At 40.7% G+C, this 51,518-nt stretch overlaps 4 protein-coding genes and 1 long non-coding RNA gene across 25 annotated transcripts; 2 read left to right on the top strand and 3 right to left on the bottom strand.

Annotated features, from left to right (window-relative positions):
- Window positions 1-1,582: 1,582 nt before the first annotated feature.
- LOC129811671 (jun dimerization protein 2-like) lies at window positions 1,583-14,498 on the bottom strand. Of its 6 annotated transcripts, none has more exons than XM_055863166.1 (4): window positions 12,916-13,334; window positions 3,746-3,963; window positions 3,300-3,404; window positions 1,583-3,199 (listed from the first exon to the last, which is right to left on the bottom strand). In XM_055863166.1, the coding sequence occupies exons 2-4, from the start codon at window positions 3,938-3,940 to the stop codon at window positions 3,014-3,016; spliced, it is 486 nt and encodes a 161-aa protein (XP_055719141.1). In that variant the 5' UTR covers window positions 3,941-3,963; window positions 12,916-13,334; the 3' UTR covers window positions 1,583-3,013. The 6 variants fall into 6 exon arrangements, with proteins under 6 accessions (XP_055719141.1, XP_055719140.1, XP_055719136.1 ...); XM_055863165.1 differs by lacking the exon at window positions 12,916-13,334 and adding an exon at window positions 10,188-12,151; XM_055863161.1 differs by lacking the exons at window positions 1,583-3,199; window positions 3,300-3,404; window positions 3,746-3,963 and adding exons at window positions 11,544-12,816; window positions 13,343-13,570; window positions 14,235-14,498 and having other exon boundaries at window positions 12,916-13,023.
- Window positions 14,499-17,130: 2,632 nt separating this feature from the next.
- On the top strand, window positions 17,131-20,561 carry LOC129811672 (transmembrane emp24 domain-containing protein 10-like). The gene is made up of 5 exons (XM_055863167.1): window positions 17,131-17,380; window positions 17,833-17,953; window positions 19,001-19,074; window positions 19,706-19,832; window positions 20,014-20,561. The coding sequence occupies exons 1-5, from the start codon at window positions 17,201-17,203 to the stop codon at window positions 20,133-20,135; spliced, it is 624 nt and encodes a 207-aa protein (XP_055719142.1). The 5' UTR covers window positions 17,131-17,200; the 3' UTR covers window positions 20,136-20,561.
- Window positions 20,562-26,719: 6,158 nt separating this feature from the next.
- LOC129811673 (serine/threonine-protein kinase Nek9) lies at window positions 26,720-37,744 on the bottom strand. The gene is made up of 23 exons (XM_055863168.1): window positions 37,137-37,744; window positions 36,199-36,376; window positions 35,929-35,984; window positions 35,704-35,774; window positions 35,435-35,540; window positions 34,590-34,721; window positions 34,317-34,427; window positions 34,060-34,124; window positions 33,873-33,923; window positions 33,590-33,782; window positions 33,334-33,478; window positions 32,948-33,148; window positions 32,740-32,786; window positions 32,397-32,558; window positions 32,170-32,278; window positions 31,810-31,971; window positions 29,938-30,105; window positions 29,787-29,846; window positions 29,468-29,652; window positions 29,206-29,367; window positions 29,015-29,119; window positions 28,781-28,834; window positions 26,720-28,633 (listed from the first exon to the last, which is right to left on the bottom strand). Exons 1-23 carry the CDS (start codon window positions 37,317-37,319, stop codon window positions 28,460-28,462), a joined length of 2,880 nt encoding a protein of 959 aa, XP_055719143.1. The 5' UTR covers window positions 37,320-37,744; the 3' UTR covers window positions 26,720-28,459.
- A 126-nt stretch (window positions 37,745-37,870) lies between these two features.
- On the top strand, window positions 37,871-46,196 carry LOC129811675 (uncharacterized). 11 transcript variants are annotated; one of them, XR_008752925.1, is made up of 6 exons: window positions 37,871-40,178; window positions 42,296-42,435; window positions 42,608-42,650; window positions 45,142-45,546; window positions 45,685-45,908; window positions 46,047-46,196. It is a non-coding gene; the product is annotated as an uncharacterized LOC129811675 (long non-coding RNA). The 11 variants fall into 11 exon arrangements; XR_008752926.1 differs by having other exon boundaries at window positions 45,142-45,184; window positions 45,323-45,908; XR_008752924.1 differs by having other exon boundaries at window positions 45,142-45,908.
- Window positions 46,197-51,314, bottom strand: LOC129811674 (tetratricopeptide repeat protein 8-like). 6 transcript variants are annotated; one of them, XM_055863169.1, is made up of 14 exons: window positions 51,061-51,313; window positions 50,573-50,602; window positions 50,253-50,373; window positions 49,973-50,036; window positions 49,541-49,790; window positions 49,359-49,403; window positions 49,163-49,248; window positions 48,971-49,058; window positions 48,600-48,710; window positions 48,217-48,356; window positions 47,870-48,044; window positions 47,539-47,673; window positions 47,176-47,259; window positions 46,197-47,041 (listed from the first exon to the last, which is right to left on the bottom strand). In XM_055863169.1, the coding sequence occupies exons 1-14, from the start codon at window positions 51,172-51,174 to the stop codon at window positions 46,925-46,927; spliced, it is 1,560 nt and encodes a 519-aa protein (XP_055719144.1). In that variant the 5' UTR covers window positions 51,175-51,313; the 3' UTR covers window positions 46,197-46,924. The 6 variants fall into 6 exon arrangements, with proteins under 6 accessions (XP_055719144.1, XP_055719145.1, XP_055719146.1 ...); XM_055863170.1 differs by having other exon boundaries at window positions 47,551-47,673; window positions 51,061-51,311; XM_055863171.1 differs by lacking the exon at window positions 50,573-50,602 and having other exon boundaries at window positions 51,061-51,312.
- Window positions 51,315-51,518: the final 204 nt, after the last annotated feature.

Consider the following 51,518-nt stretch of genomic DNA (forward strand, 5'->3'; position numbering starts at 1 on the left):
AGTCATTTTTCCAACAATTGTTAACAGACAGATTTTTCACTTATAATTCACTGTGTCACAATTCCAGTGGGTCAGAAGTTTACATACACTAAGTTGACTGTGCCTTTAAACAGCTTGGAAAATTCCAGAAAATTATGTAATGGCTTTAGAAGCTTCTGATGGGCTAATTGACATCATTTGAGTCAATTGGAGGTGTACCTGTGAATGTCTTTTAAGGCCTACCTTAAAACTCAGTGCCTCTTTGCTTGACATCCTGGGAAAATCAAAAGAAATCAGCCAAGACCTCAGAAAAACAATTGTAGACCTCCACAAGTCTGGTTCATTCTTAGGAGCAATTTCCAAACGCCTGAAGGTACCACATTCATCTGTACAAACAATAGTACGCAAGTATAAACACCATGGGACCATGCAGCCATCATACCGCTCAGGAAGGAGACGCATTCTGTCTCCTAGAGATGAACGTACTGTGGTGCGAAAAGTGCAAATAAATCCCAGAACAACAGCAAAGGACCTTGTGAAGATGCTGGAGTAAACAGGTACAAAAGTATCTATATCCACAGTAAAACGAGTCCCATATTGACATAACCAGAAAGGCCGCTCAGCAAGGAAGAAGCCACTGCTCCAAAACTGCCATAAAAAAGCCAGACTACGATTTGCAACTGCACATGGGGCCAAAGATCATACTTTTTGGAGAAATGTCCTCTGGTCTGATGAAACAAAAATAGAACTGTTTGGCCATAATGACCGTCGTTATGTTTGGAGGAAAAAGGGGGATGCTTGCAAGCTGAAGAACACCATCCCAACCGTTAAGCACTTTGGTGGCAGCATCATGTTGTGGGGTGCTTTGCTGCAGAAGAGACTGGTGCACTTCCCAAAATAGATGGCATAATGAGGGAGGAAAATGATGTGGATATATTGAAGCAACATCTCAAGACATCAGTCAGGAAGTTAAAGCTTGGCCACAAATGGGTCTTGCAAATGAACAATGACCCTAAGTATACGTCCAAAGTTGTGGCAAAATGGCTAAAGAACAACAAAGTCAAGGTATTTGAGAGGCCATCACAAAGCCCTGACCTTAATCCTATAGAAAATTTGTGGGCAAAACTGAAAAAGAGTACTAGCAAAGTCTAAAATAGGATAGAAGTATAGGAGTACCTTGAATAACTAGTCCAATATGTTGGTATGTGAAATGCAAGTTTTGGATTGGAATAGTTCAAGAGGTAGTATTGCTGTGGCGCACCACACATACAGGCCAGGTGGACCATTGAATGCCAAGACACGTGCACCTGGATGAATATCCGCCACCAGATGAGTGTTATTACACAAAATGTACCCTGTTAATAAATTAATGAAAAAGAGTCAAGTGATCAAATCAAGCAGCTGATTTAAATGACTTCATAGACAAATCCTCAGTTGTATTTAAATTAGCTTATTGTAATGTTGTGATGTCAGGGTATGATATCGCTTCCAACTAGGATTTTGTAATGGCATTATTGATATCATAGATCAAATAGTATGATGAATAAGGAAATTACCATTTGAAATGCTGTTCACAGTTCTAAATCATAACAAAAGCCAAGGAGAAAAGAAACTGTATTTATTTGTAATATAAATACAAAATGTATCACCTTGTGATAGCTTATACCACTGAACAAAAATATAAACTCAACATGTAACACGTTGGTTCCATGTTTCATGAGCTGAAATAAAATATTCCAGAAATGTTCCATATGCACAAAAAGCTTATTTCTAAAAAAATGTTGTGCACAAATTTGTTTACATCCCTGATTAAACAGCATGAACATTATACAGGTGCCCCTTGTGTTGGGGACAATAAAAGTCCACTCTAAAATGTGCTGTTTTGTCACACAACACAATGCCACCGATGTCTCAAGTTTTGAAGGAGCATGCAATTGGCATTTGTCCACCAAAGTTGTTGCCAGACTTGAGTGTTAATTTCTCTACCATAAGCCGCCTCCAACGTAGTAGAATTTGTCAGTACGTCCAACCGGCCTCACAACCACAGACCACGTGTATGGCATTGTGTGGGCGAGCGGTTTGCTGATGTCAACGTTGTGAACAGAGTGCCCTATGGTGGCGGTGGGGTTAAGGTATGGGCAGGCAGGCATAAGCTACGGCCAACACGATTTTATCAATGGCAATTTGAATTCACAGAAATAGCGTGATAAGATCCTGGGGCCCATTGTGAGGCCCATTTTTTTTAAGGTATCTGTGACCAACAGATGCATATCTGTATTTCCACTCATGTGAAATCCATAGATTAGGACCTAAAGAATTGATTTCAATTGACTGATTTCCTCATCTGAGCTGTAACTCAGTAAAATATTTGAAATTGTTGCATGTTGCATTTATATTTTTGTTCAGTATGTCAAATAATACATATAATGTACAGCGAGTATACAAATCAGAACGATATTTGAAAGTAACAATAACAGACCAACTACAATGTAAACAGTCAATATATACTGTAGGCTATGTGCATATATGACGCCTGCGCCAAAAAAAAAAAAAACGGTTCAACCGGTCTGCCATCGAAGGCATAATACAAAGAAAAATGTATATTCAAAAAAACATCCGTGTTCATCTTAACCAGTACACATATGTATAAACAAAAAATACAGCTCTGACTGTGCCTAGGGGCCTGAGAGATCTGCCATGTTGCCTTGGAACGGTGGAGTATTGCTCACCAAGCTACATTTAGCCATTTATTCAATTCCATTTATTTATAGTGATAGTGGCTGGGACTATGGGGCCCTTAATGACAACAACAATAACAAAACAAAAAATCTAAACAATGCATTTAACTGCCAGCACAAAGTCCAATCACATTGGGTCACCTTTGTGTTTAAAGGCTCTCTGGCTCCAGGCAGGAGTGCTTAGCTGGTTCTCCTCTAAGCCAAGAACCCAGGGGTATTGAAGTACTGCTAGCTGGCCGGAGTGGAGCTTCACTGTAAACTGTAACTGTGACACTGCTGCTCTGAGCCCTGTGACATCACTTCCCCTCCAGGTGCTCCAGCAAGGGGTTGGCTTCGCTTTCAGGGGTCTTGACGCTGTCTGTTCTTACGATGCACGTTGGGCGGTGGTGATTCAACATGATGATCAGCTGCTGCCGCTCATGCTTCAGCTCCTCGATCTGGGCTTTGAGGTCAGAGTTCATCACTTCTAGTCTCTCTGATTCCTGAGACATAGGGTGCATGAGGAAGGAAGGACAAGATCATTACATATTCTTAGAAGACTGGAGATCTATACATTTCATTTAAGAAAAACCTCCCTCTCACCCTTTGTAGATAGTCTGTCCTCTCCTTCTTTTTGTTTCTACAGCGTGCTGCTGCAACTTTGTTTTTCTCTCTCCTTCGTTTCCTCCTGTCCTCTTCCTCATCTCTCTACATTGAGGGGAAATGCAAAAATGCTTTAAAATAGAACTTAAGGTGAAAAATGGACCCAGCAATTATGGTTCAAGTGTGGGAAACCATCTAAAAGCAGATTGTTTGTTTTAATGATAATTCTGTCCACTAGGTGATGCCCTTGGTCAACATTAAGTAGATACTGAAGTCCCTCTGTGCTCTGGGAAATAACATTGCCTATGTTTTCTACAAATTTCTGTGATGGTTAGAAAAGTCAAAACATCAAAAGAGTGAGCCTTAAACAGTAAAATGAACTGAAAGATGTCTGAATTTGAACTTCTCACAACATTTTCAAGAACTAAAACAACTTTCATTCTCACCTCTGTTTTGATGTTAAGGGGCCTCTTCCCTAGCTTGCCCAGGAAGTGCAGTGGAGAGAGCATGGACCCCAGTTCCCGGAGGTCGTCGTATTTGAGCTGGTCAGTCAGCGTGGTGGAGGGGATCCCTGCCAGGGGACCCAGGCTGGGCAGGGAGCCCGCTGTCACCAGGGGATCTGGGATTGGTCCCGGCATCATGTTAGACCCGGCTGTGACCACAGCTTATAGGGAAAGGGACAAATGGATAGGAAAATACATTGAGAAGAAAATAAACAACACATGGTTTGAGATGTATGATTCACCATTCACCATTTCACAGGGATACTTGCCTGACGACTCAACCTGAATTTAATTCCGCTGCTCTACTGATCGCTACATACATTCAGTCTGAAACTACCATCCTACAAGTCGTTTGTGTGACTTGAAAATTAGGGGCGTTGTACAAAATAAAATTATCAGCGATTGGATCGTCTCTAACAAATCTAACCAGAGTATCAAAGTTGATAACGTCATCATGAAGACCAGCTCTGGCCCAACCCATCGGTTTCTGGGACCAATCATAATGGTCAGAATGTGTTCACATTCTATAAATTGTCAAAGAGGGAGAAGAAACTTCCGTTGGCTTCAGGCAAAAGCTATACCAGAGTTAAATATCTGAATACATTTTACCACAAGCATTCACATCTCAAACCTGCTTGTGGTTTTGGTATAGAAGACAGATCATTAATTGCTCTACTTCCATTTAAGTCTGCTAAAGGGCTTGAAGGGGGCATTTCCCAGGGTGCACCTGGTCTCCCTGGCAGCCCTCTCTAATGAATTGTTGGCCTGTTACAGAGCAGGAGGCCGAGGCTGTCTCCCATTAGGACATTTTATTATTTCATCTCTTTTTTCTGGAATGTATGTATACTCCCATTTACATAGGTCTTGGCAAGGATCTACGTTTTTCTTTTTCATTCCCGAGGAGGCCAAGAGAGAAGCACATAGCCCTGCACAAAGGTAGACTCAGACACATTCCCTTTATCCCAAGGAGAGCTGCAGCCAGCCCTTGCCAAGAAACACCCGTTGCCCATGTTTCCTCCATATGAGTTATTTTCTCCATATCAGGGAAGTGGAATGTGGCTACGGGTGCTCAGGACAATGTAGCTAACCCTGGTCCCCTGATAAAGGTTCTTCGTCAAACCCTTCTCCTTCTATTTTGTCTGACTAAACTGACACTATACAATATCTACATCAACACTACATTGAGTCTTCCCTGTAAATCTGTTTTGTTTATAACTGTAGTAATATACGTTGTGCAAAGACATCTGCCTTTATTCCCAGGTGAGTAGCAAGTAATTAATTTGGTAGGATGACAGATACGGTATATTACACTGTAGCTCACGTAACAGAGTCTCAAAAGTCTGTTTAAACAGAAGCATTGTACATTTTTACATCTATAACTGTTTGAGAACACCTTTCTTGATTCTACTCATTTTTGCCTCACTCAGCCAAATATTCAATGTAGAGGTTGGCATGAAAATCAGCAAGAGCTAAAATCAAAGAGAATGTGCCTGGAGAGAGGTAGCCAGGGACAACAGCTAGCTACATCAACTCTCCGAGCCAAAGAACGCTACAGACAAGACGGCTGTCTGATTTCATTTGCCCACACTCATTCACATTTCCCACCACATTATAGATGGAATTGGATTCAGAGGCACGTGTGAAAATAAATACTCACTCACAACCCCACCAGGTCACCACTGAGATACAATATTAATAAAGAATCATAATAGTTTACCCATTTGCGCTGAATGCACAGTATTCTTCCAAAATCTCAAAAAATAAATGACTTATGGGCCCAGCAGGATAGGCAGAGTGAATGATGAGGAAAAATAAACAAAACAGAAACAGTGTTCCCTTTGTTTGAACGCTAGCAAGAGTGTAACACAGATACCAACTACACACCAGGATACATTGATACAGGATCACCTACACTGATCTCTGACCTTACCCCCAGAACATGTAAATACTGAAGGTTTCCTTCAATGTCTATACAGTCAGGATCTATGCTGTCTAGTTGTACAATGTTGAGTTCCAACAAATGGGACCCAGGCAAAGTAGGCCAATAACCTTATTCTGGGCACGGTACCAAGACAAGTGATTTGAGGTTTTTGCATGTTTGCATGCAAGTGTGTAGCCTGTTTCACTCCACAATACTCCATCCCTATCTACCTGACCCCTTCCTCAACCACCTCCTAACTGCCCCAATGTGCAGCGTTAAATCTACCAACAGCTGCCATTTGGCCTCCTTTTGCAGCTAATTATGTTCAACAAAGTCACTCCTAAATCATTACTACTGCACAGATACAACCCAATTTGGCTTTACAGATGAAAATCTGGTCCTCTCAGTTTACATAACATAATAAATATTGGTATGTCTCAGCAAAACCGCTGCTTTACCTTATGTGCAAAACGTGATTCCATGTTTGCTGTGTGGTGCACATTTTGATTGTACTGGATTGAAACACTTTTTAAAATCTATAAACACAAGCAAATATCCATAATTTTGTCTCTGCGTAAAATTAGTTACAGTTCCACAGTTCCTCAACTCAAAAGTACTAGGCACAAAAATATGAAAGTAGCATGTGGGACTCCTCTGGTATTATAAGATAACAGCGCTGTTATGACTTTAGTTTTGAAGCTACATGGTGACAAAGACCTTTGTGGTGGCTTTAGTAGGGTAACCCCCCCATAAAGATAAATAATCCACTTGTTTAATTTTGAATAAAGCAGTAACATTTAAGGTGAATGTGTTGCTTGAAGGTTTTATTTCACTTAGCCCTGCATGTTGGAGCTTGGAGACTTAGATTCTCACTGTACCCTGCAATCACATCTGCAACCCCTGTACATGTGACTATTTAACACTCTGAATCTGAAAAAACAAAAACATAAGAATGTACTTGGTGTAAAAAATGTAAAATGAACAATATGCAAATATCTTCAGAGCACAGTATACAGTGCCTTCAGAAAGTATTCACACCCCTTGACTTTTTCTACATTTTGTTCTGTTGAAGGCTGAATTTAATATAATATGTATGCACAATACACCATAATGTCAAAGTGTAATTATGTTCTCAGAAATGTTTACAAATTAATAAAAAATGAAAAGCAGAAATGTCTTGAGTCAATAAGCATTCAACCCTTTTGTTATGGCAAGCCTAAAGAATTTGCAATAATAGTGTTTAACATGATTTCTAAATGACTACCCCATCTCTGTATCCCACACATACAATTATCTGTAAGGTCCCACAGTTGAGCAGTGAATTTCAAGCACAAATTCTACCACTAAGACTAGGGATGTTTTCCAATGGTTCGCAAAGAAGGGCACCTATTGGTAGATGGGGGAGAAAGCAGACATTGTATATACACTACAGTTCAAAAGTTTGGGGTCACTTAGACGTTTCCTTGATTTCCATGAAAACATACATGAAATTAGTTGCAAAATTAGTAGGAAATATAGTCAAGACATTGACAAGGTTATAAATAATTATTTTTAATTGAAATAATAATTGTGTCCTTCAAACTTTGCTTTTGTCAAAGAATCCTCCATTTGCAGGAATTACAGCCTTACAGACCTTTGGCATTCTAGTTGTCAATTTGTTGAGGTAATCTGAAGAGATTTCACCCCATGCTTCCTGAAGCACTTCCTACAAGTTGGATTGGCTTGATGGCACTTCTTACGTACCATACGGTCAAGCTGCTCCCACAACAGCTCAATAGGGTTGAGATCTGGTGACTGCTGGCCAATCCATTATAGACAGAATACCAGCTGACTGCTTCTTCCCTAAATAGTTATTGCATAGTTTGGAGCAGTGCTTTGGGTCATTGTCCTGTTGTAGGAGGAAATTGGCTCCAATTACACGCTGTCCACAGGGTATGGCATGCCATTGCAAAAATGGATTGATAGCCTTCCTTCTTCAAGATCCCTTTTACCCTGTACAAATCTCCCACTTTACCACCACCAAAGCATCCCCCAGACCATCACATTGCCTCCACCGTGCTTGACAGATGGCGTCAAGCACTCCTCCAGCATTTTTCATTTTTTTCTGTGTATCAAATGTTCTTCTTTGTGATCCAAACACCTCACCCAACTTAGATTTGTCTGTCCATAACACTTTTTCCCAATCTTCCTCTGTCCAGTGTCTGTTCTTTTGCCCATCTTAATCTTTTCTTTTTATTGACCAGTCTGAGATATGACTTTTTCTTTGCAACTCTGCCTAGAAGGCCAGCATTCCGGAGTCGCCTCTTCTCTGACGTTGAGACTGGTGTTTTGTGAGTACTATTTAATGAAGCTGCCAGTTGAGGACTTGTGAGGCATCTGTTTCTCAAACTAGACACTCCAATGTACTTGTCCTCTTGATCAGTTGTGCACCGGGGCCTCCCACTCCTCTTTCTATTCTGCTTAGAGCCAGTTTGCGCTGTTCTGTGAAGGGAGTAGTACACAGCGTTGTACGAGATCTTCAGTTTCTTGGCAATTTCTCGCATGGAATAGCCTTCATTTCTCAGAACAAGAATAGATTGACGAGTTTCAGAAGAAAGTTATTTGTTTCTGGCCATTTTGAGCCTGTAATCGAACCCACAAATGCTGATGCTCCAGATACTCAACTAGTCTAAAGGCCAGTTTTATTGCTTCTTTAATCAAGACAACAGTTTTCAGCTGTGCTAACATACTTGCAAAGGGGTTTTCTAATGATCAATTAGCCTTTTAAAATTATAAACTTGGATTAGCTAACACAACATACCATTGGAACACTTGAGTGATGGTTGCTGATAATGGACCTCTGTACGCCTATGTAGATATTCCATAAAAAAATCTGCCGTTTCCAGCTACAATAGTCATTTACAACATTAACAATGTCTACACTGTATTTCTGATCAATTTGATGTTATTTTAATGGACAAAAAATGTGCTTTCTTTCAAAAACAAGGACATTTCTAAGTGACCCCAAACTTTTGAACGGTAGTGTACCTTTGGGCATGGTGAAGTTATTAATTACACTTTGGATGGTGTATCAATACACTGAGCAACTACAAAGATACAGGCGTCCTTCCTAATAGAGTTGCTGGAGAGGAAGGAAACCTCGGATTTCACCATGAGGCCAATGGTGATTTTAAAACAGTTACAGAGTTTAATGGCTGTGATAGGAGAAAACTGAGGATGGATCAACAACATTGTAGTTACTCCACAATACTAACCTAAATGACAGAGTGAAAAGAAGGAAGCTTGTACAGAATAAAAATATTCCAAAAATTGCATCATGTTTGCACTAAAGTAAAACTGCAAAAGAAATGGCAAAGAAATGTACTTTTTGTCCTGAATACAAAACGTAATGTAAATATTGTACAATCCAGGTGTGCAAAGCTCTTAGAGACTTACCCCAAAATACTGCCAAAGGTGATTCTAGCATGTATTGACTCAGGGGTACTTAAGTAAATTAGATATTTCTGTATTTAATTTTCAATTAATGTGCAAACATTTTAAAAATATATATTTAATTTAATCCATTTAGAATGTATGCTGTAGTCAAGGGGCAAGAATACTTTCTGAAGGCACTGTATCCTCCTGACTGATGACTCTTTAATCAAACTAAATATACTTCTCTGCATCTCTGATAAAAATCTGGGTAAAAGTACATTCAGTAACCTAAAAGTCACTGAATTGTTGCTAAATGAAACTGTTTATTAGAAGCCATTGTTTTGGACTAGGCTACGTGATAAATCGAAGTAAGAAAAATATTTAGTGTAACATAGGCAGGCCTACAGTGTGAAATCAAATGTAAGTAACATTGTAATACTACATTGATACATTGTCAAAATTCCATCACGTTATTGTAACACTCTTGAAATCCCGTAGTTACAAAGAAGCAAGAAAAGCGAACCTCGGTTAATAATGATACACTTCTGAGTCATCATGACTCATTTTTAAAGCGGAAGTTATTCTTCAGTAAGGCATGCATGTTACGTAACTGACTTTTGCAGTGATGAAACGAAGACACTCGAGCAAATACATCTAAGACAAGTGCTAGATCAATGTTATACTACATGTTATGAAGGATGTTCTTAATAAGTCATATTCGTTCAGGACCAATAAAGTTGTAGAGAACGACTTGTTTATTGGGTTGAATAAACGTGTAGGACTGCAACCTTGCAAGCGTGCATCCTAAACAAAAGAAAAGCATTGGGTGTAGAAGTTATGTCTCGCGAATAACGTTTATAATATCCATACATTTTTACAGTACAGTGCTGCCCAAACCAAAGAGAACGAAAGAACGGGATTGCACAAATGCAAGGATTGTGCACAATGATCCACTAAAAAGTTAATGGGCTGCTCTGCTCACACTGGCAACTCATCCAGCGTGGAGCCCCAGTGTAATCAATGTTTCTCGACTACGAAGCTGTCTATTACCTGACTTTGATTCCGAGTGCAACAGTTGTCCTTTCTTCTGGTCAGCTGAAGGTCGACAGTAGATTTTAAAAAGTGGAAATCGTTGCATCGGCCCGTTTAAATAGTTAGCTCTATCTGGGAGGATTTGGGAATGCGGAAATTATCAGTTATGCCAACTAGACGTTAAAGTGGGGGGAAGAAGTGGGAAAATCCTATCCGCTCCTCCCCTAGAAACCAGAAAACAAACCACCCCACTGACCCAGTGCAGAGCAGGATAGACCATGTTGTCAGCCCACACACCTCAATTGGGATTCGCTCTTAATACCTGACAATATTGCCTTTTATAAACACCATTCTTGTTTAATTCACTCACACTCTCACTTTCTATTCCACACACAGAAAAAGGACACACAGAGAGGAGAGAGAGACTTGTATCTACTTTTCTACAATAATTAACAAGAGGACCTACTAACAAGAGGAACATCCAAATCAAATTCAATGCGAGTTGTTTCCATAGTGAAAAAAATATGAACGCAACTTGCAACAATTTCAACGATTTTACTGAGTTACAGTTCATTGAAGGAAATCAGTCAATTGAAATAAATTATTTAGGCCCTGATCTATGGATTTCAGATGACTGACGACTGGCTCAGCCATGGGTGAGGGCAACCAATCAGAATTAGATTTTCCCCACAAAAGGGCTTTATTACAGACAGAAATACTCCTCAGTATTGGTCTCATACAATCCAGCAGGTGAAGAAGCCAGATGTGGATGTCCTGGGCTAACGTGGTTACATGTGGCCTGCGGTTGTGAGGCTGGTTGGACGTACTGCCAAATTCTCTCAAACGATGTTGGAGGCGGCTTATGGTAGAGAAATGAACATTCAATTATCTGGCAACAGCTCTTGTGGACATTCCTGCATGCTCCCTCAAAACGTGAGACATCGGTGGCATTGTGTTGTTTGACAAAACTGCTAATTTATGAGTGCCATTTTATTGTGCCCAGCACAAGGTGCATCTGTGTCATGATCTTGCTGTTTAATCAGCTTCTTGATATGCCACACCTGTCAGGTGGATGGAATATCTTGGCAAATGAGAAATGCTTACTAACAGGGATGTAAACTAATTTGTGCACAACATTTTTTTTAAATAAGCATTTTGTGCGTATGGAGAATGTCTGAGATCTTTTATTTCAGCTCATGAAACATGGGAACAACACTTTACATGTTGCATTTATATTTTTGTTCAGTAGATTTTCTGGTGACCATATAATTTGTCTTATCTGAAAAAAATATATACATTAATTGTAAAACTCAATGGAGTGACACTAGCTGGTATGAGTGATTTAATATTTAGTAATCAATAAAGCACCCAACATCACTTTGAATTAATATTTAATTTGAAAATGTATCAATCAGCAATTGATGCTCATTTTACTTTTTTAATTTGACAAAAAAGTCAAAATCGAAGGTAAAAAAATAACTTTTCATAATTTACATCTTGATAAATATAGCACTGGATGTTTTCATTGAAAACTCTAAACATTGTAACAATGAGGTCAAATCACAGTTGATGACGTTGAGGTATGTACCTAACGAGCATGGATGTATACTTGAACTTTAACACAACATTCATAGCTATTGATATACTATTCCCATTGAAGCACAAAACCGTACAGTCAATTCCACAATACAGCATAGATCTAGTACCAGATCAAACATATATGAAATATGACAATTATTTGGAATTCCTCTGCATGCGTTTAAAAACAGAACATACCTAATCCCTATCAGTAAAGTGTATAGCCATGCTCTTAGCTATATCAATTGTATCTGGAAGAAGTTTATACTTGCTTAGTCAAAAACATTTCATGAGTGTAATAATAAAACTGAAGTGCTGAAACCACAGCAAGTCTCTGATAGCCTATCACAGTCAGGAAAACCAACTAAAGTGATAAACCAATCAACTCCCTCTGCTTACATTATAAGGCCAACAGGGTTGGAGAGTTGAGGATATCAACAGATTCAGCCTTGCCCCCTCCACTTTTGCAACCGTCAAACCCCACTCCAAGGGAGTCGAGATCGGGACAGGAGAATGTGAAAACGGACAGGTAGCTGCTACATGTGGGGGTGGAGGTCACAACAGGAGTGCTCAGGGGCTCTAGGTCATTAGACACAGATTTGTACAGGGTTTCCCAGTCCGTAACCCCAAGGGAGCCACTCAGGTCAATATCTGGGACAGAGTGGGCAGTCTCTGTGGGGACTTCCTCCTCCATGCTGGGCAGCAGATTGTCCAGGAGACCCTCCTTCATGTCCAAAGAGGGCTCAAGGTCGCAGATGTTCACTTCAATACTGGCACAGAGTAGGATGTTGGAGTTTCCAGAGATGGCTGTGGACGTGTCATTGAGGATATCCATGTCCTGGAGCGAGGGGGCTTCCTGAGCACTGTCCTCAGGGAGTTTACCCCCCTCTAGGCTGGGGGGGAGGTCTGGAGACCTACTGGGCTCCTGGAAGATGGAATCCAATTCTTCTGTCATTTGGCACACAGGTTTATGAGTAGCGAGGACAAATTCCAGTCTCTCTTTCTCTTTGAGGAGGTTGGCTATCTCTGTCTGCAGAGCTGCTTTGTCTTCCTCCAGCTGATCAGTCTCCTTCGAAAATATCCCCAAAAAATAACACAGGAAATCTAAATCATAACCATAGATTACTGTTTAAAATTATGGTGCTGTGATTTATAAGGGTTAACTTACAGTTTGCAGTGAATCAGTGAGTTCCCTCCGTCTGTTGCGACATTTGGCTGCAGCCATTTTATTTCTCTCTCTCCTCACCCTCTTCTTCTCTTCTTCCTCTGGAGATAACTGTGGGGTTCAGAGAAAAACACTTGCACCTTGAAGAATCAGTCCATTTCATCTCCTAATATCATACATTCCGTTGCCAAATCCCCTTCTGGAGTGTAGCAAGAGCATCTTTCTCTGCAATGCGTCTAAAAATAGACCATTGTTGCAGACTCGCTGTGACCTGAATACAAATGGACTGCCTGAGCTCAGCACACAGTCAAATACACTGCTTTTGGCGAGCATGCACTGCTGCTGCTGCTGCTGCACTGTTAATATTGATTTAGATGTTTACACAAGTTAATGTTTTTTGTTTGATTTACAATCAGAAAAGTGCTCTAACCTGCTCGGTTTTCCCCTTTCTGCCAGTGTTTTTCCCCCTGCTCTCGCCCGCTTTGGGTGTTGACTGGTGAGAGCTCTTTGCTTCATTGGTTTGTTTGCTACTCAGAGATGGGGAGAGAGACGTTATAATGGTCGGCTGGACCATCCATAGCAAATCCGGGGTTGTGGAAATTGCAGTCACTGTTGGAACAAATGAAGTGGCTGGTATATCCATGTCTGGGCAGAGCTCCTGCAAAGTGATACAAGTTAATTCACCACTGATGATTTTTTTATATCACAATTAGCTTAATTATTTTACTGCAAAATGTGTCATTAAACACATTTTATTCTAATAACAGAGACATAAGGCAATTACCACATTCAGATTGGGGATGTCTGTGACTCTATGCTGTATTGTCATGGCATGTGCTATGTATGGGTTCTCTTAAAATATATCTAGCCATCTAAAAATAGTCTCCTCTGGATCGATATTTGACTTTATCACTGTTACTGACGTCAACACTGACGCAGAGATGTTGTGGAGGCTCCTGAATGGATTTATTTTTCTCAATGAACTGCTGCATCGACATGCTACATATTTGGTCTGAGGACGTGTAAATCATAATATACACAATTTTCATCCTCTCTCACTGTGGGGTGTTGCATTTTCAATATCTCACGCTTCTGGAATAGGAAGGATAATATGGTAGAATAATTTAACCACCCAGCATTTTCGAAAAATACATCAATATCAATGATTTCCTATTAATATTTCACACATATTAATGTTAATAAAGATTACCACTGATAAATGATGAAAGTCAACCATATTTCAATTAATAATCATTGACATCGTTGCTTCTGAATATTATACATCATTGCATCACAGGCATCACCACTTGATTGATTCATACCTGTGCATTACTCTCTGATGGCGAAGCTGAGGAGCTGGAGATAGAGTCGTCTTGTGTCTTCTGATAGTACTTCAGGGTGTCCCCAACAGGAGATTCAGTGCTACAGCGAGACATTGAATCGAAGTCAGAGTTGAGAAACATGTCTTAAAATATCCTTAGCTAATAGAATAATCACCCTTCTCGTCAAATTGATTATTTCAGCAGCTTCTATTCCAGGTTTATACCTGGTAACTGATAGACTCGTGTGCAAGCCCCTCCTTTTATATTCTGACAGACTTTTATGAATGAACGGAGGCTGTACCATCTCTATGGAGGGGAGCCACTGGACAATGAAACACACATTTTAGCATATTTTAGATAAACATTTGCCAAATACTCAATATCATCGCCGAGTTGCTCATTATTGTCATTTACCCTCAGGTAATTATATTACATTTTTTTCAAATGTATTTATTCAACAAATACCAGAGGAAAGTGTCATGTGTAGCATGCCCATTCATACATTCAGACACACGGACTGTGCTATTTCTTTGGTGCAAATAACAGCACACTTCAATTTCCCTATAATGCAGGTGTCTCTATATGTTTTACAGCTCACTATACATGACATTTGGCATATCATTACACAATAGGCTCCCTGCTTAGAATTACTTTAAAAAATGTCTATATGTTTTATTATATTATTTATTAACATATAATATGTTTTATTATCTGCTGCCAATGACTTATTCCAGTCATTGGCAGCAGAGAACTGTAAGGAAAGGCGGCCAAAGTAGTTGTTGGCTTTGGGGATGACCAGTGAGATATACCTGCTGGAGCGTGTGCTACGGGTGGGTGTTGTTATGGTGAACAGTGGGCTGAGATAAGGCGGAGCTATACCTAGCATAGACTTATAGATGACCTGGTACCAGTGGGTCTGGCGACGAATATGTAGCGAGGGCCAGCCGACGAGAGCATACAGGTCGTTAGTGGTGGGTGGTATATGGGGCTTTGGTGACAAAACGGATGGCACTGTGATAGACTGCATCCAGTTTGCTGAGTAGAGTATTGGAAGCTATTTTGTAAATGACATCGCCAAAGTCGAAGATCGGTAGGATAGTCAGTTTTATGAGGGTATGTTTGGCGGCGTGAGTGAAGGAGGCTTTGTTGCGAAATAGGAAGCCGATTCTAGACTTAATTTTGGATTGGAGATGCTTAATATGAGTCTGGAAGGGGAGTTTACAGTCTAGCCAGACACCTAGGTATTTGTAGTTGTCAACATATTCTAAGTCAGAACCGTCCAGAGTAGTGATGCTAGTTGGGCGGGTGGGTGCGGGCAGCAATCGGTTGAAGAGCCTGCATTTAGATTTACTAGCGTTTAAGAGCAGTTGGAGGCCACGGAAGGAGTGTTGTATGGCATTGAAGATCGTTTGGAGGTTTGTTAACACAGTGTCCAAAGAAGGGCCAGATGTATACAGAATGGTGTCGTCTGCGTAGAGATGGATCAAGTAATCACCCGCAGCAAGAGCGACATCATTGATATATAACAGATAAAAGAGTCGGCCCGAGAATTGAACACTGTGGTACCCCCATGGAGACTGCCAGAGGTCCGGACAACAGGCCCTCCGATTTGACACTGAACTCTATCTGAGAAGTAGTTGGTGAATCAGGCAAGGCAGTCATTTGAGAAACCAAGGTTGTTGAGTCTGCCAATAAGAATACGGTGATTGACAGAGTCGAAAACCTTGGCCAGGTCGATGAAGACGGCTGCACAGTACTGTCTTTTATTGATGGCGGTTATGATATTGTTTAGTACCTTGAGCGTGGCTGAGGTGCACCCGTGACCAGCTCGGAAACCGGATTGCACAGCGGAGAAGGTACGGTGGGATTCAAAATGGTCAGTGATCTGTTTGTTAACTTGGCTTTCGAAGACTTTAGAAAGGCAGGGCAGGATGGATATAGGTCTGTAACAGTTTGGGTCGAGAGTGTCACCCCCTTTGAAGAGGGGATGACCGCGGCAGCTTTCCAATCTTTAGGAATCTTGGACGATACGAAAGATTGGTTGAACAGACTAGTAATAGGGGTTGCAACTATGGCGGCGGATAATTTTAGAAAGAGAGGGTCCAGATTGTCTAGCCCAGCTGATTTGTATGGGTCCAGGTTTTGCAGCTCTTTCAGAACATCTGCTATCTGGATTTGGGTGAAGGAGAAGCTGGGGAGGCTTGGGCAAGTAGCTGCGGGGGGTGCAGAGCTGTTGGCCAGGGTTGGGGTGGCCAGGAGGAAACTATATATTCTCAGTATTATGAATGCATTGTGGTTTATTTGGTAGCATTTTGTAGTGTGACTAATTTTACAAATTGCATTAGTACAGTACAAAGTTAGAGTTGCCCTATTTGATAGCTTCCCCACTCCCACTAATCCAGTAGGGAGACCTGAGGTCAACCTACCCCCACCCCCTCCCCATCTTTTACTGCTGAGTGGGAGACCTTCCCAGGCAGTAGCCTGCCTAGCTCACAAACTAGAATCAGGGCGCCCACTCCGAAAAGGTTAATTGACCCACAGTCCCACACGGTGACATGATATCATTGACGTGACGTGCAAATGAGCGATATAAAACCGATCGCGCAAATGTCACCATTCCAAATGTTTTGGTGCAGGCACCCGGCGCCGACCCCGGCTCGATCTACCAGTAATTAACCATTAAATAACATTATTAGTATTTGCATTTATTTAGTATTTATTACTAGAAAACGGTGCAAGTCAATTAACTGAAAATACAATGGATACAAAGCAGCAACAGTATGACGGTTTTTTGATCATGTTGACGATGTTGCGCACTTTGAGCATGTAAAAAAGGGCTGCCTGGGGAGGAGATCACGTGACTTAACCCGGAACTGAGCATCATTTCGTGTTTTTTTGTTGTTGCATCATTTAGTATCGAGCTAGCTTGGTGGTGACTGACTGTAGCGTACAGAGCCAGCTACAGCATGTCTAGATTTTGTGTATTACTAATACTTGTTTCTGTAATTTTTGATTCAACCTTTTCTATTACGTTCTATTTACCGGTGAATCTTAGAAAATGTTTGCGGGAAGAGATCCACAAAGACGTGCTGGTTACAGGCGAATACGAAGTTAGCGACCAACCAAATGCGAAAACCAATCTCAAGGTAACACGTAGAACGCTAGCTAGCTTGCTAACGTTAGCTAGACTGTATCAAATCAGTGTTAGCGTAACGACATGGAAGCCTCGAATATGTAACTTACACCACCTAACTAGTATCAAACAATGCCAATAGTTAGATTTTCACTGGGCAGGTCTGGGTTAAGTAGCTACTAGCGGCTAACCGGTTCGGCTAACCGGTTCGGCTAACCAGTATTAAACAGCCACTGGCTAATGTAGTTAGCTAGCTAGCAAAATAAAATGCTGTCAGCTTGGTTTAACTGAATACTGCAAAGGACTTCAATAGCCATCAATATCAAGATGCAAGTATTAAACATGATGTAGCTAAGGTTTAAAAATGTAAACGCGTTAGCTAGTTGACTTTGATTCAGGCATGTGTCTATCTGGGTCAAACATATGCAATGTACCTACCACATATTTAATGATTTTCCATTTCAGATCACAGATTCATCAGGTCACACCTTGTACTCCAAGGAGGATGCTTCAAAGGGAAAGTTTGCCTTTACAACAGAGGACTATGATATGTTTGAGGTGTGCTTTGAAAGCAAATCCTCCCTAGGTGAGTGTGTTTTTAACCAGATGTGTCACAGATGTGGTCTAATGTAGCAATGGGCCTGGGTTGTTTTTAGTTAAAAGCGTGGAGTATATATGATTAAACAGAATTTGCAGACTTGGCCTGATTTGGAAGTGGGAAATACTAATTTCCCAGCCTGGGCTCATAGACTAGACGTAACACTGAAATTATTATGATATACTGTGTTAGGAATGGTTACATAAGACAGAAGGAAACTTAAAGGAGGGAGGAAGGGATGGTGGATGAGAAGGCGTATAACGCGGACTACTTTTTGCAACTACTAGCTAACCCTTTAACCTAACCTTAACCCAACTCATTTTAGCCAGCTAGGAAACGTTTTCCTTAGTTACCTAGCTAATGTTAGCAACAACAAATTGGAATTCGTAACATACATTTAGCAAATTCGTGGCATATTGTACGGTTTGTAAATAGTACCATATCAAACAAAAATAATTGTGTTGAATTTACATTTATTTATTTATTTTATTTTACCAGGTAAGTTGACTGAGAACACGTTCTCATTTGCAGCAACGACCTGGGGAATAGTTACAGGGGAGAGGAGGGGGATGAATGAGCCAATTGTAAACTGGGGATTATTAGGTGACCATGATGGTTTGAGGGCCAGATTGGGAATTTAGCCAGGACACCGGGGTTAACACCCCTACTCTTACGATAAGTGCCATGGGATCTTTAATGACCTCAGAGAGTCAGGACACCCGTTTAACGTCCCATCCGAAAGACGGCACCCTACACAGGGCAGTGTCCCCAATCACTGCCCTGGGGCATTGGGATATTTTTTAGACCAGAGGAAAGAGTGCCTCCTACTGGCCCTCCAACACCACTTCCAGCAGCATCTGGTCTCCCATCCAGGGACTGACCAGGACCAACCCTGCTTAGCTTCAGAAGCAAGCCAGCAGTGGTATGCAGGGTGGTATGCTGCATACATACATAATATGAAATGCTCTGAGAGCAGGTTGCATTTCCTGGAATGTTTGGCCCCTGTACAATAAGTATTTTCATTCTGCGGTCTAGGTACTGGAAGGGTCCCAGACCAGCTAGTCAATTTAGACATGAAGCATGGTGTGGAGGCAAAGAATTACGAAGAGGTAAGTGCCAACTGCCCATCCGCCTTTCTCCAGTTCCATCTGTATCAGATTTTTTGTGGCTTGCCATGAGTCAGCATGAGGTCTCAACATTAGAAAATACAAACAATGTGAAAAAGACGGCTAAGCTTTCTCCATTTCTTGTTTTGTATTGGAAATTAAGAAAGACTAACTTTCTCTTAACTGTCAACTTTTGAAAGCATTGAAGCTGCTGTGCATTATGAAGACTTAAACATGTTGCAGAAAATCCTTGCATGCTCACACAGATCTTTATCCAGTCCACAATGTAAATGTCATACACTAATTCTATGTCCTACCCTATTAATGTGATTACGTTTATCCAGTAGTTAATTAAGCAATAAGGCACGAGGAGGTGTGGTATATTCTGGATACAGCCCTTAGCCGTGGTAGATTGGCCATATACCACAAACCCAGAGGTGCCTTATTACTATTATAAATTGGTTACCAATGTAATTAGAGCAGTAACAATACATGTTTTGTAGTGTTGTATAGGGTCTGATATACCACAGCTGTCAGCTAATCAGCTGGTTAAATAAAGGCAAAAAAAATAAAAAATAATCACCATTCAACCAGTGCATAATCATGGGTTTATTATGTATGGTGCTCTTTTCAGATTGCAAAAGTTGAGAAGCTGAAGCCCCTCGAAGTTGAACTAAGACGCCTCGAGGACTTATCGGAGTCCATTGTGAATGATTTTGCCTACATGAAGAAGCGTGAAGAGGAAATGAGAGACACAAATGGTAAGTGATGTATGAAAGAAAAGTACAACTTATGGTCCAAGTTTTCACTCTACCAGAAAATGTTCAGTGTTTCATATGATTCACAATCTTTCTTTGGCTGGTCTTGTGAAAGGAGTAAAACCTTGGTTTAAATGAACTCACACCTGTTATTCAGTTAAATATATTTTCCCTCACATTGCAGAATCCACCAACACTCGTGTCCTGTACTTCAGTATCTTCTCTATGTGCTGTCTAATTGGGCTGGCAACATGGCAGGTCTTCTATCTGCGGCGTTTCTTCAAGGCGAAGAAGCTGATTGAGTAAACCCCTCAATGAAACAAGGACCATCATGTTGAGGACTTTTGGGAAATGGTGTTTGCTGTACAATTTGTGAAACAACTGGGTTTTTTTGAATGGGGGGGCTCCCTTTACAATTTCAATGTAAAATGATTTCTTCTTTCAGCTTCAGTCTTTTTACCAGCCCCTCATCTCTGGCACTATTTGTTTTTATTAGAAATACAACCAAATGGACTTCGATACATATTGGTCTGATATTTTCTCATGCAATATTCTTGTTACTATTTTTGTTGTTGTAGTAGATGACTAATACTGTATGAAAATAAACATTACATGTTTAGTGAGTGCACAAAAACTCCCCATCAAACATTCAGATATTGTTATGTGAAAATAACATTTCCCCAGTATGTCAGGTACATGGTTGTTTTTTATTAAAAAACGTTTTCACTTTGATCTCATTTTGGGTGTCTATTTTGTATTTTTCTGTAGCTATAAAGGCATAAAAAAATGGTGAAAAGATCAGCAATGACAATACATTTCTCATTTAATGAGGGAAATCTCTTGGCAGAAATCATATTTAAATTAATATTTTATTATTTGACAATGTAGACATCTATTTCCATATAGTTCCCAGGCTTTGTACATTATTTTCAGTTTTCTTAAGTTTGGTTTGGGTGGTTCCTGTGAAAAAATAATTGTTTCCAAGTAAAATTAAGTTTGGCATAGAGCAAATTTTGATTGTGGCGCAAGACTGTCATTGGTATTTTGTTAAGAGGAATATTTTAGTGGAGCAAAGTACTGTTTTACATAAGTCTGCAGTGACGGCATCATTAAACAGGTTAGCTAATCGTTATTCTGTGTATGTCTATTGCGATACCTCTTGGGCATTCAAGTGACGTACATTTACCATCTGGGCAATGGATGGGTTGCTGTGGGCACACTGGAAGGGCAGCTGGCATGAAGATAGAGCTTACCAGGCTGCAACACTCCTTACGGAGGCTGTCACTGAATTTGATTGCAACTGTTTGCGACTTAACGCCAATTATACTTGACCATGACACTAATTGTACCATAAGGAACTAATGAGCAACTTATACAAAGTATGACTACTGAATAAAAAAGGAATTGAAATGAGATTGAGGAATGACACTCACCACGACATGCAAAGGAGGCGAGGACTTTAAGTACATTAAGAGGCCATGTCCCTCCATGCCAGTTGAACACAATAACTGAGATGAAGTGAATAAAAAACACAAATAAAACACATACCGACCAAGAGGAATTAACTCTCATATCCATATACAACTTATTTGGCGATATTGATCCTTCCTATTGATTGTTCTTTCAAAGGCAGCAGGGAAACCATTGTCTTTTTAAGATAGTGCAAGAGTACAGACTATTCACGCTCACCTCAATCTGCTCTTGAAGGTACTCCTGGTGGGAAGTTGCATGAGAAGAAAAACTGAGGGAAATAAATAGGAATGAGTTGATCATTTAAATTATGGAAATATTGAAGGGTACAATAATTTTGCTTATGAGAGGTGGTATACTTCTCACCTCCACTTTGGGCTTGATGATGGACTGCCTCCCATTGCAAAGTTCCTTGCTCTTCTTCTCTGTGAAACACATTGGCACGTTCTCCATCAGCACCTGGGGATCTCCTGTCTGTGAGAACTGCATCTCCAGGCCCCCTGAAGAACAGCTGGCAGAACCTGTAGGAAGGAACATTCCATAATCCATTGTCAACAGAGGAGAAGCTGTGACACTACCAATAATGAGCCAAAATAGACCCTACTCCAAATTAATGGAGCTATTTCCATGCCAACAGAAATTGTATTTAAATTCCATACTTTTTAATTTGTATTAGGATATTGAATTTGAATTAAATATTTTGGAATTTGTAATGCACAAATTGAATAATTGAATACATTAATTGATCTTGTATTTCATGATTTGAAACTGAATTGAATGAATATAGCATTCAGTTTTAAAATTCAATTTAAATTTAATTTGACATTCAAATTCAATATTTATATATTCAGTTTCAATATGGTAAAAATTGCATTCATTGTATGTGTATCAAGTTTACAAACTATTATTACAAGTTGATCAAAGTTTTATACAGTTGAAGTTCACATACACTTAGGTTGGAGTCATTAAAACTTGTTTTTCAACCACTCCAACCATTTCTTGTTAACAAACTATAGTTTTGGCAAGTCGGTTAGGACATATACATTGTGCATGACACAAGTCATTTTTCCAACAATTGTTTACAGATAGATTATTTCACTTATAATTCACGGTATCACAATTCCAGTGGGTCAGAAGTTGACATACAATAAGTTGACTGTGCCTTTAAACAGCTTGGAAAATTCCAGAAAATGATGTCATGGCTTTAGAAGCTTCTGATAGGAATATTGACATCATTTGAGTCAATTGGAGGTGTACCTGTGGACGTATTTCAAGGCCTACCTTCAAACTCAGTGCCTCTTTGCTTGACATCATGGGAAAATCAAAAGTAATCAGCCAAGACCTCAGAAAAAAAATGGTAGACCTCCACAAGTCTGGTTCATCCTTGGGAGCAATTTCCAAACGCCTGAAGGTATGGGAAAATCAAAAGAAATCAGCCAAGACCTCAGAAAAACAATGGTAGACCTCCACAAGTCTGGTTCTTCCTTGGGAGCAGCCTGTACAAACAATAGTGCGCAAGTATAAACACCATGGGACCACGCAGCCGTCATACCGCTCAGGAGGAGACACGTTCTGTCTCCTAGAGATGAACGTACTTTGGTGCGAAAAGTGCAAATCAATCCCAGAACAACAGCAAAGAACCTTGTGAAGATGCTGGAGGAAACAGGTACAAAAGTATCTATATCCACAGTAAAACGAGTCCTATATCGACATAACCTGAAAGGCCGCTCAGCAAGGAAGAAGCCACTGCTCCAAAACCGCCATAAAATATCCAGACTACGGTTTGCAACTGCACATGGGGACAAAGCCATACTTTTTGGAGAAATGTCCTCTGGTCTGATGAAACAAAAATAGAACTGTTTGGCCATAATGACCATCGTTATGTTTGGAGGAAAAAGGGGGCGGCTTGCAAGCCGAAGACACCATCCCCAACCGTGAAGCACGAGGGTGGCAGCATCATGTTGTGGGCGTGCTTTGATGCAGGAGGGACTGATGCAATTCACAAAATAGATGGCATCATGAGGGAGGAAAAATGATGTGGATATATTAAAGCAACATCTCAAGACATCAGTCAGGAAGTTAAAGCTTGGTCGCAAATGGGTCTTCCAAATGGACAATGACCCCAAGCATCCTTCCAAAGTTGTGGCAAAATGGCTTAAGTACAAAAAAGTCAAGGCATTGGAGTGGCCATCACAAAGCCCTGACCTCAATCCCATAGAACATTTATGGGCAGAACTGAAAAAGCATGTGCGAGCAAGGAGGCCTACAAACCTGACTCAGTTACACCAGCTCTGTCAGGAGGAATGGGCCAAAATTCACCCAACTTATTGTGGGAAGCTTGTGGAAGGCTACCCGAAATGTTTGACCCAAGTTAAACCATTTAAAGTCAATGCTACCAAATACTAATTGAGTGTATGTAAACTTCTGACCCACTGGGAATGTGATGAAAAATAAAAGGTGAAATAAATAATTCTCTCTACTATTATTCTGACATTTCACATTCTTAAAATAGTGGTGATCCTAACTGACCTAAGACAGGGAATCTTTACAAGGATTAAATGTCAGGAATTGTGAAAAACTGAGTTTAAATGTATTTGGCTAAGCTGTATGTAAACTTCCGACTTCAACTGTATGTATTATCGGCTGATATTGACCTTTTACTGCTATATCGGTATTGGAAGATAATTCAACAGATAACCAATATTTACACTTTTTAATTTCCCTGCTGTAAAACAGTATATCAGCAGATATTTTGGTATCCGTAAGTTTTGTCCCCCCAAAAAATCAGAATCGGTATCGGACCCAAGAAAACAAATGGGTCTGGCTCTAGTGACATGAGTTTATGTGGCCCATCTAGCCAGGCATTATTCTGATATTTTTTAGTTTAGGGGATGTCTCACAATATCTATACATTCTACCACTTTTGCAGTAAATCATTTTTACACTAGCATCCGTTTCATAAATGGGAGATATTAGAGGTGTGAAAAAACATGGTTGTGTTTTGTTCTACCTCGGGTAGAGGTATCTCCAAAGAATTGGAGGCCTTTCCACTAGCTTATTTGACCTCCTCCTTGAAGAGACACATCCAAGTCACAGGACCAATACCTAGGCTTTAGCTAAGCAGGCTAACAAAGTCTTAAGCCAGTCACGTTACCCTTATAATGAATACCCTTGCCGGAGACTTGAAACGAACACATCTAACAGGGAAACCAAACTGGCCACGTTGCATGTGCAAGCATTGCAAAATAAATTGGTGTACATTTTATTCATTATATATAATTTAATCCACACTGCTCGTGCTTGTCAATGTTGCCGGATGCTAAAATAGAACTTTGTTCTATTTGAGACATTTGACGTGTTGTACATCCCGGCTCTCCCATCTACTCATTGGCTTTCACAAGCATACAAACCAACGTCGGTGCTTGAATGACCAACAAATAGAGATTTATCAAAGATTAACTAAAAACTAACTAGGATTCAATTTTATCTGTAGATTGATCATTGTAGAGAAACACACAATTGTGTATGACTCCGGGTCACACAAAATACAAAAATCCAGCATAAAAAAGGATAATATGCGTGTAAAGTAAAATAACAACCAAATGTTTATCTCTCAGGTCGAACTAGTCAACAGCAAGCTAGGTAAATGCCCATGAATGTTTCATGTGTGCTCGACATGCTCCAAATTTATACAGTTGGTTCACATTTGAACTTGGTATTTTAACCTGCGTGTCAACGCACACACACATGGATGGACACACACGTGTGGCCATGTGTAACACAACTAAAACATGTATTCAGGTCTCAGGCAAGGTTCTCATCACATAGGCATGGATCACATAATCACACTCTTTTGATGAGTAACCTTGCTGGATCTTGAAGACTTGTATTAGTGTAGCAGATGGAGATCTGTGAAACTCACTCCTCAGCCTAAAGTGTCGCTCCTTGTGCAATTGAAGGCCTTTTATAATAGCACATGGGTTGGAACACTTCAGGAGGGCCGTCACATGTTTTCGAGGCAAAGGTCCTGAGTTCGAGTCTCCATATGAGCTGAATCAAGGGAAAGCAGTACTCGGGTAAGCAGCATGGTCCTTTACATTAGTGGTTCCCAAACTGTGGGGCGCACCCCCAAGGGTGTTATCCCTATAGGTTTTAGCTAAGTGGGTTAACACATTATTGTGACATGCAGGAAACCTGGTTCGAACCAGTCAGTCACAAGAGCAAGATTAAATAGGGAGTGGAAAGGCTATCCTTAGAAGGGCTATGACAGGGTTTTTCAACTATACTCTTATGGGGGCCAAATTCCACCCAGGTAGCTAGGACCCAGGTATCTGGCTGGCCAGCCAGACGCACCTAGCTGTCTAACCGGCCAGCCGGACCTAGCTATCTGCTTGGTAGGTAGGTCCGGCCGACCAGAAAGCTAGATTCGGCCGGTCTACCTATCTGGAGTTTTCCCCAAACGTATTTATCTTACTGAAGAAATTATGGTATTTTTCTAATTTCTCATTCATGCACCTCTGGTAAATATGTGTTCGGCCTTGATTTACAGCTAAAGAACAACTGAAGGCAGAAACGAGGCATTCATTCACAATCTATGCCATGTCCATGTTCCAGCAACATGTGCTGTGCAGGGCCAACCACCTATCCAAGACAATGATGAACACTTGACCTGCCCTCACTGTGCTTGCCAGTTTGCCCCAGGTCCAGCAGAGCAACATATCCCCAAGTGTCAGAAGAACATCAAGAGCCACCCTCCACCTCCCACCACCGCAGCTGACAAAAGCAACTCACCGCCCTCTGCCACTGACAGAAGCCAAATCATTTGCAATGCTTCATATTTTTGATGTTTATAAAAAGCATGCAAAACAAAATAAATTTTTATAGAGCAAAAAACATGTTTGTTTGAAAGAACATCGAGAATTTTGGCTTTTGGAGTAGTTTTTAGCAGGGGCGCAACTTTTTGTTTTAGAAGTGGGGGGGACATAATTATTATTATTTATATATATGTGTATATTTTGTTTATCCAGTCGGACAAACACTCCAAACAGCCTATCCGACCGCTCAGAGGCGTCCGCATGGTCCTGTATCACATTCCAATGCTAACACTGGGGGGGGACAAAAATGCAACTTCAGAATGTGGGGACGACGACATTTCCCCCCCGTCCCCAGCGAAAGTTGCGCCCCATGTTTTTAGTTTACATACATTATTTTTCACATTACCTTTGAAAGTGGGGGGAACTAGAGTAAACTTGTAACTATTTAAATGTCATGCCTAATTGTAAATACTAGAAATACAGTGTCTGATACTGCCTAACAAAATGAAGGACAGTATGCAAAAGGGTTCAAATGAAATTAATAAAAAAATATATATTTTGCTTTGTCTGCAGTGTTCGGTTCAACATTGAATTAATTCGACCAAAATGGGTTGTGTTTTTATTTTTTACATGAAGCATAAAAAAAAGGTTCCTCTGTGAATGGTGGAAAGTTAGACAACTGTAACATCTTACACCCACTCAATTGCATAGGGTCAGATAAGCCATTGAAACAATGGATTGCAAAAATAAACACAGTATAGGCATGATATCAACATCAAACAAACTGTATAAAATGCATATCCTATTCTAAAGGCACATTTTGCTTTATATTTTGTGCACAATTCATCACAACAAAATCTTTGGTTCAAAGAGTATGCAAAAGCACTAAGGAATAGGGACATCTTTTTCTCTTGCATGGACAAAGAAAATTCCACCAGTGTTGTACTGTATCAATTAACTGCACAATAACCTAAAGAGTTGCAAGCTTATAAGCCATTGGTAAAGGACACTTAAAAACGTACATACACACACCACCCAGAGTAAAGAAATACACCAAATCTGAATATTACACTTTTCACAAATAGTGTAAAAATAATGATTAAATGAATACTCAAAAACAGGAAAAATGTCATAGAAAAAAACACAGTATTACCATGAAGTTTACGAAAACAAGCTTTTCTCAAATTCTAGGACTTGAACTGTTCTCATGACATTAAGTATTACAGAAGGAAGATTGCAATTTGATGGTTCATTTCCTCCACTTTAAATACTAGTTCAAACAAATTCAAGGTTATCATCTTAAGGCAATAAAAAGACAAGTGATTGTCTATAATGAATCAGTAGTGTGAAAAGTGAACCTCACATTTCACATGCCATTTTTGCAGATACAGTCTAGCAAGCTGTTCATGAAAGACACAACATTGTAAATACTTCAATGTTAAAACTAAACACATCTTTGGTAAATTTAATATAAAATATACTATATCTGGTATAGCTTTCTAAGGCTATATTTGATATGCATATGAAGAACATTGGTAGGTTATCAAAAATAGGGCTCAGGGCTTTCCAGAGGAATGAGCAAAAAACGCAGTACTTTAAATTCACATTGGAATAAACACAAGAAATAACTGCAAGATAAAACAGGAGGATATATATATCAAAAACAATGGAAGAACACCAAATGATCTTCTCTCTACAGTAAGCTGTGCCCATTTGTGATCATCAATTAAAATGTGGGACAAAACGCAATCCTAGACCTCAGTTGACAGTAGTCAGTCAGTGACAACATTATCATTACTACCAAAGTATTACTCATATTTCACACTAGTCTACATAACACTGCAAGAAGTTGGTTGCTTAATGTTGAATCAAGCAAAGATGTCAGTCTGTCTGTGTCCAGATCACAGCAGATCAGTTGCTGTAGGCCTTTTCCTGTCACCGTCACTTAATTATAGCTTACAACATGGAAGTGTTCATACAGGGTATCTCTCATGTATATTTATACAACGTTATCATGCAGATTGGATTATATCGAAGAAATATGATGTAACGCAATGTGAAAAGAAGCGAGACCTCTCTTGCAAGTGGATGAGGTCAGTGGGCATCCATTAATCAGCTAGCTGTTCCTAGTTAAGGAGAACACAATTGACTCTCAGACTATTCATCCCTTTAGTAATTTCTTAAACCTACTTCTCCCTGCCGTTCACCAATGGAACTGGCTTGCTAACATATTCCTCTTCTCAGTATGGCCTAGCCACTCCATCTACAGGACCTGTTTGGATGGACTTAACTGCACAGAGCCACCACCACTCACTACATAGTATAGCACAGATTCAGGTTTTTTTCTCACGGATTTGCCCCATCAGATCTGTCCCCGTCATGATTGGAGGCTCCTCCCTGTCCCTCCACAGGCCTGTGACCAGATTGGTGGTTGCAGTTATTTTCAGTTCCTCCCTCTCGCAGGGTCAGACGGTTGATTGCTGTCCAGAGTCTCTCGTTCTCTTTGAGCTGATCACTGAACTGTTATCATAGAGAACAACACTTGATAACACTTATCTGTCTGCATAGCAATGGAGTTGAGCGGTTTTACAGAATAGGGACTCGACTCTGTGTTACTTCACAACTTTGCTCACAGGTGCTAGACAGTCTGTAGTGAGTAACGCTTACCTGCTTCTGTAACAACTGGATGGTTGCCTCTTGACGATTGACTGTCTCTCGCAACTGTAAAAGAAATAGCAACTGTAACAGCATAAGACTGCACCAGACAGTAGTCTGTGAACATATCGCAGCTCCTCGTGTTTGTTCTGTGTTTCTCTGTAGTTGTTGCGATATGTTCACAGACTACTGTCTGGTGCAGTCTTGTGCTGTTACAATCTGTGTAAGGGCTTATATTGCACATACCTGTGCTACCTCACTGCTTCCTTTGCAGCAAGTTGGTGCCTCCCCTTTCTTACAGGCTCCTGCCTCCTCAAAACCATTGACCCTGTCACAGCCCATACGAGCAGTCTAAACAAACAACATTTGGTTAGGTTGAGGCATTGGCATGGGGATGTAGTCAAGTATCGAGGATCCAGACATGCGGTGGTCATTACCGGGAGCTCTTTCTCAGTGGCGGCAGCAGCGGCTGCAGCCTTCAGCTCCTGCAGCTCCTCGTAAGGCAGTGTGACGCTTTCGGGGAAAGAAGGAGCCACTGGGCCAGGCATGGAGCCTCTAAAATCCTCTGGCATCGGGATGAACTCTGCATCCTGTAGCTCCTGTTAGGGAGGATGGACAGGGAGAGACACAAACAACATTCAGTGGCCATAACCCTCTCTGTTTTGGCTTTCATTATGCTTTGTGGTTTTGATTACAAACCTTGCGCAGCCAGAAGGGGCAGGAGCTGTCGCCGGTCTGGTTCGTTAAAGACATCATGGAGGTCTCGATGCGTCGCTCGTCTGTGTCGGCCTCCTTAGTGCCCCCCAGACCCCCTTCACGCAGCCCTGTCTCTGAGCCTGGCTCACTCTCCAGATCCACAGTTGTGGTAGAGGCTTGGCCTAGCCCTTAGTGTGCACCGACAAACACCAGGACATACCACATGGTCAGTACATTACCATACGGGTATAAAACTTTGTACATGTTCAGATTGTGAATGTAATGATAATGTAACCAGAGAGAGCATGGCCATCTTACTTACCACAGCCAATTGAAAGTCCACTGCTGTTTGAGCGTATAGTTTTAGAGTTGAGAACCTTTTCTGAAACAGAACAGAATCAATCAATCTGAACTGTATTTTTCAACAAATGATTAGCTGGTGTTAGAACAGAAGTAAGTGGCTAGTGGCTAACCCATGATGAGAATGGTGTGCCAGCCGCGACAGGAGAGGTCTGGCACATGGTGGAGGGAGCCGAAAATGGGTCGTGGTAAAGCAGGGCAAACCTCCGAGCCAAAGCCCTTGTCAGCGGGCATTCCCAGGCGTCCGTTTCCTGCATTTCCCCAGGCAAAGATCTGATTGTCTGAAAGGATCAGAGAGAAATAATCTATTGGTCCACAGATAATTAGCCAATATCCTTCCAGCACATGAAACAGGAATCCTGTTCCTGAGGTGCTACCAGTATTCTCCATACTTTTGAGTCCTACTCATGTAGGTCAGAAGACTCCCAGCTAACAGAATAAAGCAAGAAAAAAAAGCTGAATATAGAGTGCATACGGAAAGTATTCAGACCACTTGACTTTTTCCACATTTTGTTACGTTACAGCCTTATTCTAAAATGGATAAAAGTATTTTTTCCCCCAAATCAATCAACACACAATACCCCAAAATGACAAAGCAAAAACAGGTTTTTAGACATTTTTTCAAATGTATTAAAAATAAAAAACAGATACCTTATTTACATAAGTATTTAGACCCTTTGCTATGAGGCTCGAAAATTGAGTTCAGGTGCATCCTGTTCCCATTGATCATCCTTGTGATGTTTCTACAACTTGATTGGAGTCCACCTGTGGTAAATTCAATTGATTGGAAATGAGTTGAAAATGTATACATACACCTGTCTATATAAGGTCCCACAGTTGACAGTGCATGTCAGAGCGAAAACCAAGACATGAGGTCGAAGGAATTGTCCGTAGAGCTCCGAGACAAGATTGTGTCGAGGCACAGATCATGAGAAGTGTACAAAAAATGTCTGCAGCATTGAAGGTCCCAAGAACACAGTGGCCTCCATCCCAGCCCGGCAAAACTGAGCAATCGAGGGAGAAGGGCCTTGGTCAGGGAGGTGACCAAGAATCCGATGGTCACTCTGACAGAGCTCTAGAGTTCCTCTGTGGAGATGGGAGGACCTTCCAGAAGGACAACCATCTCTGCAGCACTACCAATGAGGCCTTTATGGTAGAGAGGCCAGACGGAAGCCACTCCTCAGTAAAAGGCACATGACAGCCCGTTTGGAGTTTGCCAAAAGGCACCTAAAGGACTATGAGAAACAAGATTCTCTTGTCTGATGAAACCTAAATGGAACTCTGGCACCATTCCTACGGTGAAGCATGGTGGTGGCAGCATCATGCTGTTTGGATATTCTTCAGCTGCAGGAACTGGGACACTAATCAGGATCGAGGGAACAGAGAGATCCTTGATGAAAACTTTCTCCAGAGTGCTCAGAACCTCAGACTGGGATGGAGGTTCACCTTCAAGCAGGACAACGACCCTAAGCACACATCCAAGACAACGCAGTAGTGGCTTCGGGACATGTCTCTGAATGTCCTTGAGTGGCCCAGCCAGAGCCCGGACTTGAACCCGATCCAAAATCTCTGGAGACCTGAAAATAGTTGTGCAGCGATGCTCCCCAGCCAACCTGACAGAGCTTGAGAAGAGAAGAATGCAGAGAAGAATGGGAGAAACTCCACAAATACAGGTGTGCCAAACTTGTAGGGTCATACCCAAGAAGACTCAAGGCTGTAATCGCTGCAAAAGGTACTTCAACAATGTACAGAGTAAAGGATCTGAATACTTACATAAATGTGATATTTTATACATTTGCTAAAATGTCTTTGTCATTATGGGGTATTGTGTGTAGATTAATGAGGGGAAAAACTATTTGATCCATTTTAGAATAAGGCTGTAAAGTAACAAAATGTGGAAAAAGTCAATGCACTGTACACACTGAACAGTATATGACAACAACATGCTGCAACAGAGAATGTTCAAGTTTAGTTGTGTTTCTGACCCTTCGTGGCTGCGATGGTGAAGCCATCTCCACAAGACACTTTGCTGACCACCTTCCCCCCGAAAGACCCCAACAGCAGCTGGACACCCTGGTGCTTCTTGAAGTCCTTTACACCCAGCTGACCGTACTTGTTGCACCCAAAGGTCATCAGCCGCCCACGTTCTGCAATGTCGGAGTTCAGTCAGAACCATGTTTTGATATAAAAATCAATATACTTCCCACCTAGCTATCTAAAGATGAATGCACTAACTGTAAGTCACTCTGGATAAGAGCGTCAGCTAAATTACTAAAATGTAAAAAAAATACATATAATAATTGGGGGCTCAAAGAAAGAGACAGGAGAGAGTCTGGTCGCTGTACCGTCAATGGCAGCAGTGTGAGTCTTCCCAGCTGAAATGACTTGGATCTTATACCTGGCCAGCTGCTTGACCAGAGTGAGTGTGGTGGTGTATGGTATCCCCTGGTAGGCCTGACATTGGAAAAGGAGGAAAACTTCAATTCTCCACCATTACTGGTGTTATTCCTTATTTTAAAGGAATGAGTAGAGCCTGTGAGTGGATCTTGGTATGAGGAATGTGGTGCTGTACCTCTCCAGGAAGGTTTTTGAGGCCAGAGACTCCCAGGTTCAGACCCAGCTTGTTCAGATCATTGTTCCCACAGGCCAGGACTTTACCAGACTCTGTCAGGAAAAAGGTTCCGTCAAGGCCACAGGACACGGATGAGATGATGGCTCCTTTGGGGATCTCCACCTGTGAATGTCAGACGATACACAACATTATGCTTCCTACTGATTTAAACGGTGGACTCAAACACATTTCCACTCATTTGTCTCGACAATAAAATTGAGACGTCATTGCCCCTTTCTCCATAAGCATATTTACATGATATGTGTTCAAGCTCTCTGCTGAAAAAGAAAGGGCAGGATCTTACTTGCATGGGTGAGTTAAAGTCATCCTCACAGTCCAGGCCAAGACGCCCTGAGGAAAATAACTTCAATGAATTATGTTCTGCATCATCATAGCTCCATCTACTGGCCAAGATAAGGGGGGACAACGGATAGGATATGGAGCTTGAGAGAAGCATGGTGGTAGACATGAAGTACTACCTTGTCGCTCAGTATCAATGCTCTGGTACATACCATGCTCTCCACAGCCCCAGGAGTAGATATCTCCACTGTGGGTCAGCACAACCACATGGTTGTCCCCACAGGACACCTGCCTGACAGGTCGCTCCTCAAAGAAGTCCAACAGCACGGGCTCTAGCACCTCCATGCCCTGCTCGTTCTCCACTCCAATACAGCCGTAGTAGTCAGAACCAAACATGTACATCTGGTCCTCATCTGAAACCAAACACATCAACAGCATGTCGTCAAACAAGACCAAATCGTATTGTATGACACAGGGTAGCAAATTGCTGTCTGAATTGTTTATCTCTGTTGTAAAAAACCAACAACAGAGCCCTCCCATTGTAAACATCCTATTCTACTGGCACAGAAGTAGTGCTCCACACAGACACACAACTCACCAGTGACACAGGCGGTGAAATCTGCTCCACACGCGACCTGACGGATGGCCTTTCCCTGGAGCCTCTCCACCTTGCGTGGCTGCCGGTACGAGGCCTGGTCTCCATGACCCAGCTGGCCCACCATCTTGGCCCCACCTTGGACACTCTAAAATGGAAGCAGGACATCAAAGAGCACATGTTTAATCAACAAAAACAACTTTAACATTTTTGTCATGTATTTTCTGCCTTGGACTTAAATGAACAGCATGGTACTCACAGCCCAAGTGTACAGTTCTTTCTCCACGGTAACCACAGCAAAGTGGGTCTCCCCTGCACAAACATGCTGGGCACCGCTGCCTCCTTTAAAGGCATCCAGTTTCTGGGGTGTGAACTTTCCCCCTCCCCAGAAATACACCTCCCTAGAGCGTGTTGTCACTACAGCAACAGGGCTCTCAGTCACTGTGCTCAACCTATAGACAAGTCACAAAATATCTTAATTAAACAAAATCATCTTACAAATACCACATTTACATGATTAGGTGAGAATGTGTTCAACATACTTTGGTTTTTTCATTGCTGAGTTCAGCAAGGCAACTCTGTCCTCAAGCTCCCTGAAACAAAAATAGGTTGTTTACACAATGAAAACAGCAGTTTTGATGATGTCTCTACACCTATTTGAACAATCACATCATCTTCTCAATCTTTCAGACATCCCACCACATTCTCTCCCCTGTTCACCAGACTCACTGATTGCGAGAGGAGATGATTGGCTGGTCCAGAATCTCCTCAGCAGTGGGTCTCTTTTCTGGATCCTGCAAATCAATGTATCTTACATTACCATCCATCACACATCATTCTGCATATAGACAATGTGTGGTAATATCTTATATGAACTGATTCCCTACATATGCTTTGGCTGATGCTAAATTCTATCGCACTGACGATGACAGCCATGAAAGACTGAAATGACAGTATACTGTACACATTGCTGACGGGTTCCTCACCTGATCTAAGCATTCGTACACCAGCTTGATCAGCGCCGAGGAATACACATCAGAGTTGACCTCCATGGTCCAGTTTCCCTGCACTATCTTCACACACAGGTTCAGCGGATTCTACATGGACACAAGCAGCAACAGACAACCGGAAACGCATTACAGTGACATCAACAGAGCATAATCAGTCAATGCCATGTATTTAACATTAGAACAAATGATAATAGCAGGCAAATGTGTATCAATTAGACAATGGGGGTAAAAGATAAGCATGGCACATACCGTAGCATCAAATGTTCTGGTCAGAGTTAAGACTTCAAAAATGACACAGCCCATAGCCCAGATGTCTGATTTGAAGTTGTACTTCACACCTTGACACAGTTCAGGAGACATGTAGTATGGGGTTCCTACACACTAGATTAATACAGGAAAATGCACAAAAAAGTAACTTAGATGTTATCTATACCTTACACAAAACTAAATGTGAATATGCATAAAACACTTGCAAATAGAAATAGCTTGAGTGAGTCCTAATCAAAGAATTGCAAAACTATGGGTATGAAAAATATGCACAGTAAAACATATTCAATTGTTCTGACAAAATATTTCATATTCCCATGGATTCTAAAAGTGTATTGCAATGAAAGCAATTTATATTCAAAGCAGCAGACATGCGCAGCCTCATAATATACTCTATGACATATGCTCTAGCTATCCATATGGGCCATCATCAGAAAATAATGGCACTGCTCAAGGTCACAACAGACAATTAGCTGCACACTCGCTGCTGCCACTTCTGACTGCCTCCATCACACAGAAGTCATGTCCCTGTGGCAGAGTGAACATCAATTGATGAAGCTGACTACAGATACAGCAGTTACACTCAGAGAGAGACATGTAGACCATGCCCACAAAGGGACAGAACAACCACACTGCTCTCAGGACTTGATTTGGTTGAGTGCTCAGTCTGCCCACCAAATCTGTTAACTGAATTTGATCAGCATACACTCTGTAATAAGCTCTGTGAGCTCGTTTTTTGCAGCTTTATGTAACTGAGATCTGCTTGGTCAACGTAAAACAGACCAGAGAAGCGCAGCTTTCCAGGTTAATACTTCAATGTAACTTACAGTCTCAGCCATGGCAAACTGTGAGTCAAGCTTCTTAGCCAGCCCGTAATCACCCAACTTAATAAGGTTGGTTTTAGTTAGGAAGATATTCAGCGTCTTGATATCCCTTCAAGAGAAGAATAAAATAGGTCAAAAAATAAAATAGTGACCAGATCAAACAATGAGCACTGTTGTATTAATAACCAACACAGCTTACATACAATACTCATAATCAAAGCATATTGTAGCACAATAAAGGAGTAAAGCCCGGACCCAACCCTGGTATTTACCGGTGCAGGATACCAGCCTTATGAATGTGAGCCACTGCAGAGGCGACTTGGTACAGGTACCATATGACAACCTGGGAGTATTTAAGATGTTTAAGATATTAAAAACTGGTGGGGAAAAGATTAAGTTGAATGTTCACCATTGTTCCTAACTAGGGCAAAGTCAGAGCCATTATGTGTCTTTAGGTACAATACACTCTTACAACATGTTGGGTTTCATTTTCATACCTCCTCAGTGAAGAGTTTCCCCTTCTGTTGGTTGATTTTATCATAAAGATTTCCTCCTGAAATTGAAAAGACAGTTGTTTTTTTCTATTGTTACTGTAAATGCCAGACAATTGGGGCAATCATATTTCAGTTGAGCCAATATCAATATCATTATCCTATCACACAAAATATTATGTTGAATAAAGACACTTAATAATACATCTTTAATATCCCAAAAGTATTTCATACAAATACACTAACACCAAGTGATAAGATGCTGCCATATCTCACCATTGCAGTATTCAAGCTCAATGAGGAGAGTGTCCTTGTCCATGAAATGGTTGAAGTAGGCTATGATGTTGTTGTGCTGTAGGATGGAGAGGATGCTGATCTCGTTTGTGACATCCTTACGCTCTTTATCTGAGAGGCAGTTCAAGTCCACCTCCTTCCACACCACCAGAGAGTTGTCCTGTAGATCGATAGACAGGGAACAGACAGAGAAAGGTCAGTACGAGATCAGAAAGACTTTCACTGTGAAGGCTAAAACAAACAACACTCTGAGACCTCAGGCAGCACAACTTTATTGCAATGTCCTCCTCAAAGTTAAACAAAATGAACTGTATTCCTTTTATTTTTCTAGTGTGCTACTGCTAATAGAAAATGTACTAGGATAATAATAAGATAATAATAACAGATGCTAAAACATGGTATATACATGTAGGCTCTATTCAAACAAACTATTATTTTAGCAAGTAAACTAAAAGGTTAAAACTTTACAAAAGGTTGTCGATTTCCTGCTGTTTTCATATAAATACAAACCATACTTTGTCCTTAAACATTGCTCTAGTTGTGCAAAGATATGGGGATAATAGCAGTTTTGTCAAATGGCTTGAGAATGTAATAAATCTTGCTCTCATGCAAGCATTTCCCACTGGGGTATGAAAACTAAAGTAGACTATCTCAGAGGCTACTGGCCATGTTTGGTGAGTGATTCACACAGCATGCAGGGGAAGCTATTGTAGATCACTAATAAACAGGCCTAATATGTCTTAACAAAACGGTGTGTGTGTGTGTGTGTGTGTGTGTGTGTGTGTGTGTGTGTGTGTGTGTGTGTGTGTGTGTGTGTGTGTGTGTGTGTGTGTGTGTGTGAACAACATTGGCAGTGACACACACAAGCATATTCCTGGGATCTCTCCAAGAATTATAGAAATAGATCTTGACCTGCTTACCTCTGTCCGTCTGTATAAGGTTGCTTCGCCAAATGCCCCTCTTCCAAGGATACGGATTGGAATGTAATGTAACTTTTCTTCCTCGCCGCTGTATACTGACGTCGATCGCCCACTGGCGACAGATTCACTCCCAGAATCTGAATATATCGAGGCGTAATGCCTTTCGTAGTCTTCAAGTGACATTTTGAGTATAAGTAAAGCTCGCCAACTATTTACAAATTAATTTCGTAAACAAACTCGTAAAATATATTTCCTTAAAATCCAATTTGGGGGAGTAGAGTTCCAGCTAGGAGTAGGCTAGGCTGCTGCACAGAATATTAAGCAGCAGCAATAGCGTGCAACAGAGTTGCAATAGTGTTGTTGATTTGCTAGCTACAGTTACCAAGTTACCAGGAAATCTTTTGGCCTAGTCTCCCGAAACCTTTGGACGTTAACGTTAATGCGCAGTATTACAATAACCATCTCTCCTGATCTGATAATCGTTACTAAGTTGTCTACTGTCTGCAGTTTACCCACTTTACTAACTTTACATTTAGGAAGCTGACAGTACCGCACACTAGACTGTGCCACAGCGCAATAAGGAGTCCATCTTTTCCATGTCCATGCATTGGCAAAGATGGAGAGGCGAAGCGAGAGGCTCAACTCAACCGCACAAGAATACAGCAATAAGCAGACCAAGTCGAGATTTTTTGAATGGAAGTCTATGAGAGTGTCGAATTTCTTCAACAAAAAATGTAATTGCTAATTTACTACGTGAGTTTTATTTGATCGAATATAAGTTTCGTAATGTTTAGGCTGTGACAAATGTACTGATATAAGTGGACACACGTGCCATCCGGTAACCTTGATAAAAATATATTTTATATCGGTGTTGTCTCTGTTGTACACACACGTATTTCCACTCTCATTGGCTAGAATGTTCGCCTTGAGCTCGCCCCCTTCCGCCTGCCGTCCGCCTTTGCGAACATGTATTTCAATCGTCAGAGCGGATAGTTGACTATCTTGACAATATAATATGCTCTCTTTGACATAGGCTAGTACCCGGAAACACTCAAATTAGTTATGCTGCGTTCATAATATGGTAATGGGGGAAATGAAGGCAGGACGGTCCTGTATGGCGTCCCAGCAAAATAAATAGTGGGGGTACGCGGTCCCAGTAAAACGTGAGCCTTTCACAACATGCCCAAAAATCTATGGGCTGCACCATTATTTAACATTACGGCATTTCAGGCCCATTAAAAATGTGCGAAATGACTCGAAACCAGGTGGTGGTGTACGCACCAAATTGTGTTGTGGTTTGAGGAGAGCACTTATATTTTGACGAGGCGAGATATTGGCTGAGACGCTCGCGGACAAGGCGGAGATGAGCGCGTGGACAACAGAGGATGCATCAATTCAGGCTACAAGTGTAGGCCTAATGACAATCATAGAATGTTATTACAATACACGTAGGTTTTTTGTAACAGATATGTCTTTCCATTCATCAGTGCACTGTTGGGGTTTGGGTGCTGATATTACTTTTTGAGTGGACGAATGTGCGCGGGGGGCCTACAGGAGCGCATTTGTTAAGTGATTGTTTGACAATCAGATACAAATATATTGACTGGTTGTGTTTATGCCACATTAAAAGGCATAGGCCGCGTGTCCATAAGGCTAAGGGAAGCATTCCCTAAAGTAAATGTAATTAAATTGCCAAAAGTATATAGCCTAATTGGCTTACTCCTGTCTATAGATAAAAGAAATCATAAAAATAGACTACTGTACCAGAAAGCATGATTTGGCCACAGAGGATCATTAGCTTCATAAACAAACAAAGATTTTTTTAAAAATCGCATAGCCCACAGTCGGAAGGGCTGTGGGCTATGCGAGCTGCAAATACCAAATAATAGATGATTGTTGAGTTGCGACTGTCAGTGAAAAGCAGAGACCCAGCCAGGCATATTGCAAAATTTAAAAACACAATCGCGGGAAAACTGTTTGGAAAGCAAATGGCTAAGATATTACAATGAAAAGATTCCAATCTGTCTTTTAGTTTTCAAAATTATTAACTTAATTGAGGGAACAGTATGGGTACCAGCGGAGAACTTCGGCCATATCCCCGGTGAGTGTGCATATTCACTGTCTTTGTCATTGGGTCAATGCCACAATAATAATTTCCTCTTCCAGGTTAGATGGACTTCATATTGTATTTGTGTCTCCACTTTTCGTAGGCCAATTATACATTGATCAGACAACATTGTTTTTATTGATCTGTTTGTTATTGTCAACAGAGTAGGCTACCCTGTATTTTTTGTAGTATAAAAAAAATGTGTGCATGCACTTGGGTGTCCAGTACCGGTAAGAAATTAAATCTACTTTAACCCCTGAATGTGATAAATACCACCTTTCCACTCAGTTATGAATTCATCATTAGACTAAATTTATGCTGCGTTCATAACCAAGTAGGAAGGTAGTATCTACCAAATATGACTGGAAAAATCCACATGAAAGCCCCTCCAAATTCGTCTATCATCTAGGTGGCAGTGTGCACCCTTTCAGTTTGTTTGCCAACTCACCAAAGTAGTAAAAGAAGAAAATGGACTACTTCAAAATGGAGATGGCCTCAATGGTGCTGCCAGTGCACAAAATGTGATTCATTCTAAAGAGTAGGCCCAGAGAAAATTACACAGAGTACTCAATAGCCTTCACCAACAAGAGATAGAATTCAGGCAACAGACAACCAGCAACGATAACTTTCAGAAGCAGATTAAGAGCCTTCGCAAGGTGAAGACACAACCGCAGTCCCACAAATCTTCACTTGGTGAGATAACTTTGTGTGAGACACCCTAATTAGGATTTGATCTATTGACTAGTAAACAAACAAACATTGTCTTCACAGAGGAAAGCTCTGTCCTATGTTTGCCAAGATGTGATCTGCTAAACTCAATGTGTTACTACTTTGCAATTTCTGTCACCATTGAGCCTAGAAGCTGGGGAGAGGCGAGAAAAGACTGTTTAAGTCATGGAGCTGACCTGGTTCTGGTAGATAGCTGGGAGAAGCAGGTAAGCCATGGGCCATCATTTAAAACAGGTGAAGGACAAGGTGAGCATAAGAGAGAGGTTGACAGGTGGGGGTTGAAGTGTTGCTGTATCTGGAAGCGTGATGTTTATTGTCATATTTTGTTCATTGTAGAAGTGAGTACAGTTCCAAACTGGCATTATTCATAATTTAACCAACCAAGTTCAACAGCTTGTTTCTGCATCCCTCCCTCTCTCTTTCTCTCTCTCTCTCTTTCTCTCTCTCTCTCTCTCTCTCTCTCTCTCTCGCTCTGTGTATCAGTGGTGGTCGGTGTAAAGCCACTACATTGCAAATTAAAATGTTTCTACCAAAAGTACAGTACCAGTCAACAGTTTGGATACACCTACTAATTCAAGGGATTTTCTTGACAAATGGAATCATGTAGTAAACAAAAAAGTGATTTGAGATTCTTCAAAGTAGCCACCCTTTGCCTTGATGACAGCTTTGCATTCTCTCAACTAGCAACATGAGGTAGTCACCAGGAATGCTTTTCCAACAGTCTTGAAGGAGTTCCCACATATGCTGAGCACTTGTTGGCTGCTTTTCCTTCACTCTGCATTCCAACTCATCCCAAACCATCTCAATTGGCTTGTGGTCAGGTGATTGTGGAGGCCAGGTCATCTGATGCAGCACTCCATCACTCTCCTTCTTTGTCAGATAGCCCTTACACAGCCTGGAGGTGTGTTTTGGGTCATTGTCCTGATGAAAAACAAATAATAGTCCCACTAAGCGCAAACCAGATGGGATGGCATATCACTGCAGAATGCTGTGGTAGCCATGCTGGTTAAGTGTGCCTTGAATTCTAAATAAATCACTGACAGTGTCACCAGCAAAGCACCCCCACACCATCACACTTCCTCCATGCTTCATGGTGGGAACCACCTCCTCCTCTCACAAAGACACGGGGGTTGGAACCAAAAATCAGATCAAAGGACAGATTTCCACCGGTCTAATGTCCATTGCTCATGTTTCTTGGCACAAGCAAGTCTCTTCTTATTATTGGTGTCCTTTAGTAGTGGTTTCTTTGCAGCATTCGACCATGAAGGCATAATTCACGCAGTCTCCTCTGAACAGTTCATGTTAAGATGTGTCTGTTACTTGAACACTGTGAGGTGCAATCTGAGGTGCAGTTAATTGCCGATATCTGAGGCTGGTAACTCTAATGAACTTATTCTATTTAGCAGAGGTAACTCTGGGTCTTCCTTTCCTGTGGCGGTCCTCATGAGAGCCAGTTTCATCATAGCGCTTGATGGTTTTTGCAACTGCACTTGAAGAAACTTTCTTAAAATTGTCCGGATTGACTGACCTTCATGTTTTAAAGTAATGATGGAATATTATTTCTCTTTGCTTATTTGAGCTGTTATTGCCATAATATGGACTTGGTCTTTTACCAAATAGGGCTATCTTCTGTATACCACCCCTACCTTGTCACAACACAACTGATTAGCTCAATTGCGTTAAGAAGGAAAAAAATTCCACAAATTAACTTTTAACAAGGCACGCCAGTTAATTGAAATGCATTCAAGGTGACTACCTCATGAAGCTGGTTGAGAGAATGCCAAGAGTGTGCAAACCTGTCATCAAGGCAAAGGGTGGCTACTTTGAAGAATCTCAAAAATATATTTTGATTTGTTTTAACACTTTGTTTTGTTACTACACAATTCCATATGTGTTATTTCATAGTTTTGATGTTTTCACTATTATTCTACAATGTAGAAAATAGTAAAAATAAAGAAAACCCCTTGAATGAGTAGGTATGTCCAAACGTGTGACTGGTACTGCCAATTCATGGTTATTCACTATTTTTTGTTTAGCCTCTATAAATGCAGTGCCATATTGGGCAATTATTTGCTTCATGACTGGCTGTTTGATGATCTTTCAACTGTACATACCAGGGCAACATAGAAGAAGAACTTTCTATCATTTTCATAAGTTCTATGCAATGTGTCTTTGTAGAACGCTGTAATTGACCCCACTCCATGGAGTAGGCCCCTCTACATTGTAATGGTTTGAGAGCACCGTACAAGAGAAAGATTGTCCAAAAGCCATAGTTATCAATGATTCATTCACCTTCTTTCCTGGCTTGTGTTTGTTTGATCAGGCGTTCATAAGTAAGATGATACACAAAGTGCAGTTTAACACCAAACCCATGCACATGAAAGGGTTATGGATAGGACTGAAGGAGGAAGAGGATACAGAGGGCACCTGGACATGGGTTAACAGGACTGAGCTGACTCAGGGGTAAGAGCTGCACAAGTCATTGGACTGGATACAGGTATAATCATGCATGATCTTCTATGTATTTGTGTAGACCAACATGTCAAGCGGTACTTGGTTAAATGTTTCCACTGTACCATTATCATTCAGGATAAGACCAGAATGTCAATTAAGTAACATTTAATTTGGTTTAAAGGTACTGGCATGAGACAGCCCAAAGACCACTTTGGAATGGACAGGTATAATCATGCATGATCTTCTATGAATTTGTGTAGACCAACATGTCAAGCGGTACTTGGTTAAATGTTTCCACTGTACCATTATCATTCAGGATAAGACCAGAATGTCAATTAAGTAACATTTAATTTGGTTTAAAGGTACTGGCATGAGACAGCCCAAAGACCACTTTGGAATGGACAGGTATAATCATGCATGATCTTCTATGTATTTGTGTAGACCAACATGTCAAGCGGTACTTGGTTAAATGTTTCCACTGTACCATTATCATTCAGGATAAGACCAGAATGTCAATTAAGTAACATTTAATTTGGTTTAAAGGTACTGGCATGAGACAGCCCAAAGACCACTTTGGAATGGACAGGTATAATCATGCATGATCTTCTATGTATTTGTGTAGACCAACATGTCAAGCGGTACTTGGTTAAATGTTTCCACTGTACCATTATCATTCAGGATAAGACCAGAATGTCAATTAAGTAACATTTAATTTGGTTTAAAGGTACTGGCATGAGACAGCCCAAAGACCACTTTGGAATGGACAGGTATAATCATGCATGATCTTCTATGTATTTGTGTAGACCAACATGTCAAGCGGTACTTGGTTAAATGTTTCCACTGTACCATTATCATTCAGGATAAGACCAGAATGTCAATTAAGTAACATTTAATTTGGTTTAAAGGTACTGGCATGAGACAGCCCAAAGACCACTTTGGAATGGACAGGTATAATCATGCATGATCTTCTATGTATTTGTGTAGACCAACATGTCAAGCGGTACTTGGTTAAATGTTTCCACTGTACCATTATCATTCAGGATAAGACCAGAATGTCAATTAAGTAACATTTAATTTGGTTTAAAGGTACTGGCATGAGACAGCCCAAAGACCACTTTGGAATGGACAGGTATAATCATGCATGATCTTCTATGTATTTGTGTAGACCAACATGTCAAGCGGTACTTGGTTAAATGTTTCCACTGTACCATTATCATTCAGGATAAGACCAGAATGTCAATTAAGTAACATTTAATTTGGTTTAAAGGTACTGGCATGAGACAGCCCAAAGACCACTTTGGAATGGACAGGTATAATCATGCATGATCTTCTATGTATTTGTGTAGACCAACATGTCAAGCGGTACTTGGTTAAATGTTTCCACTGTACCATTATCATTCAGGATAAGACCAGAATGTCAATTAAGTAACATTTAATTTGGTTTAAAGGTACTGGCATGAGACAGCCCAAAGACCACTTTGGAATGGACAGGTATAATCATGCATGATCTTCTATGTATTTGTGTAGACCAACATGTCAAGCGGTACTTGGTTAAATGTTTCCACTGTACCATTATCATTCAGGATAAGACCAGAATGTCAATTAAGTAACATTTAATTTGGTTTAAAGGTACTGGCATGAGACAGCCCAAAGACCACTTTGGAATGGACAGGTATAATCATGCATGATCTTCTATGTATTTGTGTAGACCAACATGTCAAGCGGTACTTGGTTAAATGTTTCCACTGTACCATTATCATTCAGGATAAGACCAGAATGTCAATTAAGTAACATTTAATTTGGTTTAAAGGTACTGGCATGAGACAGCCCAAAGACCACTTTGGAATGGACAGGTATAATCATGCATGATCTTCTATGTATTTGTGTAGACCAACATGTCAAGCGGTACTTGGTTAAATGTTTCCACTGTACCATTATCATTCAGGATAAGACCAGAATGTCAATTAAGTAACATTTAATTTGGTTTAAAGGTACTGGCATGAGACAGCCCAAAGACCACTTTGGAATGGACAGGTATAATCATGCATGATCTTCTATGTATTTGTGTAGACCAACATGTCAAGCGGTACTTGGTTAAATGTTTCCACTGTACCATTATCATTCAGGATAAGACCAGAATGTCAATTAAGTAACATTTAATTTGGTTTAAAGGTACTGGCATGAGACAGCCCAAAGACCACTTTGGAATGGACAGGTATAATCATGCATGATCTTCTATGTATTTGTGTAGACCAACATGTCAAGCGGTACTTGGTTAAATGTTTCCACTGTACCATTATCATTCAGGATAAGACCAGAATGTCAATTAAGTAACATTTAATTTGGTTTAAAGGTACTGGCATGAGACAGCCCAAAGACCACTTTGGAATGGACAGGTATAATCATGCATGATCTTCTATGTATTTGTGTAGACCAACATGTCAAGCGGTACTTGGTTAAATGTTTCCACTGTACCATTATCATTCAGGATAAGACCAGAATGTCAATTAAGTAACATTTAATTTGGTTTAAAGGTACTGGCATGAGACAGCCCAAAGACCACTTTGGAATGGACAGGTATAATCATGCATGATCTTCTATGTATTTGTGTAGACCAACATGTAAAGCTGTACTTGGTTAAATGTTTCCACTGTACCATTATCATTCAGGATAAGACCAGAATGTCAATTAAGTAACATTTAATTTGGTTTAAAGGTACTGGCATGAGACAGCCCAAAGACCACTTTGGAATGGACAGGTATAATCATGCATGATCTTCTATGTATTTGTGTAGACCAACATGTCAAGCGGTACTTGGTTAAATGTTTCCACTGTACCATTATCATTCAGGATAAGACCAGAATGTCAATTAAGTAACATTTAATTTGGTTTAAAGGTACTGGCATGAGACAGCCCAAAGACCACTTTGGAATGGACAGGTATAATCATGCATGATCTTCTATGTATTTGTGTAGACCAACATGTCAAGCGGTACTTGGTTAAATGTTTCCACTGTACCATTATCATTCAGGATAAGACCAGAATGTCAATTAAGTAACATTTAATTTGGTTTAAAGGTACTGGCATGAGACAGCCCAAAGACCACTTTGGAATGGACAGGTATAATCATGCATGATCTTCTATGTATTTGTGTAGACCAACATGTCAAGCGGTACTTGGTTAAATGTTTCCACTGTACCATTATCATTCAGGATAAGACCAGAATGTCAATTAAGTAACATTTAATTTGGTTTAAAGGTACTGGCATGAGACAGCCCAAAGACCACTTTGGAATGGACAGGTATAATCATGCATGATCTTCTATGTATTTGTGTAGACCAACATGTCAAGCGGTACTTGGTTAAATGTTTCCACTGTACCATTATCATTCAGGATAAGACCAGAATGTCAATTAAGTAACATTTAATTTGGTTTAAAGGTACTGGCATGAGACAGCCCAAAGACCACTTTGGAATGGACAGGTATAATCATGCATGATCTTCTATGTATTTGTGTAGACCAACATGTCAAGCGGTACTTGGTTAAATGTTTCCACTGTACCATTATCATTCAGGATAAGACCAGAATGTAAATTAAGTAACATTTAATTTGGTTTAAAGGTACTGGCATGAGACAGCCCAAAGACCACTTTGGAATGGAGGACTGTGCGGCCATCCATCCCAAAATATATCCCATGAAGTCCTGGAATGATGCTGTGTAAACATCCATTGAAATGGATATGTGAAATAAAATCAAGGAAATCTTAGAAATTACTGTCAAATTTCTATTATTTCAATAAGTAAATACATACATTCAAAATAATAAGCATTGGAATCAAATGTAACTAAAGTTGTACATAACATTTTATCTGATAAAAGAAATTGTCATACTGTAAAGTTAAACACAACTTAATTTGTTCTGCATCTTTAAAAAAAAAAACATGTTTATATAGTTTATTCCTTACAAACAAGACAGACTACAAATTATGACAAGAGTAATGTTAATACCAAAATACATCTGAATACACTATAAAAAATATATATTTATACTGCTATGTACTATAGTAAATATGTGTTTCTTCCATGTTCATACTTTATTATGTACATTCACTATCGGTGCTTAAAAGTACCTTAAATACTATTACACATGTATGTGAACCAACAGTTGAAGAGAAAAACAAATGCCAAAACCAATCTTGGCTGCAAATAAAACACTTCAAATACAACTAATAAGACCTGCATTGGGCCAGGCAGTTTTAAATGACTGTTTTATAATAATGTCTGTGCAGTGAGTTGCCCAAGCCAAATTGCCCTTTGTATCATTTAGCCTGTGTATTGTCACCATCATCTAACAGCAGAATGTTCTTCTGTAGATTGTGATGATGTCTAACCAGAACATGAGGAGGCCAGTCACTGTTCAATAGCAGCTCTCTACAACAACTAAGTAAGTTATCACACAGGAAGTTTGGACTGTCAAGTCAGGTGTGTCGGTCAGTAGGTCACAGCACAGCAAAGTGCTGGCGCAGATGTTTCAGGATCTGCTGGGTATCTACATGCTCAGGGAAGGCATCCTCTGACCTCTGGGCTGCCATGTAGCTACTCTGCAGATCTCCAATCTGGACACAGCAGAAGACAACAGCATATCAATTAATATAATCACTCATGACTAAAAACAGTCTGTTTTATAACAGGCATAGCAATGTGTTTTTATTGAAATTGAAATAAAAGTGCAGATGAAGTGTCTAGTTACCTTGTCTGACAGAGTGGAGTAGTTAAAGTGTGGCTCATACATGTGAGGGGCAATTGATGCAGCGGTCTGGAGGAAAGCTTTGGACTGTGAAAAAAATCATATAAAAGAGTACATCAAAACAAAAACAACCATTCTGAATTAGACTCAACACCAAAAACATCATAAGCAGTACACTAAAGACTTTAAATAATGTGTTGTATCATATGGAAAAGAACCACTTGGCATAATACTTCAGAAGAGCAAGCCTAGAAGAAGTTTCTTTCAGTTGGAAAGAAAGCATATAATTTAAAACAGATTCATACTCAATACTCTTATAAGAACTAACATTTGATCAAAATGATATATTTGAAGATCTAGACACACCAGTTCATTCACCTGCTCAATGTGTCCCTTGCGTAGCTCCAGCACAGCCAGGTTATTATAGGCCTCAGCATGGTCGTTGTTGAAGGCCAAGGCCAGTTTAAAACACTGGGATGCCAGAGTCAGGTCTCCTATTCCCTGTGGAGAGAAACATAAGATGCAAGTAACATAAACAAAACTGCAAAGAATAAGTGATAGCATGCCATTTGTTCAAAGCACTCAGCCAGATGTGGATCCTGTCCAAAAGAAACCAGTTGGCATACAGAAGAGGGTGCTGTAGAGTAACTTGATGCAGTAACTAACATCTGTGTGTGCTAAGTTAACACTAACCCACCACGGCCACGTGTCCAATGTTGTACCAGACGTCCGCCTGCTCCTCATCATTGGCCACCAGGGCCAGAGCCCTCTCGAAGGAGGACAGGGTCATATCATACTGCTGGGCATAAAAGCAGCACAATCCCAGGTTGTTGTACAGCTGGCAATTATATACCCCCATCTGCAGCAGCCGTCTACAGGGGAGGGTTAGAGGGAAAAGACAACTCTAAAATAATGCAACCATGCAAGGCATGTGTATCCACTGAAATTGTCAAAATTATTAAATCACACAGGCATACACATACTAATCAGAGTTAGATGAGGGATTTGAAGGTGGTGGTGTGTGTGTGCGCGTGTGTGACTAACCGGTAAAAGCGCAAGGCGATCTCAGGCTGGTCCGTGTAGAAGTGATTGCTGCCTATGCAGGCGATTGCCTCAACGTGAGTGTTGTCCTGCTTCAGGACATCTTTGTAGTACTCTGTGGCCGAGGTGATGTTATTCATCTCCTGTGAGAGAGACACAGATAACTATAAAGACTGATTGTGGACCTCCTGATCAACCTGCATCTGTTCTCTCATTTTACAGTAGAGTAATTCAATAGCTACTAGAGCTGCAAAACAATTAGGCTCTAAATTCCTAGGCAATCAGCTGCTCGTTTCAGGTTACACATTTGACATGATTTCAACCTGTGGTTTCTTTAAGCAAGAGAACGCTTTACAAACAAACAACAAAGGAATTATATTACGTGCCTCGTGAATGCGAGCAATTCCTGTTAAGAGAGTGACCTCCCCAGGGAAGTGGTCCAGACCTTGCTTGAAGAGGTTCAGTGCAGTTATAGGTTGATCAAGCCGCTGATACACCTGTTTTAGTGGCATAACAGAACAATAAGTATTTTTGTCATTTGTGTACTAATGAAGACAAATGGGTCAGTAGGTTGATATAAAAAACATAAACCTATTTGAACAAATAGAAACAACTTTTCATTGAGTGACACACCACCAGGTTTTATCTGCTACAGAGAAGCCTTGTGTGAGGGTTAATCTATACTGTATACAGTGTAGTTACACAGTATTTACAGTGTTAAAGAGTGTTAGGGACATCGTAAGTTGTATGTTGTTACCTTGGCCAGATAGAGGTATGTGTCCACCACCTCCTGATGATTGAGAGCAGATCTGAACTGTTTTTCTGATTCCCGGTGTAAACCAAGTCTGTTAATACAAACAGTTACAATGTAGTAGAGCTGTAGTGGTAGTATAGTATGCATTGTATACTAACAGTTGTTTGAGATCTAAGTAATCAGCTAAAGCTTTACCTGTAGTAGCACTTCCCCAGCTGGACTTTCCACCACCAGTCTTTGAACTGAGCATTCTCAGTGGCCAGAGCAGCCAGGTCTAAAGCCTGTTCACAAAACATGACAGTGGAGGTACAAATCGTTGTAGACCGAAACTTACAAACAAAAACTGCATGAAAAGCCAAAGACATACTGTATATCTGTATTTATAACTCACATTTTTTACATCATTTTCATGATGGAAGATGTACTCAAACAAGGTCTGAGGGCAGGAAAAAAACAACAGAACGGTCATTACACGTATTGAAGGCGAATAACCACAATAAATACATTTACGACACGTATTTTCTGAGAGACATTGTTCCTTGCCTTACAGTGCATTAGTTAAATCAGTCTTACCTTGGATAAATTGGGCTTCTGGGCATATTTAGCCAAGTTGAGTCTTGACAAATTTATAAATGGCCCCTCAGGATTGGTTAACATGGAGGCTGTTCCCAGCCGGACAAATCTCCCAGATGCACTAGTGACAGGGCGGGCAGTGTGTGCCGTGCGCGGGGTCTTAATGGCCTGTTCCATTGTCCCTGGTCTGCCAGACTGGGTACTGGGCCTCACAAACCCTGTGATTGGTCGTCCCGATTGGGTCATGGGCCTAGATTCAGGATAAAAAAGCTCAGTTCAGAACTAACCTGATGCTTTCCCAGGGTACATAATGCTCCTCACGACTCATTGTCAGAAATATTGTAACAGTAATAACACAATTCCAGTAGGGGAAATGCTTGGAATACTTACCTAACGTATACAAGATAGTTGTAAATATAAAAGGTCACATACCTGATAGCTGGAGTAGGTCCACCTCCATGGCTTGTTTCAGGACGCCTCAGTGATGTCCCAGGGCCTGAAAGACAGCTTCATTACAGTACACTCAAAGAGCTGGGAACATTTGAGAGATTTTACCAGAACTGATTCAGAATAGTAATATATTATTGATATTGATTTTCTGAGCTGCTAGGCTCAGTAGGCTGTTCTGCAGATGACTATAGTCATGGTCAGGAGTTTTTCCTGCCCAGGAAGAACTCGTGTCCCTCTGGGAAAGTTTAGAGTTCAGACTTACGAGCAACCTGGGCAATGGAGCTTTCATCCAGCATCATCTCAGCGATCCCCTCTTGGTCCACCTCCACCTCATCAATGTACACCATCTCTGTCAGAGCACGGGTCTTCAGACTCCATGCAGCCTGCCCAAGAGCAAAGGTAGTAGACTTGATTATACAATGTGAAAATTATGTTTACTATGATGTTACAAGGTAGGGAACTCCAACACCGATGTGCTACTGTAATATTTAATTAATTTCTCTACCCGTTCTACTTGTACTTCAACATGTCCTGTCATGTAAAGAGACACAGAAAAAAAGTAGCACAGCAGGAAGAGGTTACCTCAGAAATATGTGATGAGGAGTCAGGTTCCTTTTAAGACAGCAGTGAGTGAAATGATGAGATAAGAGGTGAAGACAGATTTGATCCAAAAATTATGCTAGGCTATAGCAAGCACATTTCAAGACAATTGGAGTTAAGAGTAGCTAGATTAACTAAAGGTGAGATTAAATAGTGATAGTGAAAATCGAAAGTGGGTCACAATAAGGTCAAAATTTGCCAGATATGATGATCGCCCTCTAGCTAACAAGTTCTTGTTTTTTATGCCAACAATAGCTAGCTAGCTAACAATGTGCTAACAAAACAACAGATAGCTAGCAAACAATGGCAGAGTATCTCTGGCAATACAGTAATGAGGAATAGGCAATGATTCAGAAAACGTCAAAGAATACTTTGTAAGCATGCTACTGATAGTTATTACCATTAGCTAAATTGGATTCATGGCTGGAGCTGGCTAGCAGGGCTAAAATACTAGTTTAGCTATTTCTAACCTGGTCGTATGGACTGTCCTCTAATATCTTCGAACAAATATCAGAACATGGTTGGAACTTCCGTCTTCTAAAGTAGCTTAATGCAAGAAACAAGGGATCCATCGGCACCTCCATTTCGTCTTATTTGTCAGTGGTGCTAAAATAATTTAAGAGGTAGGTACGTTTTTAGAGCTTAGCTATCAACGCTAAGCTTGTTGCTTGAGCAGCAAGCGTCCTGTCACTCGCGGCAACAGAGGATAGGGGAGGTCCTCTTGTAGGTGCACTTGATTGAGCCCCCTCGGCACGCCGGGCGGGCGTGTGCAATTTTTATTACCATTCCACCCATTACCATTCCATTTATTACTCCGCCCACCCGGTGCACTCACCCAATGCTGCATTGATTTATTCGGCATTTACCGTGAGAACAATATTATTGTTTGAAGTGAAGCAAGATCAGTGTGATTACTCAATAACTTTTG

This window comes from Salvelinus fontinalis, chromosome 15 (assembly GCF_029448725.1).
Source record: "Salvelinus fontinalis isolate EN_2023a chromosome 15, ASM2944872v1, whole genome shotgun sequence".
NCBI classification, from domain to species: domain Eukaryota; kingdom Metazoa; phylum Chordata; class Actinopteri; order Salmoniformes; family Salmonidae; genus Salvelinus; species Salvelinus fontinalis.

Excerpts from the sequence above, each read along its gene's own strand:
- LOC129811671 (XM_055863161.1), bottom strand. The coding sequence starts at position 14,375 with ATGTTTCTCAACTCTGACTTCGATTCAATGTCTCGCTGTAGCACTGAA. Across the intron at positions 13,571-14,234 it reads CATCAGAGAGTAATGCACAG|GAGCTCTGCCCAGACATGGA; the intron begins GTATGAATCAAT and ends ATCACTTTGCAG. Across the intron at positions 13,024-13,342 it reads GAAAGGGGAAAACCGAGCAG|TTATCTCCAGAGGAAGAAGA; the intron begins GTTAGAGCACTT and ends TGAACCCCACAG.
- LOC129811672 (XM_055863167.1), top strand. The coding sequence starts at position 17,201 with ATGTCTAGATTTTGTGTATTACTAATACTTGTTTCTGTAATTTTTGAT. Across the intron at positions 17,381-17,832 it reads ATGCGAAAACCAATCTCAAG|ATCACAGATTCATCAGGTCA; the intron begins GTAACACGTAGA and ends TTTCCATTTCAG. Across the intron at positions 19,833-20,013 it reads GGAAATGAGAGACACAAATG|AATCCACCAACACTCGTGTC; the intron begins GTAAGTGATGTA and ends CTCACATTGCAG.
- LOC129811673 (XM_055863168.1), bottom strand. The coding sequence starts at position 37,319 with ATGTCACTTGAAGACTACGAAAGGCATTACGCCTCGATATATTCAGAT. Across the intron at positions 33,783-33,872 it reads TCAGCAATGAAAAAACCAAA|GTTGAGCACAGTGACTGAGA; the intron begins GTATGTTGAACA and ends ACTTGTCTATAG. Across the intron at positions 31,972-32,169 it reads TCACACTGCTGCCATTGACG|AACGTGGGCGGCTGATGACC; the intron begins GTACAGCGACCA and ends CCGACATTGCAG.
- LOC129811674 (XM_055863169.1), bottom strand. The coding sequence starts at position 51,174 with ATGGAGGTGCCGATGGATCCCTTGTTTCTTGCATTAAGCTACTTTAGA. Across the intron at positions 49,791-49,972 it reads GGACCTACTCCAGCTATCAG|GCCCATGACCCAATCGGGAC; the intron begins GTATGTGACCTT and ends TCCTGAATCTAG. Across the intron at positions 49,249-49,358 it reads ATGAAAATGATGTAAAAAAT|GCTTTAGACCTGGCTGCTCT; the intron begins GTGAGTTATAAA and ends TTTTGTGAACAG.